The 71,531-nt window shown below is 45.6% G+C and overlaps 2 protein-coding genes across 2 annotated transcripts; one reads left to right on the top strand and one right to left on the bottom strand.

Annotated features, from left to right (window-relative positions):
• Positions 1 to 16,385: 16,385 nt before the first annotated feature.
• On the top strand, positions 16,386 to 33,138 carry RAB1A (RAB1A, member RAS oncogene family; the record flags this gene model as incomplete). Its single annotated transcript, XM_080711375.1, is given in 8 exon segments — positions 16,386 to 16,408; positions 20,518 to 20,590; positions 25,209 to 25,304; positions 29,836 to 29,931; positions 32,550 to 32,681; positions 32,888 to 33,037; positions 33,039 to 33,059; positions 33,061 to 33,138. Coding segments are annotated over 8 exon segments (669 nt in total).
• Positions 33,139 to 38,864: 5,726 nt separating this feature from the next.
• On the bottom strand, positions 38,865 to 54,612 carry CEP68 (centrosomal protein 68; the record flags this gene model as incomplete). Its single annotated transcript, XM_080711374.1, has 5 exons — positions 38,865 to 39,034; positions 45,790 to 45,886; positions 51,317 to 51,439; positions 52,741 to 54,240; positions 54,361 to 54,612. The coding sequence occupies 5 exons, from the start codon at positions 54,610 to 54,612 to the stop codon at positions 38,865 to 38,867; spliced, it is 2,142 nt and encodes a 713-aa protein (XP_080567500.1).
• Positions 54,613 to 71,531: the final 16,919 nt, after the last annotated feature.

The raw sequence follows: 71,531 nt of genomic DNA, 5'->3' as shown, positions 1-71,531 counted from the left end.
TAAGTAGCTGAGGCTGGCTTCGAACCTGTGCATCCTCCTGTCTCAGCCTCCCAAGTGCGGGGATTACAAGCGTGCGCCACCACACCAGGCTTCCTTCCTTTCTATTCTGATGCAACTGCCCTTGGTCAGGGCATCTGCTCTTGCCTGAAGGAATCTAATTACTGGTTATCTCTCTTCCTCTAAATGCACACAGCTCCAGTGTTCCCAAAACACTTGGCTGATCATTTCTTCTTCTTCTTCTTCTTTTTTTTTTTTGTACTAGGGATGGAACCCAGGGGCATTCTACCTCTGAGGTACACCCCCAGTCCTATTTTATATTCTTTATTTTATTTTTTTGGTGGTACTGGGGGTGGAATCTAGAGGCTTTCTACCTCTGGGCTATGCTCCCAGACCTATTTCATTCTTTATTTGGAAACAGGGTCTCACTAAATTGCTGAGAGCCTCACTAAGTAGCTGAGACTGGCTTCGAACCTGTGCAATCCTCCTGTCTCAGCCTCCCAAGCGCGGGGATTACAAGCATGCGCCACCACGCCCGGCTTATATTCTTTATTTTTTGAAACAGAGTCTCACTGAGCTGCAAAGGGCCTCACCAAGTAGCTGAGGCTGTCCACGAACCGCGATCCTCAGGTCTCAGCCTCCCAAATGCTGGGATTACAAGCGTGCGCCACCAAGCCCGGCATTCATGCCTGTAGTTTTAGTACTAGGGAGGCTGAGACAGGAGTATCACAGGTTTGAGGCCAGCCTCAGCAATTTAGTAAGACCCTGTATCAAAATAAAACATAAAATAGTGCTGGGGGTATAGCTCAGAGGTAGAACACCTTTGGGTTTAATTGCTGCTACCAAAAAAGACACATACATACATATGTGGCCCATACCTATGACACCATTGACCAAGGTAGGCTGAGGCAGGAGGATGAAAAGATTTAGGCAAGCTGGGGGAAGTTAGTGAGACCCTGTCTCCATATAAATAATAAAAAGAGCTGCAGATGTGGCTTAGTGATAGAGCACCCTTAGGGCTCTAGAATTCAGGGTGACAGCCGGGAGTGATGGCGCACACTCGTAATCCCCATGCTTGGGAGGCTGAGACAGGAGGATGCACAGGTTCGAAGCCAGCCTCAGCTACCTAGTGAGGCTCTTAGCAAGTTAGTGAGACTTTCCAAATAAAATATAAACTAGGTTACAGCCCTCCAGGAGTGTAGATTGGAGGTAGAAAGCCCCTGGGTTCTATCCCCAGTACTACAAAAAAGAAAAAGAAAAACAAACAAACAATAATGAATTCAGGGTGGCAAATACTTTTCCATGCCTATTTATTGATCTGTTCAGAGTCCTTCTTTTGGGAGTGGTCACCATGTTCGTTTCAGAAGCCAATCTGATGTAGCCTGGTGAAGTGCTGTAGGCCTGTAATCCCAGCTGCCAAGAAAACGAAGCAGGAAGATAGCAGTGAGACCCCAGCTTAAAAATAAAACAAAAAATAAGCCAAGCGTGGTGGCGCACGCTAGTAATCCTCGTGCTTGGGAGGCTGAGACAGAAGGATCGCACAGGTTCAAAGCCAGCCTCAGCTGGTTTAAGAGACCCTGTTTCCAAATAAAATTTAAAATAGGTCTCAGAGTGTATTCCAGAGGCAGAAGGCCCCTGGGTTCCATCCCCAGTACCACCACCCAAAAAAAAAAAAAAAAACAAAAAAAAACTGGGAACTCAGCTGGTATCTCAGTGGTAGGGGCTTCTGGGACTAATCTCCAGTAGGGTGAAAAAGTCTACATGCTGCTCTAGAAGCTCTTGTGCACTGTTTGATTAGCTTGTCAGCTAAGGTGCATGGAGGAAATTGAGGGTTAATGGTGTAATTAGTATATTGGTTTTAGAAATGAGAACTGTCTTTTTCCAATATATAAATATATTATATATATATATATATATATATATATATATATATATATATATATATGGTACTGGGGATTGAACCCAGGGGCATTCTACCTCTGAGCTACACCTCTGGCCCTGGTTTTTATTATTTATTTTGAAACAGGATCTCACTGAGCTAAGGTTGTCTGCAAACCGCGATCTTCCGATCTCAGCCTCCCTAACTCTAGAATTACAAGCAGGTGCCACCACGTCGGACTTTTTCTTTCTTTTTTTCTTCCTTTCTTCCTTTCTTCCTTGTATAATACTAGAATGGAACCCAGGGACTTTCTATCTCCGGGCCACACCCCCACACCTATTTTATATTTTATTTGGAAACAAGGTCTCACTAAGTTGTTGAGAGCCTCACTAAGTAGCTGAGGCTGGCTTCGAACCTGTGCAATCCTCCTGTCTCTGCCTCCGAAGTAGTGGGATTATAAGCGTGAGCCACCACGCCTGGCCTTTATTCTATTTATTTTTTGGGGGGGGGGTCTGGGGATGGAATACAGGGGCCTTCGACCTCTGAGCTACACCCCATGTCCTATTTTTTTTATTATTCTTTATTTTGAAACAGGGTCTCACTAAGTTGTGGAGGGCCTCACTAAGTAGCTGAGGTTGTCGGAGAACCCCAATCCTTTGGTCTTGGCTTCCCAAATGCTGGGGTTACAAGCGTGGGCCACCATGCTCGGCGTATTCTTTATTTTTGAAACAAGGTCTCACTAAATTTCAGAGGGCCTCACTAAGCAGCTGAGGTTGCCTGCGGATCTGCAATCCTCCTGTCTCAGCCTCCCAAGTACTGGGATTACAAACTTGTGCCTACATACCAGGCTTGTCATGGGAATTTTAAGGGATTTTGCAATCACTCTCAGGAGATAGTTTTTCTTGGTTCTTAGAACAACATGGAAGATAAACTTTGGACAAGTTATACTATGCCCTTGGTAATTAAATAACCCAAGATAATGTGCTAAAGTTTAGTGGAGATTTAAATTCCTGAGCTGATTAAAGACCACAAGGTTTTAAAAAATGTGTTAAAGTTTCTCCTGGAGTTTGGAGGTGTATATAGTGATGAATTGCAGGTTTGTATCACTTATTACTTTCTAATCTTGCAGAATGACTGAGAATGAAGTAATAACTAATAAAAAGACTGCACAATTCAGCTTGAAGGCTGAATTCAGAGAAGGAAGCCTGGAACTTTAGCCGGCTCTGGCCTGTGTTCCATCCACGGAATGTGAAGTGAAGGTTTTAGGGTATGACAGAGGTGCTGTTTCCGGAAGATAAATCTGGCTGTGTGTACAAATCGGCTGAGGTGGAGAAGAGTTAGAGGCAGAGTCCATTTCGAGGCTACTGCTATGTCCAAGTGCTAAATAGGAATAGTTAAAAGAAAAATCACAGCCTCAGCTACTTAGTGAGGCCCTTCGCAAGTCAGTGAGATCCTGTTTCAAAATAAAGAATAAAAACTTGGGCAGGAGTTGTAGCTCGGAGGTCAAATGCCTCTGGGTTCCATCCCAGACCCGCAAAAAAACAAAACAAAACAAAACAAAACAATCAAAAGCCAGGCGTGGTGCCACATGCTTGTAATCCTTGCGCTTGGGAGGCTGAGACAGGAGAATCACAAAGGTTCAAAGCCAGCCTCAGCTACTTAGGGAGCCTCTCAGCAACTTGGTGAGACCCTGTTTCCAAATAAACGCTAAAATAGGTCTGGGAGTGTAGCCCGGAGGTGGAAAACCCCTGGGCTCCACCCCCATTACCACCAAAATAAATAAATAAATATTAAAAAAAAAACAAAATAAACCGGGCATGGTGGTAATCCCAGGATTTGTGAGGCCGAGAATACTTGGGAGACTCACTGGTTCGAGGTCAGCTTTAGTAAATTAGTGAGACCCTCAGCAACTTAATTCTTTTGTTTCAAAATAAAAAGGAATGGGGGTGTAGTTCTGAGGTAGGATGCCCTTGGGTTCAATCCCCAGTGCAGGGGTGTGGGGGGCGGGACGACTGCGTGTGCCCTACAGCGGGGAATGGCTCAACCCGGGAGAGGATGAGGAAGAGAAGGTAAAGAACGACTCCGTGCCGTCCAGAGAGCCTAAGTCCTGGGTGGAGGCCCCTTGACTTTCCTTCCGTCCTTCGAGCGGACGCGGGCGAGGCGGGATGCGCAGGCCCCTAGATGGCCTGGAGCTGGTCAGGCAGGCAGAAGCCGCTCGGCAGAGCACCTGCCAGGCGTGCCCGGCCCTCGTCCTCCCGCCCCCGCACTCTGACTGCCCACGGCTCCGACACCTCCCCTCGGGTTTGGGGTCTCCCAGGAGCCGGGTCCGCAGCGCGCCCGGCACCGCCCTCCCCCTCCCCGGCGGGGCGCTGACTCGCCCGGCTGCCACGTCTCACTGATGACATCACCGGGGCGGCTCGGCCTCAGCCAATCCGCTAGGGGGAGTCCGAGCGAAGTCCTCGCCAGCGAGTCAGCTGGGAGGAGAGCAGGGAGGGGAGGGAGGTGGGGGGTGAGGGAGTGGGGAATGGGGCGGGCGACAAAACCTGGAGTGCGCATGCGCAGAAGACGCAGGGCCAGGCGGGAAGGCGAGTGCAGCCGCCGCCCCGCGCAGTGGGTCCTCAGCGCGCCGGGCCGGCCTCGAGACTCGCTTTCCCGGCGTGCCCCGCGGCGCAGCCGCCCTCCGGGCTCGGTAAAGGCCCCTCGGTCTAAAGCTTCCTTATTTCCTGGTTCGCCGGCGGCCATTTTGGGTGGAAGCGATAGCTGAGTGGCGGCGGCTGCTGATTGTGTTCTAAGGGGACCGAGTGGGGGAAGACGTTTGCTCTCCCGGAACAGCCTACCTCATTCCTTTCCTCCGATTACCGGTGGCGCTGAGAGTCAGGGCGGCGGCTGCGGCAGCAAGGGCGGCGGTGGCGGCGGCGGCAGCTGCAGTGACATGTCCAGCATGAATCCCGAATAGTGAGTGCAGGAGAGCCCAATTCGGCGGGTCTGTGGGCCAGCTCGGGAGCTTGAGGCGGGCGGGGAGGCCCGGCGCGGGAGCGGGGCCCGGCGGGGGTTGCGGCCGGCCGCCGGCCCCATTGTCTGCGGGCGGAGGGCCGCCGGGGGAGGGGTGGGCCGCCGGGCCCGGGCCGGGGCGAGCCAGGCTGGGGCTGGGCCGGGGCAGGAGCGAGCCGGGCCGCGCCGGGCCGGGCAGGGCGAGCGGGGCAGGCCCGGGCCTGAGCGCGGCCGGCGGAGGACCGGCCGCGGAGGTGGTCGCGGCGTTCCGGGGTCGGGCGGAGCGGCGGCCCGAGGGTAGCTTCTCTGGGAAGCAGCGACTTTGGAGGAAGATTCGTTTTTAAGGGGAGGTGGGAGAGTCGTGGAGGGCACCGTCTGACCCCGCTCCCGCACTCCGAGGAGCTGTCAGGATCGGCAGGTAGAAACCAGCTTTACTTGTAAATCCTGAGCTTGTTGGCTATTTCCACCCTCCCCGCCAGGTTAAAGGTAATATGGATGCCTCTCGGGACTGCGTGGGATTGAGGGGAATGAGTAGATGGTGAGAAGGGATTTAAAAAATGTCAGTTCCCTTTTTGAGCTGTCTCTTGGAGGAGTTACTAACTCGCCGGCCCCTCGCTCTCCTAAACACCTGAGCACTTATGGGTATATTGTCTTAGAGGACACCTAAGTCATTTTGTCTTCTTGCGGGTCAGCAACAACGAAAACCAAGGAATGCCTTTCCGATACTACCAAATTAAAGGAAGAGTTTGCTGTCAAGTTGAAAGAGAACCGAGTGGGACCTAGGAGAGATCTGTAGGTTTTGGATTACTTGAATGCTTGCAGATAGGGAATGAGGTTCCATGACGTGTCATGAAAAGTTAATGCATTCCTTTTTCTGGCTTACTCCAGGAGTCACCTCAGCAGATGTGACACACCTGGCACATTCATGTGAAATATGGTTCACTTTCCTTGGGAAGACTTTGTTGGGTTCTCCTCAGTGGCCCTTAAAAAAAAAAAAAATCCTACAGTTTACATAGGTATAAATTAATGAATATCTAGAGATTTAATTGGATTTTCTCTTTAGTGTCAGAAGCCTTTAGGGGAAAGGGAGAATTTTTTAAAAGCAAAAATCAATATTTGTTTTAAGATTTGAATTTATTTGACGCTTTGGTCAGTAACGCTAAACATTTTCCCTTAAAAGTTCCACCCCTCAGTTTAGCTGACTGTCATGTGTGTGTCACATGGTTCTTGCAAAATGCATTCTGATTTCAGGTTTTGTAATACTTGATTTGATGCCAAGATGCCCACTTTTAAACAGGAACCATAGTATTTTACTGGAATTCTGTATACTTTAAGAAGTTGAGGTATTGTGGCACACGTTTGTAATCCCAGTACTTGGAAGGCTGAACAGGAGGATCTGTGTTCACATCCAGCCACAGCTGGCTCTCCACAACTGTTTCAAAGTAAAGAGTAAAATAGGGCTGGGGGTGTAGCCAGAGGTAGAATGTCCCTGGTTTCCATCCACAGAACCACACCAAACAACAACAAAACAGTTGAGGATAGCAAAGTGACATGTTTGCTGTGTCTGTAGTTTTTATTTTTTATCAAGGCTCCAAGGACAGAGTTGGTTTTGTATATTTGGGCAGGATTGAACTTGAGGTTCCTAATTAGTAGTTTTTCTGGCAATTGTAAAGATCATGGATTAGTTACTTTATGGAGGTTTGTAAATCTCTATTGTTTAGTGTTCAGAGTTTCTTATATTTAGTGCTATAAATAGAGTTTTATTTTTGGGGGGAATCTGCGGATGGAACCCAGGGGCATTCTACCTCTGAACCACACCCCTTGCCCTATTTTTTTTTTTGAATTCCTTATCTTGAAACAGGGTCTCACTAAGTAGCTGAGGCTGTCTGCGAACTGTGATCCTCCATTCTCAGCTTCTCCAATGCTGGGATTATAAGCATGCACCACCATTCCCGGCTTATAAATAGATTTTATTATTTTTTGCAGTACTGCCATCGAGCTTCACCCCAACTCTATTTTTTATTCTTTGTTTTATTTTATTTTATTTTGCAAGTCTGGGTATGGAACACAGGGGAATTCGACCTCTGAGTTACACCGCCTGCCCTATTTTTTTTTTTTTTTTTTGGTGGTACTGGGGTTCCTGGAAGTACTGGGGTTCCTGGAAGCCCTTCTACCTCCGGGCTGTACTCCCAGACCTATTTTATACTTTTTATTTTTGGAAACAGGGTCTCTTAAGCCAGCGTGGCTGGCTTCTAACCTGCGCGATCCTCCTGTTTCGCCGCCCAAGCACGGGGATTACAAGTGTGTGCCACCACGCCCGGCTTCTTCTTATTTATTTGTTTATTTTTTATTTTTTTGCGGATTTGGGGATGGAACCCAGGGGCATTTGACCTCCAAGATACACCCCCTACTCTTTTTTTTTATTCTTTATTTTGAAACAGGGCCTCACTAAGTAGCTGAGGCTGTCCGCGAGCCGTGATCCTCCTGTCTCAGCCTCCCGAATGCTGGGATTACAAGCCTGCGCCACCATGCCCGGTTTATTCTTTATTTTAAAATAAGGTCTCACTAAATTGCTGAGGGCCTCACTAAGTAACTGAGGCTGGTCATGAACCTGTGATCCTTCTGTCTCAGCCTTCCTAGTACTGGGATTATAAGCATGGCCACCATACACGGCTTATAAATAGGTTTTGAAGGTTAACTAGTTGAACAAAACTTGCTAAGTTACTCAGCCCCTGAATTTGTTTCTCTTTTGGAAAAATAGTGGAATAGGAGTCGTTCATATTAAGGTTAAGATAGTGGTGAGAGTCAATATGTAAACAAATTTGGAAAACAAAAAAAGTTACTCTTTAAGTGTTATAAATCATTCAAATAGTACTAGGATTTAGGAATGTTTTTAACCTCAAGGAGCTTGTAATGCAATATAAAACTTAGATTTTTAGCATGGTGGCGCATGCTTGTAATCCCAGCATTCGGGAGGCTGAGACAGGAGGATCACACAGGTTCGAAGCCAGCCTCAGCTACTTAGTGAGGCTCTCAGCAACTTAGTGAGACCCTGTTTCCAAATAAAATAGAAAATAGGTCTGGGAGTATAGCCTGGAGGTAGAAGGCCCCCTGGGTTCCATCCCCAGTACCACCAAACACACACGTACATTGTAGTCTTGGATAATGTAGTTGAGAGTGATAGGGACATACATACACACAGCACTTGGTGACCCCCCCATCCTTTACTTCATGATCTTTAAGCTGCAAGGTTATGGTTGAGAGTGAGTAGAAAAAAATGTCAAGAATGATTGAATTTTAATCTATCCTTTTGCCCCCTTTCCATTTTATTAGGGTGATATGGGAGAAATGACAACCCAAGGTTATCTTTTATTTATTTATTTATTTATTTATTTATTTATTTTTTGTAGTACTTGGGATTGAACTCCGGGCATTCTACCCTCACACTCAGCCCTATTTTTTATTCTTTTTTTGGGGGGGGGTTCTTTTGGGTGGTACTGGGGGGTGGAAAACACAAGCTTTCTACTTCCGGGCTATACTCCCAGACCTATTTTATACTTTTATTTGGAAACAGGGTCTCACTAAGGTGCTGAGAGCCTCACTAAGTAGCTCAGGCTGGCTTTGAACCTGTGAGATCCTCCTGTCTCAGCCTCCCAAGCTTGGGAATTACTAGAGTGCACCATCAGGACAGGCTCTTTATTCTTTATTTTGAAACAAGGTCTCACTAAGTTGCAGAAGGCCTCACTTAGCACCTCAAACCTGTTATTCTCCTGTCTCAGCCTCCCAAATATGAAATTACAAGTGTGTGTCACCACACTAGGCAACTCATGGTTATCTCTAAGTAGGAAGTAAAGGTAATGACTGACTCATTTGCATTTCTTCTGTAAACTAAAAAGTAATTTGGAAATTTGGAAATGTATCTTAACTGTGGAAGGCTAGTTGGAATGGGTCTAGGTTCTTTTTTTTTTTTTTGCAGGTCTGGGGATGGGACCCAGGGGCATTTGACCTGAGCTCCTCCAACCCCTGCCCTATTTTTTATTCTTTTATTTTGAAACCGGGTCTCACTGAGTTGCAGAGAGCCTCATTAAGTAGCTGAGGCTGTCAGCGAACCGCATCCTCAGGTCTCAGCCTCCCAAATGCTGGGTTTACAAGCATGTGCCACCACGCCCGGCTTCTAGGTTTCTTTTTCTAAAAATCTGAAGAGGATTTTTGACTTTCTGAGTTAAGCAGTGATTATTTGAGGATACCAGTTTAGAAATATTTAGAATTATTTTTATACCAGAAACATTTTTCATAATCCCTTGGCTTCTAGTGATTTTTCTTTTTTTTTTTTTTTTGGTGGTACTGGGGGTAGAACCCAGAGTCCTTCTACCTCTGGGCTATACTCCCAGACCTATTTTATATTTTTATTTGGAAACAGGTTCTCACTAAGTTGCTGAGAGCCTCACTAAGTAGCTGAGGCTGGCTTCGAACCTGTGCAGTCCTCCTGTCTCAGCCTCCCAAGTGCAGGGATTACAAGCGTGCGCCACCACGCCCGGCCTCTAGTGAATTTTTTGGTGTGGACAAAGTAATTTTGGCTATTTTATCTTTAAGGAAATATTTTTAAAAATGGATACCTATCTTGAATGAACTATTGAACTATAGTGGAAAGTGATAAGTAGTCTACTTGTCTATTTGTTTACTTGGACCAACAGTACTTTTTTTTTTCAGTACTGAAGATTGAACCCAGGGGCATTTTACCTCTGAGCTAGATCCCCACCCCAATTTTATTCTTTGTTTTTAAATGGTCTCACTAAGCTGCAGAGGGCTTCACTAAATAGCTGAGGCTAGTCCTAAACCAAGATCCTCTTGTCTCAGCCTCCCAAGTGCCTGAATTAGAAGCATTTAGGTTACTAAAGGTCTAATGCTTACAGAGGTTGTCCTTGAACCTGAGATCTTCCTATCAGCCTCAAAATCACTGGGGTTGCAGGCCTGCACCATTAAACCCATTGCCATTTCTTAAAGATTTGCTATTTGACCAACTTTGCTCTAAGATAAACACCCCAAAATTGGGTGTAGGGAACCAGTACATGAGATATTTTAGACATGTAGCTTATCAGCTGTTTACCATTCTTTGTCTGAACTTCACTTGGGAGTTTTAGTAAGAGATTTTGACAAAATGCCAGATTCTTCCCTCCCTTCCCCCACTTAGAGGGAGAGGCTGGTCAGACTTACTCTGTTTTCCTGTAGAGGGTGGGGCTGAGATTGCTACTTTGATGTCTGGTATAGAATTTAGTGAAGAAAACCTAGGTCTTGATTTTTCTTTGGAACCACCCTGGGAGTGTTTCAGATTATAAAAGGATAATGGTGGAATGATACATGGGGGGAGATAAGGTCTCCAGGAGCCAGTCTGTCTGTCTGTCTGTCTTTCTTTCTTTCTTTCTTTCTTTCTTTCTTTCTTTCTTTCTTTCTTTCTTTCTTTCTTTCTTTCTTTCTTTTTTTTTGGTGGTACTGGGGTTCCTGGAAGCCCTTATATGCCCGGGCTACACTCCCAGACTATCTATCTATCTATTTTTTTTGAAACCATCTCATAAGCCAGCGAGGCTGGCTCCGAACCAGCGCGATCCGCCTCCCAAGTGCGGCCAGTATTTCTTTTTATTTGTGGAGTTAACTGTGAGATATAGGGTTCAGAAGAATTATGAAATAAAGTTTTCCTTGATACTTTTGTGACTGGTTGGCTCAGTTGGACAGAACATCCTGCTTTATTAAATCCAAGGTCATAAACTGAGCGTGGTGGTGCACACTTGTAATCCCCATGCTTGGGAGGCTGAGACAGGAGGATCGCACAGGTCGAAGCCAGCCTCAGCTACTGAGTGAGGCTCTCAGCAACTTAGTGAGACCTTGTTTCCAAATAAAATATAAAATAGGTCTGGGAGTGTAGCCTGGGAGTAGAAAGCCCCTGGGTTCCACCCCCCAGTATCCCACACACAAAAATTCCAAGGTTGTGATAGGTTCCAGTTGTTTTCTCTGTTCTGTTTACAGATTTCTAATTCTGAAAGTAGTGTTAAGTGTCCATGCCCTTGTTGGGGGGAGAGAGGAGGGCAGAACCATCATCACTGTTTAATAATAATAGCTAAAGCCGCGCCTGTTGTTGGCGCACACTTGTAATCTCAGCATTTGGGAGGCTGAGACCGAGGATCACGGTTTGCGGACAGTTTCAACTACTTAGTGAGGCCCTTTGCAATTTTGTGAGACCCTGTTTCAAAATAAAAACTAAAATAGGGCAGGTAGTATAGCTCAGAGGTCAAATGCCCCTGGGTTCCATCCCCAGACCCGCAAAAATAATAATAGCTACTCTTTTATAAGGTCCATTACTTTTTTTATTTTTATTTTTTGGTACTGGAGGTGGAGGAACCCAGGAACCTCTGAGCTACACTCCCAGCCCTTTCTCTCTTTTTTTTTTTTTTGGTGGTACTGGGGTTCCTGGAAGCCCTTATATGCTCGGGCTACACTCCCAGACCTATCGTGTGTGTGTGTGTGTGTGTGTGTGTGTGTGTGTGTGTGTGTGCGCGCGCGCGCGCACACATATATACATATACATATACATACATACACACACACATATATATACATATATATATATATATATATATATATATATATATATATATATATCTTATTTGGAAACAGGGTCTCATAAGCCAGCGAGGCTGGCTCCAAACCAGCGTGATCCTCCTGTCTCTGCCTCCCACACTCCCAGCCCTTTCTTCATCTTTTTTTTTTTGCGGTACTAGGGATGGAACCCAGAGGTATTCTGCCCCTTATTTTTTGTTCTTTATTTTGAAACAGGGTATCACTAGGTTTCAGAGGACCTCACTAAGTAGCTGAGGCTGGCCTTGAACTTGTGATCCTCCTGTCTTAGCCTCCCAAGTACTGGGATTACAAGCATGCGCTACCATGCCCAGCTCCCAGCCCTATTTTTTATTCTTTACTTTGAAACAGGGTCTCACTGAGTTGCGAAGGTCCTCACTAAGTAGCTGAGGCTAGACTATCCTCAACTCTTCTGTCTTAGCCTCCCAAATGCTGGGATTACAAGCCCCGGCCATCATGCCCTGCTACACACCCCAGGCCTTTTTATTATGATGATGATGGTTATTATTATTTTTCTTTTCCTTTTTTTTTTTTTTTTTTGCAGTACTCGGGGTTGAACCCAGGGGCATTGTAGCTCCAAGCCACACCCCAGCCCTATTTTTTTTAATTTTTAATTTTGAAACAGGGTCTAAGTTGCCAGAGGGCCTAAGGAGTTGAGGCTATCTGCGAACCTGTGATCCTTCCTGTATCAGCCTCCCAAGTACTGAGATTACAAGTTTGTGCCACCATGCCTTACTATTTTTATTTTATTTTTTTGCGGTACTGGGGATGGAACCCAGGGATATTCTACCTCTAAGCTACACCCCCAGCCCAATTTGTTTTTTTATTCTTTATTTTAAAACAGTGTCACTGATTTGCAAAAGGCCTCACTAAGTAGCTGAGGCTGTCCTTGAACTGTGATCCTCCTGTCTCAGCCTCCCCAGTACTTTGATTACAAGTGTGCGCTGCCACGCTCAGCTTTTTTTTTTTTATTGTTTTTGAAACAAGGTCTTGCTAGGTTGCTGAGGGTCTTAGGAAATTGCTGAGGGACCCCCGCAATCTCAGCCTCCCATGTACTCGGATATAAGCATGTGCCATCATGCCCTCCTCCTGGACATGATCTTTCTTTCTTACTTTCTTCCTTTCTTTCTTTTTCTTTTTCTTTTTTCGGTACTGGGGATGGAACTAAGGGGCATTGTACCTCCAAGCTACACCCCCAGTCCTAATTTTTAGTCTTTTTATTTATTTGTTTTTTTGTTGTTGTTGGTACTGGGGGTGGAACCCAGAGGCTTTCTACCTCCGGGCTTACTCCCAGATCTATTTTTTTTTTAAATATTTTATTTGGAAACAGGGTCTCACTATGTAGCTGAGAGGCTCACTTAGTAGCTGAGGTTGGCTTCAAACCTGTGCGATCCTCCTATCTAAGCCTCCCAAGTGCTGGATTACAAGGGTGCGCCACCACACCTGGCTAGTCTTTATTTTTGAAACAGGGTGCCGGGTGTGGTGGCGCAGGCTTGTAATCCTCACGCTTGGGAGGCGGAGACAGGAGGATTGCACAGGTTCGAAGCCAGCCGCGCTGGCGTAAGAGACCCTGTTTCAAAAATATAAAATAGGTCTGGGAGTGTAGCCTGGAGGTGGAAGGGCTTCCAGGAACCCCAGTACCACTAAAAAAAAAAGAAAAAGAAAAAGAAAAAAAAAGAAACAGGGTCTCACTGAGTTGCAAAGGGCCTCACTGGCGTTCCTTGTCTCAGCCTCCTGAATGCTGGAATTACAAGTGTGTACCACCACGCCCAGCCTTTTAAAAATTATTTTATTTTTTAATTTTAATTTTTATTTTTGTGGGTCTTGGGATGGAACCCAGGGGCATTTGACCTCCGAGCTATATCCCCTGCCGTATTTTTTATTCTTTATTTTGAAACAGGGTCTCACTGAGTTTCAGAGGGCCTCACTAAGTAGTAGCTGAGTCTGTCTGCAAACCGCAATCCTCTGGTTTCAGCCACCTGAATGCTGGGATAACAAGCGTGCGCCACCATGCCCGGCTCTTTTTTTGTTCTTTATTTTTTATTTTTTTGGTGGTACTGGAGGTAGAACCCAGGGGCTTTTCTACCTCTGGGCTATACTCCCAGACCTATTTTCTATTTTATTTGGAAACGGGGTCTCACTAAGTTGCTGAGAGGCTCACTAAGTAGCTGAGGCTGGCTTCGAACATGTGCGATCCTCCTGTCTCAGCTTCCTAAGTGCTGGGATTACAAGCGTGTGCCACCATACCTGACTTTATTCTTTATTTTTGAAACAGGGTCTTACTGAGTTGCAAAGGGCCTCACTTAGTAGCTGATGCTGGCTGGGAACCACGATCCTCCTTTCTTAGCCTCCCAAATGTTGGGATTACAAGCTTTTTTGCCGGCAGGACATGATTTTCTTTTAATGATCTCACCTTCCTCTAAAATTATTTCACCCAAATGTATTGACCCCCCATAGCCTTGCTGGTTAATAAACCCTGGGCCTTGTACTTGGTAAGCTATACTCCAGCCACAACCAAGATAAATACTGTGATACATTTGAGGAGTAGGATGCATAATAAACAGTGGGAAGCATTGATTTCTGTTGTTTATAGAACGTTTTATGTATGTGGATTTAAGTGGAGAGACCGGACACTGAGAACTCAATACCCTTCATTCTTGTCTTGGGGTGGGGTCTGTAACAGTGTTTGAGTTTCCACCAGCCAGAGGTTCAAATGTATACATTGAGCCTGGTGGGGTGGTGCATGCTTATGATCCTAGTACTTGGAAAGTTGAAACAGGAGGATTGTAGATTTGAGGACAGCCTTGGCAATTAGGTGAAGCTCTCAGCAACCTAGCAAGACCCATTCCAAATAAGAAAATTGAGCCTGGTGTGGTGGCACCACTTGCAATCCCAGCATTTGGGAGGCTGAGACTGGAGGATCACAGTTTAGTGAGGCCCTTTGCAACTTAGTGAGACACTGTTTCAAAATTAAGAATTAAAAAAATAGGGTAGGGATTGTAGATCAGAGATAGAATGCCCCTGGGTTCCATCCCCAGACCTGCAAAAAAGGGGGGGGGGGCATTCTACCTCTGAGCTACATTCTCAGTTCTCTCTATTTTTTTCATTACTGAGGATGGAACCCAGGGGCATTCTACCTCCAAGCTACACCCCCAGCCATATTTTTTATTCTTTATTTTGAAACAGGGTCTCACTAAGTAGCTGAGGCTGTTCGTGAACCATGATCCTTCAGTCTCAGCCTCCCAAATGCTGGGATTACAAGTGTGCGCCACCATGCCCGGTTCAATTTTTTATGTATGTATGTATGTATGTATGTATGTATGTATGTATTTTTGGTGGTATTGGGGGGTGGAACCCACAGCCTTTCTACCTCCGGGCTATACTCCCAGACTCATTTTATATTTTATTTGGAAACAGGGTCTCACTAAGTTGCTGAGAGCCTCACTAAGTAGCTGAGGCTGGCTTCGAACCTGCACGATCCTCCTGTCTCAGCCTCCCAAGCGCGGGGATTACAAACGTGTGCCAACACGCCCGGCTCAATTTTTTATTTTTAATAGGGTATCACTAAGTTAGCGAGGGCCTTGCTAAGTTACTGGGTTGGCTGTGAACCTGCAGTCCTCCTGACTCAGTCTCCCAAGTACTGGGATTACAGGCGTGCACCAGCACCGGTGGCCCATGTTGTATTTAGTTATGTCATATTAGCCACCTTCAGTCTGTGAGTTTCTTAACACTTTTTTTTTTTTTTTTTGGTGGTACTGAGGATGGAACACAAGGGCATTCTACCTCTGAGCTACATCCCCAACCCTAGTTTTTATTCTTTATTTTGAAACAGGGTCTCACTAAATTGCAAAGGGCCTCACCGAGTAGCTGAGGCTGTCTACCAACCGCAATCCTCCTTGTCTCAACCTCCTCAAAATGCTGAGAATACAAGTGTGGGCCACCACGCCCGGTTCTCGATCTTGACACTTTTGAAGAGTGCTGACAGGTACTGTATTTTGTAGGCTGGTCCATCAATTTGTGTTTGTCTGATGTTTTCTCATGAGTGGGTTGGGCGTTACAGATTTTGGGGAAAGACAACAGAAACCACTGAAATCATCACATCGCATCCAAAGGCATATGATATCAATATATTATTGGTCATACTGGTGATGTTCTTATTAAGGCTTATTGTAGGAAATAGTATTGCTGAACTTATTGGAACATTATTGGTGATACTCACCTTGACCATATATTTAAGGTATTTACCATATATGACAGGTAATGTCTGTCAGGTTTCTACACTTCAAAATGACCATTTTCAGCTGGGCGTGGTGGCACACGCTTGTAATCCCAGCATTTGGGAGGCTGAGACCAGAGGATCACAATTTGCGGACAGCCTCAGCTTCTTAGTGAGGCCCTCTGCAACATAGTGAGACCCTGTTTCAAAATAAAGAATAAAAAATAGGGCAGAGGGTGCAACTCGGAGGTTCAATGCCCCTGGGTTCTATCCTCAGACCCCCCCCCCAAAAAAAAAGCAAAACTATAATGTTCTCTGGTTTCTTAACATATCCTTTCAAAAAGGCACCAAAATTAGATCCTTGGCTACATAAAAGATTAATCAGTTTACCTTTCATATTCACAGATAGCAGTGTCAAACTTAGGAGTGGGGGTAAACAGAATCTAGGCTTTTTTTTTTTTTTTTTTGGTGGTACTGGGGTTACTGGAAGCCCTTCTACCTCCGGGCTACACTCCCAGACCCATTTTTACATTTTTTTATTTGGAAACAGGGTCTCCTAAACCAGCGCACGCGGCTGGCTTCGAACCTGCATGATCCTCCTGTCTCTGCCTCCCAAGCGCGGGGATTATAAGCGTACGCCACCACGCCCGGCTGAATCCAGGCTTCTCAAATATGGAAAAGTATGAAGTATCATAGTAAGTTGGGTGTGGTGATACATACTTATAATCCCAGTTCTTGGGAGACTGACAAAGGAGGACTGCAGGTTTGTTGCCAGCCTCAGCAATTTTAGTGTGGCATTCTGCAATTTAGTGAGACCCTATTTCAAAATAAAAAATAGGGGTGAGAGTATAGCTTGGAGGTAGGATGCCTCTGAGTTCAGTCCCCAGTGTCCCGCCACACTAAAGAAATACAGTAAATTGGAAGCTAGAGGAAGTTCTTTTCTGTTTTTTTTTTTTTTTTTTTTTGAGTGCTGGGGATTAACCCAGAAGCATTCTACTTCTGAGTTACACCCCTAGCCCTATTTTTTTTTTTAAACCGGATCTCCCCTAAGTTGTGAAGGGTCTAAGTAGATGAGGCTGTGAGGCTGACTGTGAACCTGCGATCTTCCTCTCTCAGCCTCCCAAGTACTGGATTACAAGTGTGTGCCACCACACCTGGCTTACTAGTGGAAGGTCTGAATAGCACACAGTAGATAGGATTTGCTAGAATAATTTGGGAGAGTGCTGATTACCATTGTAAATTTTCATTGTTTTCCAGACTAGCACAACCCAGTTTTTTCACTTACATCAAGATTATATTGAATTCTTGAATTTTTTTTTTTTTTTTTTTTCGTGGTACTAGGGGTGGAATCCAGGGGCTTTCTACCTCTGGGCTATACTCCCAGACCTATTTTATATTTTATTTGGAAACAGGGTCTCACAAAGTTGCTGAGAGCCTCTCTAAGTAGCTGAGGCTGGCTTCGAACCTGTGTGATCCTCCTGTCTCAGCCTCCCAAGCATGGGGATTACAAGCGCCACCACGCCTGGTTTTGACAACTTTAACGACCCGAATTCTTGGTGAATAAAAATATATTTACTAGTTATGTGAGTATATTTAAAAGCTAATTGTTTACTAAATTAATGTTAGAGCTTTTTTTCTTTCCATGGTCTGGATATTGAACCCAGGGTATTCTACCTCCGAGCTACAAACCCAGCCCTTTTTTTTTTTTTTTTTTTTTTTTGGTACTGGGAATGGAACCCAGGGGCGTTCTAACTTTGAACTATACCCCCAACCCTATTTCTTATTTTTTATTCTGAAACAGGGTCTCACTGGGTTGCAGATGGTTGCACCAAGTAGCTGAGGCATTCTGCGAACAGTGATCCTTATGTCTCAGCCTACCAAATGCTGGGATTACAAGCTTGTGCCACCACTCCCAACTACCCCCAGCCTTTTTTATTTTTTGTTTTGAAACAAGGTCTCCTAGGTTGCTGAGAATCTCCTTACAATACTGAGGCTGTCCTTGAACCTGCAATCCTCCTGTTTCAGCCTCCTAAATTTTGGGATTATAGATGTGTGCCACCATGGCTGGCATAACTCATCTTTTTAGGGGGGTAGGGTGGGTGGGGAGACAGGGTCTTGCTAAGTTTCTGAGGGCTGCTTTGGAATTTGTGATTCTTCCACCTTAGCTTTGGGAGTTACTTGGGATTATGAACGAGTGCCACCAGCACCATCTCATCTAAACTCTTTGTAACAAAATTCTGCTCTTGTGTTGAGTAATTTAGAGATTTGTGTATTTTCTTTTTTTTTTTTTTTTTTGCTGGTCTTGGGATGGAACCCAGGGGCATTTGACCTCCGAGCTACACCCCTGCCCTATTTTTTATTCTTTATTTTGAAACCGGGTCTCACTGAGTTGCAGAGGGCCTCACTAAGTAGCTGAGGCTGTCCGCGAATCGTGATCCTCTGGTCTCAGCCTCCCGAATGCTGGGATTACAAGCATGTGACACCATGCCCGGCTTATTTTTTATTTTTTGAGGTAATGGGAATGAAACCCAGGGGCATGCTACTGCCAAGCTACAGCCCCAGCCCTTTTTTTTTTGGTGGTGGTACTGGGGTTTCTGGAAGTCCTTCCACCTCCAGGCTACGCTCCCACACCTATTTTATACTTTTTTATTTGGAAACAGGGTCTCTTAAGCCAGCATGGCTGCCTTCGAACCTGCGGGATGTTCGGATTACAAGCGTGCGCCACCATGCCCGGCTTAATTCTTTATTTTGAAATAGGGTCTCACTGAGTTGCAAAGGACCTAAGTAGCTGAGGCTGTCGGCGAACCATGGTCCTCCTGTTTTAGCCTCCCAAATTCTGGGATTACAAGCGTATATCATTACTCCCAGCTTATTCTTATTTTGAAGCAGAGTCTTGCTAAATTGTGGAGGGCCTCACTAAATTGCTGAGGCTTGCTTCCAATCTGGTATTCTCTCCTGTCCTCCTGTCTCACCCCCAAGTACTGGGATTACAAGTGTGTGCCACCGGGCCCAGCTTTATGAAAATGTATTTTTTTTTTTTTGCAGTACTTTTTGTGGTAGTGGGAATAGAACACAAGGGCATTCTACCTTTGAGCTACACGCCTAGTCCTATTTTTTCTTTTTATTCTTAATTTTGAAACAGGGTCTCACTGAGTTGCAGAGGGCCTTAGTAGCAACTGAAGTTGTCTGTGAACTGAAATCCTCCTGTCTCAGCTTCCCAATTGCTGGGATTACAAGCATGTGCCACCATATTCAGCTAGTAGATAGCATTTTTTAAAAAAACTAAATCATAAGAAAAATGAAAGCCAGGTGTGGTGGTGCACGCTTGTAATCCTAGCGTTCGGGAGGCTGAAATCAGAGGATCACAGTTCTCAGACAGCCTCAGCTACGTAGGCTCTCTGCCACTTAGTGAGACCCTGTCTCAAAAAAAAAAAAAAAATAGGGCAGGGGGTGTGGTTCAGAGGTCAAATGCCCCTGGGTTCCATCCCCAGATCTGCAAAAAAAAAAAAAAAAATCATAAAAATGAAAATTACATATCTTCTAAAAAATATATGTAAAATTATTGATTTGACCTTTTGAAATTGCTTCAAAGAACATATGGAACTGGTCTGCCTTAGGAGGGATTCCAGTGGAGGCCATGGCAGACAGATCTGTTGGGTTGAGTGGTCCATGAGGTTTATGGTGGATCCCTAGGAATGGTGTTTATTTGTGGTTTTGCAGATTGAACCCGGGCCATTCCTCGGAGCTATTCCCCCAGTCCCATTTTACTTTTATTTGAAACAGGGTTTCCTTAAGTTGCTGAGGGTCTTGCTAAATTGCTTCAGCTGCCTTCAAACTTTGAATGAATCCTCCTGGCTAAACCTCCCAAGTACTGGGATTACAGGCATGGGAGTGGTTTTGAGATTTGGGCTGACAGTGGTAGATGGACATAAGCAGAGCCTAGTTTTCAGTGTTTTTGAAGAGTACGTTAATTAATGCAAGATTTGAACATTGGAGGAGTTCTGTGCTTATATAGATAGCCCTTGGTTTTTATTATATATCTCGTATAAAATATTTATATGGGCTTTCAGAAATAATGATCCTTCTTTTGATGGCAGAATTGCAGCTGAACACTAGGAAAGGATCATAAAAGCCCCACCGTGGAGAACTGCTATGAAATAATGATTTGGTCTTGGAATTTAAAGGAAATATTAATAAGTTCATTGGCTTAAGAAGTTTAAAAGTTAGCTTTCTCTTTTCTAATACTGTAGAGAAATGGGGCTTATTTAGCATTAAGTCATTTGGGTTCTCCAAGAATGCCATCACTTTTTTCCCTTCTTCCCTCAGAAGTTCAATGATCTCAGCCGGGTGTGGTGGCGCACGCTTGTAATCCCAGCATTTGGGAGGCTGAGACTGGAGGATCGCGGTTCGTGGACAGCCTCAGCTACTAAGTGAGGCCCTCTGTAATAACTCAGTGAGACCCGGTTTCAAAATAAAAAAAATACGGCAGGGGGTGTAGCTCGGAGGTCAAATGCCCCTGGGTTTTATCCTCAGACCCGCAAAAAAAAAAAAAAAAAAAAAAAAAAAAAATCAATGATCTCAGAGATCATGGAGTTGCCTGTCTTTTATGTAACTGTCATGTTTAGTGAATTCATAAAAGGGCTGTTTTTTATTCTAGTTTTGGCTTCTGTCAAGTCAGTGCGTGGGCTTTTCAGGAGCTGTAGTCTTCACAGTGAGCTGTTATTCTTAGCCATGTTTTTGTTGTAGAACTTAAAATGCAGTATACATTTTATTAATGTGATTTTCTTTTTTTTTTTTTTTGCAGTGATTATTTATTCAAGTTACTTCTGATTGGTGACTCTGGGGTTGGAAAGTCTTGCCTCCTCCTCAGGTTTGCAGTAAGTTGAAATGCCTTTACAGTTAATGGTATGCCTTATGGTACAAGTACTGCTGTGCTTTCTAGGTAGACAAAAAAGTCAAAACATTTATTCTGAAAAATTTAATTCTCTCAGAATTTATACATTCAATAAAGTAAGTTTTCAAAAGTACATCCCTAGTGGTAGTGGGCTGTTAAATAAATGTTGCTCTTAAATTCAGTGAAGTGTGGTTATAAAAATCAGAGGGTCTAATACTCTTGGTTGAGGTCAAACAGTGGTTCATTCCACTGTGATCCTCCTGTCCGAGCCTCCCGAATTGTTGGGATTACAAGCATGCGCCACCACGGCTGGCTAATTTTTCAAAAATTTGAACTTTGAGTATTCTTGAAACATTTTGTGTGAAGAAATGGAAAGTAGGCATAAAGCACTTTTACTGCATACTGCTGTGCCTTGGTTATCTCAGAAACGAAAGCACATGAGTAGTTTGAGTTGGAAGCTGAACTAGCAATATTTTCCCCCCTTGGGACACCATTTTCTTTTAAACTTGAAAGACCCAGCTGATAAAGTATAACTGCAGAATCAGGTCATTGGCATTCTTTTTTAAACAAACTGAGGTTTTTATTTTTTTATCTTTTGGTACTGGGAATTGAACACAGGAGTATTCTACCTCTGAACTACATCTCCAGCCATTTTTTATATTTTGAGACAGGGTCTTGTCAAGTTATCCAGGCTGGTCTCAGTCCTGCCTCAGCGTCATAAGCAGGTAGAAGAAATTTTTCTTCTAGGAAAGAAGTTGCAGGTATTATTTTTTTTGGTGGGGGGAATACTGGGAAGGGAACCCAGGGGCATTCCATCTCTGAGCTATACCCTCAGCCCTATTTTTTATTCTTTATTTTGAAACAGGGTCTGTTTCAAAACAGTGAGTTGCAAAGAGCCTCACTAAGTAGCTGAGGCTGGCTTCGAACCTGCACAACAATCCTCCTGTCTCAGCCTCCCAAATGCTGGGATTATAAATATGTGCCACCATGCCGGCTTTTTATTATTTATTTTGAAACAGACTCTCACTGAGTTGCAAAGGGCCTCACTAAGTAGCTGAGGCTTTCTGCTAACTGCGATCCTCCTGTCTCGGCCTCCCAAATGCTGGGATTACAAGCTTGTGCCACCACTCCTGGCTTGGCATTTGTTGCATATGTTAAAAAGTCAAGCTCTCAAGGGAAAATTAGGATCTTAGAAGACTTATATTTCGTCTGTGTTAGTTTGACAGTATCCCAAATACATGACTTCTGATGAGATGAGTAGCAATACTAGTGAATATTATTGTAAAATGATATATAATTTTTTATATATAGTAATCAAAAATTAAACCATGGGGGCTGAGTGTGTTGGTACCTGCCCGGAATCCCAGGGACTCAGGAGGCTGAGGCGGGAGGATAGGAAGTTCATGGCAAGTCTGGGCAACTTAGCAAGACCCTGTCTCAAAATAAAAAAGATAGTCAGTTGTGATGGATGATACAAGGGAGGCTTAGGCAGGAGGATCGCAGGTTTGCGGCCAGCCTCAGCAATTGAGGCCCTCTGCAACTCTGTTACTCAGAGGTAGTATGCCCCTGAGTTCAATCCCCAATACCTAAAAAAAAAAAAAAGCCCAGCACAGTAGCCTGTGTACCTGTAATCCCAGTACTTGGGAGGCCATAGGTTCAAGGACAGTCTCAGCAATATAGCAAGACTCTCAGCAACCTGGTGAGACTGTTATAAAAGCAAAAATATAAAAAGGGTTGGAGATGTAGCTCAGAAGTAGAATGCTCCTGGGTTCATTCCTCAGTACCATAAACAAGGCTGGGGATGTATTTCAGTAGTAAAGTTCCCCTGGGTTAAATCCCTAGTACAGTCAATAAAACAAATAACCATGGAAATACTAGAATAAAAAAAGGTGGCTCATTAAGCTTAGTATATTTTTTTCCCTTTTGAGGGTCTGGCGATGAAACCCAGGGGTATTTGACCTCCAAGCTACACCCCTGCCTTATTTTTTACTTTATTTTGAAACAGGGTCTCACCAAGTTTTGGAGAGCCTTACTAAGTAGCTGAGGCTGTCCACGAACCGAGATCCTCTGGTCTCAGCCTCCCAAATGCTGGGATTACAAGTGCCTGCTGTCATGCCCGGCTAGCTTAGTATTTCTTTTATATTTTGGTATTGGGGATGGAAATCAGGAGTATTCTATCTTTGAGCTACACACCCAACCCTTTTTATTTATTTTTTAAAAAAACACTTTTTTTTTTTTTTTTTTTTTGGTACTAGGGCTGGAACCCCTCTACCTCTGGGCTGCCTATTTTATATTTTTATTTGGAAACAGGGTCTTTTAAGCCAGCAAGGGGCTTTGAACCAGTGTGACCCTCCTGTCTCCGCCTCCCAAGCGCTGGGATTCCAAGCGTGCGCCACCATCCCCGGCAAAAAAAAAACAAACCTTTTTTTGGTGTGTGGTACATATTGAACCCAGGGACATTTTACCTCTGAGCTACACTCCTAGCCCCATTTGTTTTTATTTTGAAACAGGGTTTTGCTAGGTTGCTGAGGATTTCACTACTTGCTGAGGCTTTCCTTGAACCTGAGATTCTGCTGTCGTAGCCTCTCAGGTTTGCACCACCACGCCCAGCTAAGAACTCCTAGTTTGTTTTAGTGGTACTGGGGCTAGAACCCAGGGACATTCTACCTTCGAGCTACACCCCAGCCCTATTTTATTCTTTATTTTGAAACAGGGTCTCCCTTAGTTGCTCACTAAGTAGCTTAGGCTGGCCCCAAACTCGCCAGCCTTCCTGCCTCAGCCTCCCAAGTACTGGGATTACAAGCATGAGCCACCACACCCAGCTAGAATTCCTAACTTAAACACTAATTTGAGGTGAGGAAACTGTCATCTCTATGAATCCTCAGTCTGTGGCTTGAGTGTGCTTCAAAGAAAATCCACTTGAGGATGCCTGTTAATCTAAGTCAGAGGCTTTCAGAAATGTCAACGTAGTAGAATGACCCAGAAAGTATTTTAAAAATACTGTCGGGCCAGGTGTGATGGCACATGCTTGTAATACACCATTTGAGAGGCCAAGACAGGAGGATCATGGTTTAAGGCCAGCCTCAGCTACTATGTAGTAGTAAGCCCTTTGCAACTCAGTAAGACCCTTTCAAAATAAAGAATAAAAAATAGGGCTGGTGGAGTAGCTCGGAGGTAGAATGCCCCTGGGTTCCATTCCCAGTACTGCAAAAAAAAAGAGAGGATTAAAAAAAGGGCTGGGTAAGATGGGCGTGGTAGCGCACGCTTGTAATCCCCGCACTTGGGAGGCTGAGACAGGAGGATGGCACAGGTTCGAAGCCAGCCTCAGCTACTTAGTGAGGCTCTCAGTAACTTAGTGAGACCCTGTTTCCAAATAAAATATAAAATAGGTCTGGGAGTATAGCCCGGAGGTAGAAAGCCTCTGAGTTCCACCTCCAGTACCACCAAAAAAAAAAGAAAAAAAAAAAAAGACTGGGGGGATAACTCAGAAATAGAATGCCCCTGGATTCAATTCCCAATACCACAAAAAATAGTAATAATAAAAAAGGGCTGGGTGCGCTTGGGAGGCTGAGACAGGAAGATCATGCAGGTTCTAAGCCAGCTTCAGCTACTTAGGGAGGCTCTCAGCAACTTAGTAAGACCCTGTTTCCAAATAAAATATAAAATAGGTCTGGGAGTATAGCCTGAAAGTAGAAAGTCTCTGGGTTCTACCCCCACTACCACCAAAAAAAATTAGGGCTGGGAATGTAGCTTGGAAGTAGAATGCCCTTGGTTTCCAACCCCAGTACCATTAAAAAAAATCCTTTTTGCTGGGTGCATACCTGTGGTCCCCAGCATTTGGGAGGCTGAGGCAAGAGTATCATTCAAACTCAAGAGTTAAAGAGATGGGCATTGGCAACATACCTAGATCCCATCTCGAAAATATAGGTAGGTAGATAAAATCCTTTATAGTCACTGAAATTTAAGAGGTCTTTTTTTGTATGATATACATAAAGAATCCGCCAAGAAGTATTTGGAAAAATAGAAATAGTTATTTTTAAAAAGCATTAAGGAAAAAAGAAACTAACTGTAGTAGTCACTGCTTTGTAGGCAGAACATGAATCTACCTGAGCAGGATGGGGGTGGGTGGCCATATGAGCATGTTACATTTTATAAACTTTGTTTAAAACTTTGACTAAGCCAGGTGTGGTGGTGCACGCTTGTAATCCCCCGCGTGCTTGGGAGGCTGAGACAGGAGGATGGCACAGGTTCGAAGCCAGCCTCAGCTACTTAGTAAGGCTCTCAGCAACTTAGTGAGACCCTGTTTCCAAATAAAATATATTTTAAAAAAAGGTCTGGGAGTATAGCCCGGAGGTAGAAAGCCTCTGGGTTCCACCCCAAGTACCACCAAAAAAAAAAAAAAAAAAAAAAAAAAAAAAAAACCACAACTTTGACTAGAGGGCTAGCTGCAGAGCTGGGTGGTGGTGTCCTTGCCTAGCTAAGGCCCTGGGTTTCATCTCCAGCATGGCAGGAAAACAAAATCAACCTGTAGATAAAAGTAGACATTTTGAAGTTTACTGTATTCAACATGAATTTTCATTGCAAACCTTTTTCCCCTTCAGGATGACACATACACAGAAAGCTACATCAGCACAATTGGTGTGGATTTCAAAATAAGAACCATAGAATTAGACGGGAAAACTATCAAACTACAAATAGTAAGTGGGTTTTTGGTGGGGAAAGTGTTTGGGAAATTTAGAAGAATGTATTACTTGTATATTTAGTGTGTTATCAAAATTGAATATAAAGTCTCCCGAGTCTTGCCTCTATGATGGAGTTGTAGAATAATAAACTAAAAACGACTAAAAACAATTTCCTAGGATTACTGTTCTTGAACTGTTTTCTTTCCTCCCTTCTTCCTTGTGCACCGTCCTTTCCTCCCTTCCTCTCTATTTTTTTTTTTTTTTTCTTTTGCGGGTCTGAGGATGGAACCCAGGGGCATTTGACCGCCGAGCTACACCCCTTGCCCTATTTTTTATTCTTTATTTTGAAACAGGGCCTGAGTTGCAGAGGGCCTGAGTAGCTGAGGCTGTCCATGAACCACGATCCTCCCGTCTCAGCTTCCCGAATGCTGGGATCACAAGCCTGCGCCACCACGCCCGGCTCCCTTCCTATTTCTGGGTTTGTCCTGGGTTTGGAACCCAGGGCTTTTTTTGCATGCTAGGCATTAATTCTGCCACTGAACTACATCCCAAGCCTTTCAAGTCATTGAAATTTCATTTCATAAAGTAGAGAAATTTCATGTTTAAGTCAAACTTGAGCCTAGTCTCTCTCGTCAGTGGAAATCCAGGTGCAGGTTCACTTTGTCTTAGAGTGGAAGTATTACTGTCTTTCTGTGCTCACTGCTGTGGGACATTAAAAGAAACTTTCATATGTGGCTTAAAGACAAATATTTATTTAATTCTGTGGTATTTCTTCTAGATAGTTTATTTAGTATTGTGGTATTTCTTCTAGATAGAATGTACCAATTTTATAGAAACAGAATTTTGTAAGGAAATTTACCTTTTTTTATTTTTGTGGAACTGGGGGTTGAACCCAGGGGCATTCTACCTCTGAGCTATATCCCCAGCCCTATTTTTTTTATTCTTTATTTATTTTTTTTTTTTTGCAGGTCTGGGGATGGAACCCAGGGGCATTTGTCCTCCGAGCTACACCCCCTGCCCTATTTTTTATTCTTTATTTTGAAGCCGGGTCTCACTGAGTTGTAGAGGGCCTCACTAAGTAGCTGAGGCTGTCCGCGAACCGTGATCCTCCAAGTCTCAGCCTCCCGAATGCTGGGGTTACAAGCGTGCGCCACCACGCCCAGCTTATTCTTTATTCTGAAACAGTCTCACTTAAGAGTTGCCGAGGGCCTCACTAAGTAGTTGAGACTGGCTTGATTCTCCTGTCTCAGCCTCCCAAGTACTGGGATTACAAGCATGTGCCACCAAACCTGGCTGGAAATGTATCTTTCCTAACATGGTCACTTTACTTTCAGTAAATAGATACTGAGGTATTTAATGACTTGCTAAAGTTATTGGCAGGATTAAGTGACCCGTATCTCTGTCTTCAACATGTTCTGTCCTTAAGCCATTCTAGCTTTCTTATCTAACATCCTTATACCCCAACTCCCAATTAAATAGAGGTAGTTGTAGTGATTTACTTGTATCTAATATAGGTCTGGTTACTGCCAGTATCTGTGATTAAAAAAAAAAATCAATCTTAGTTTTTAGAGTAGGTTATTAGTATGAGGTAAGCTAGAAAACCAGTCACTTCCCCCCCCCCCCATGGGACTGATAGCACACTGAACCAAGGGATCTTGAACTTGGAGTTAAGAATAGTTAGATTTATTGTTTTGGTTCTGGTATTTTCTTGTTAGAGAGTCATGGGTTTATCTTTCTTCGTACTTTTTTCTGAGACTCCGTTTCCTCTCTGAAATTGGACTAACAACCAGATTTACTACTTCATAAGGTAGTGTGAGAATTAAATATGGTAGCTTTGTGTATGTGTATGTGCATATGACTGTGTAAAAGAAAGCCCTTATTGAGCTTGTGGGCAGTATGTAGATGTTATTGCTGAGATGACATGTCCAGGTGAATGGAAGCCACTCTGCTTGGCTAGCTTGTTTTTAACTTTTTTTTTTTTTTGAACGGAGGGTCTTAATCTTACACATCTGACTAGTGTTAAAAATCAGAATGCATCCACCAGGTTAAAAATCTAAATGTAAAATTTTACTTTTATCCCTATTACATTTCATCTTGCTTGGCTTTAGTTATCTTTCCAAGTACTCTAGGTTTTTCAGTCTTTATTCTGCTGATTTATATTTTAATCATTTTTTCTTTTAGCTTTTCTTGTTAAATTTGTGACATCTGGGTCTTTATTTATTTTTTGCGGGTCTGGGGATGGAACCCAGGGGCATTTGACCTCCAAGCTATACCCCCTGCCCTAATTTTTATTCTGTATTTTGAAACAGGGTCTCACTAAGTTATGCACAGCCTCATTAAGTAGCTGAGGCTGTCTGTGGACCACGATCCTCCGGTCTCAGCCTCCTGAATGTGTGCCACCACACCTGGCTACATCTGGGTCTTTATTGAAGTTAGTGGTTACAAAAATTCAGGAGGGCAGGGGAGGATGGAGTCTAGTCACACACCATGACAGGCCCCTCTCCATGGCCACCCATTCACACAGTGCCTACAGAACACTGAGCACTGGGTGCAGTGGGGTCACAGATGAGTAACAGCCTTTAGCTCTTGCCTCAGTGGGAGAGACAGACATGGGAGAATTACTAGCAATAATGGAGAACCATGAAACAAAGGATGGTCCAGTTACAAAAGAGGATGCTATTAGTATTGTTGGGCTATCCAATCAGGAAAGTTATTCAGAGTGGCAGAGACCTCAGAAGTTTTACTCTTGGTATGTACTCTTAAGTTTTCTACAATTCTTTTTTTTTTTTTTTGGTGGTGGTACTGGGGGTGGAACCCAGAGGCTTTCTACCTCTGGGCTATACTCCCAGACCTTTTTTAAAAAATATTTTATTTGGAATCAGGGTCTCACTAAGTTGCTGAGAGCCTCACTCAGTAGCTGAGGCTGGCTTTGAACTTGTGCGATCCTCCTGTCTCAGCCTCCCAAACATGGGGATTACAAACATGGGCCACCACGCCTGGCCTAAGTTTTCTACAATTCTATGTTAACTTTTAGTCAAATCTCTTTGTGATGTCTTGGGAAAGGAGTTCCCTGAATAAACTCTCTCTCACACACACATACACACAAAACTTACACACTTTAAAAAAAATTTTTTTTGGAACCAGGGTCTCATTAGGTTACTGAGAGCCTAAGTTGCCGAGGCTGTCCTCGAATCTGTGATCTTTCTGTCTCAGCCTCCCAAGTACTAGGATTACAACCATGTTCCACCTCGCCCAGCTTAAACTCAATTATATTGTCTAGCTTCTATAGTCAGGCAAACATTAGTTAACGTAAACTCTCTCGGCAGTTTTATGAAGTGAGTGGCATGATTTACAGGCGAAAAAACTGGTAGGTAAAGCCTGGTGTTCCACAGGAACCATCAGCTTGGATTTGATGCTTTGAAGTGAGGCTGGCTGGACTTCAGAGGTTGTGCTTCTCCAAGGATATCCTGAAAGACTTTGAGGCTCCTTACTGATAATAGGAGATCTAAGTTTTGGGTTTTTTTGTTTTTTTCTTGTGGTACTGGGAATGGAACCCAGGAGCAGTCTGCCTCTGAGCTATACTCCCAGCCCTGTTTTATTTTGAAACAGTTGCTGAGGCTGGTTTCAAACCTGTGATCCTCCTGTTTCAGCCTCCCAAGTACTGGGATTGCAGTCTTGCTTCACCACACCTGGTTTATCTCCCCCCTCCCCCCCAAATATTAATGTAGTAGTGTAATCATTTGTTTTTGGTGTTAGAGCCTAAATGGTTGAAGTTCAATAAGCTGTTCCTAAGATAACCTTTGTAAAGTATTTGTAATTCTCTTGTTTTCCCTAGGATTAATACCTGGTTGAAGTGTGGTTAAATGCTAATTGGCTGGTAGTTATATGAAGTAGACCCCTTCTTGCCTTTCTATGACCATAAGATGCACTAGAGCTAAGCGTGGTGGCGCACGCTTGTAATCCCAGCATTTGGGAGGCGGAGACAGGAGGGTCGCTGTTCACAAACAGCCTCAGCTACTTAGGACCTCTGCAACTCATTGAGACGCTGTTTCAAAATAAAAAATAATAAGCTGGGCATGGTGGCGCATGCTTGTTATCCCAGCATTCGGGAGGCTGAGACCAGAGGATCATGCAGCCTCAGCCACTTAGTGAGGCCCTCTGCAACTCAGTGAGACCGGTTTCAAAATAAAGAAATGAAAAATAGTGGCCAGGCGTGGTAATGCACGCTTGTAATCCCAGCACTTGGGAGGCTGAGACAGAGGATTGCACAGGTTTGAACTCAGCCTCAGCTACTTATGAGGCTCTTGGCAAATTAATGAGACCCTGTTTCCAAATAATATAGTTCTGGAAGTGCACTGCCTCCTGTTCTAGACTTTCAGGGGCTTGGCAGTTACCATGGAATTTATTAGCATATTAAGGATGATTTTCTTTTTTTCTGTGTCAAATCAATCTTCCTAAGTACAAAAATGATTTTCCTTTCCCTTCTCTTTACTTTTCCCCAACTTTAGATTAATGAAAGTGTTTGCTTTTGATTGTTTTTTAATAGTGGGACACGGCAGGCCAAGAAAGATTTCGAACAATCACCTCCAGTTACTACAGAGGAGCCCACGGCATCATAGTTGTGTATGACGTGACAGATCAGGTAAGTGTCCAGAGAAGAGCATTTCAGCGGCAAAGCAGGACGTTCGCTGGTAATTAGCAGATTTTTACTGTAATGTAAGCTATCGGTATTCTTTTATGATAGAAAACTTGTCCACACATATTTTCTTAGTTTAATGCTTTTTATATTTGCTTTCAAAGAATTCTGGCCATCTTTTTAAAATCAGCTAAGTGGCCGGGCGTGGTGGCGCACATGCTTGTAATCCCCACGCTTGGGAGGCGGAGACAGGAGGATCGCGCTGGTTTGAAGCCAGCCGCGCTGGCTTAAGAGACCCTGTTTCCAAATATAAAATAGGTCTGGGAGTGTAGCCCGGAGGTAGAAGGGTTTCCAGGAACCCCAGTGCCACCAAAATAAATAAATAAACAAATAAATAAAATCAGCTAAGTGACATCATGTAAGGCAAGAGTTCGTAGGGCATTGTGGGTTGTGTGGTTCCTTGACATATCATGATTTTAGTTTTAAGTATTAGTAGGTAATTGCTTGGTGATTACAACATTCCTATTAGAATGGCTAGAATTAGGGGACTCGAGCTTGTGGAGGATGTAAATAAAAAACAAGGCATTTGAATAAAGGAGAACTTGAGTGAATGGATGAGAAAGAAGAATAGCGGTGAGAATGTGCTAACTGGCTACAATATTCTTTTGGTCAGAAATTTTTATTTCAAAGCCTGGCGTGGTGGCGCACGCTTGTAATCCCCGCGCTTGGGAGGCTGAGACAGGAGGATCATACAGGTTCGAAGCCAGCCTCAGCTACTTAGTGAGGCTCTCAGGAATTTAATTTAGTGAGACCCTGTTTCCAAATAAAATATAAAAAATAGGTCTGGGAGTATAGCCCAGAGGTAGAAAGCCTCTGGGTTCCACCCCCAGTGCCACCAAAAAAATATATATTTTTTTAATTTCAGGGGTCATTTCCTACCCTATTGGGAGAAAAAAAAAAGAAAATTAAGAATTCGGTTTCCTTTTTGGTACTGGGGATTAAACTCAGGGGCCTTCTGTCTCCAAGTTATTATCTTCCAGCCCTTTTTATTTTGAAACAGGGTCTCACTAAGTTGCTGAATTTGAACCTATAATCTTCCTGTCTGTACTAGAGGTGTGTGCAGCCATGCTTGCCTTTTTCTTTTCAATGTAGCAGGGCTTCAACATATGTTAGGCACTTTATTGAGCTTTATCTCCAGCCCTAGAATTCATTTTTCTTGTAGCAAATGTTAATCTCAGCTATGAAATTGTACCTAATTAGATTGTTCTTACTAAATAGGCGCTCAGATTCAATGCCATTATAAGCATTGGGTACGGGTGATTATCAACAGGAAAAAAATGGTAGCTGGGACCTGGCACACTCCTGTAGTCAGCCCCAGGTACTCAGGAGTCCACAGGGGATCACTTAATGCCTGTAGTCACCGTCCTGGGCAGCATGCTGGGTCTCTGCTCAGAAACAGACAACAAAACCCCACACTGCCAATTTAAGAAGTCTAGTCAAATTACCACTTAAAAAGATTCTAAAATGGAAGCTGGGGGTTATGGCACATGCTTATAGGACGCTGAGACACTGATTTGCCGCTGAGACACTGGGTTTGCCGACAGCCTCAGCTACTTAGTGAGGCCTTCTGCAACTTAATATGACCTTGTTTCAAAAGTAAGAATAAGCCGGGCGTGGTGGCGCACGCTTGTAATCCCCGCGCTTGGGAGGCGGAGACAGGAGGATCGCGCAGGTTCGAAGCCAGCCGCGCGCGCTGGCTTAGGAGACCCTGTTTCTAAATAAAAATATAAAAATAGGTCTGGGAGTGTAGCCCAGAGGTAGAAGGGCTTCCAGGAACCCCAGTACCACCAAAAAAAAAAAAAAAAAAGTAAGAATAAAAATAGGGTGTAGCTGGAAGGTAGAATGTCTCTGGGTTCCATCTCCAGTAACACACACACACACACACACACACACACACACACACACACACACATCTAAGATGGAGGAAATTCTCCCTCCCTATAGGACAGTGGAAAATGAAAGTATATAATTTTTTAATAATTTATTTGGAAACAGGTTGTCACTAAGTTGCTGAAAGCCTCACTAAGTAGCTGAGGCTGGCTTCGAACTCATGTGATCCTCGTCTCAACCTCCCAAGCACGGGGATTACAAGTGTGCGCCACCACACCCGGCATAAAAGTATATTTTTAATAGTATCTTTTGTTTTATATGGTGCCAGGTCTCAAATATGCCAGGCAAGCAGTCTACTACTGAACTGCACCCTCAGCCCAAATCGTGTTTTTTGACATGTTTAGTATTTAGTAGTGTCACTTAATGTTATGCCTGAACCAGAATTTTTATCAAATTTCAAAAAGTAGCTTTTGTAGTATATTCTAAAACAATTTGGGTTTGCTTGAATTGTTAGGTTAATATTAAGCTGCATTTTCTTCTTAAAGAGGGTATTTGCATATTCAAGGCTTCCAATTCTAGTCTGTCATTTAGATAATGTATTGTCATCTTACATACCAGTTCACTCCTTGCACTATATTTTGTAGCTAGTCATCTCACTAGCTCTTCGGGTACTTCATTAGAGCAGCTGTGTCCAGAACTGTTTTATCATTCTTAAAAGATGTCTGTCTTTTTAGGAGTCCTTCAATAATGTTAAACAGTGGCTGCAGGAAATAGATCGTTATGCCAGTGAAAATGTCAACAAGTTGTTGGTAGGGAACAAATGTGATCTGACCACAAAGAAAGTAGTAGACTACACAACAGCAAAGGTAGGTTTAAAGTTCGATTTTCAAACAATTGGAAGATGTTGAATTTCAACTATATATGGGTATGGAGTCATATGGTGGCTACAGTCACCTTAACTTTTAAAAATCTATCTGGATCCAGTAAACCCTAGTCTTCCCTCATTCTCACTTCAGATGGCAGAGTGAACCAAGTGACAAGATTGTTTTTATTGTATCTTTTATTTTCTTAGGAATTTGCTGATTCCCTTGGAATTCCATTTTTGGAAACCAGTGCTAAGAATGCAACGAATGTAGAACAGTCTTTCATGACCATGGCAGCTGAGATTAAAAAGCGAATGGGCCCTGGAGCAACACCTGGTGGCGCCGAGAAGTCCAATGTTAAAATTCAGAGCACTCCAGTCAAGCAGTCAGGTGGAGGTTGCTGCTAAAATTTGCCTCCGTCCTTTTCTCAGCAATGAATTTGCAATCTGAACCCAAGTGAAAAAACAAAATTGCCTGAATTGTACTGTATGTAGCTGCACTACAACAGATTCTTACCGTCTCCACAAAGGTCAGAGATTGTAAATGGTCAATACTGACTTTTTTTTTATTCCCTTGACTCAAGACAGCTAACTTCATTTTCAGAACTGTTTTAAACCTTTGTGTGCTGGTTTATAAAATAATGTGTGTAATCCTTGTTGCTTTCCTGATACCAGACTGTTTCCCGTGGTTGGTTAGAATATATTTTGTTTTGATGTTTATATTGGCATGTTTAGATGTCAGGTTTAGTCTTCTGAAGATGAAGTTCAGCCATTTTGTATCAAACAGCACAACCTGTGTCTGTCACTTTCCATGCATAAAGTTTAGTGAGATGTTCTATGTAAGATCTGATTTGCTAGTTCTTCCTTGTAGAGTTATAAATGGAAAGATTACACTATCTGATTAATAGTTTCTTCATACTCTGCATATAATTTGTGGCTGCAGAATATTGTAATTTGTTGCACACTATGTAACAAAACAACTGAAGATATGTTTAATAAATATTGTACTTATTGGAAGTAATATCAAACTGTATGGTGATAAGTATTGTTTTAATTCCTATGGCTAAAGGAAAAGAGTCTTGCATTATACTCCAAACAGCTGTGTGTGCAACCAGGGCAGTGTAGACCTATCTATAGTGCAGCATCAGTATTTGCTTTCTAGCTGATAGACCTGACAAATGACCTTAGGGAGGCTTCTGTGCTGTGTAGGGATTTAACCACGGTTAGTGGCTCAAGGAGCTCACACTGTATGGGAAACAAGTTGAGAATGTGCTGTCTAGCCCATCAGCTCTGTTCCTTCTCTCAAACTCTTTGGAATGGGTCCACTGATGAGTGTCTGTTAACTCATCTGTGGTAGAGGGGAAGGCAGCACACAAGGGATCAGATAGGGCCCTCTGATGTTCTGCGCCGAGTCAGATGTCAACTACTTTATCCATCACAATTGTATAACTCCTGTTGGTGGAGTTTAAGCATTAAAGTAGAAAAAGCAGAAAACTTGGCTGCCCTAATTTTAGAAACTATATCCCTAAAAATTAACTGAAAACGTGAATGCTGGGTGGGACTTACAAATGAGAGAAATATATTTATTTCGGTGAAATTTTTGCATGTGTGAAAATTTTGTTAAATAGGACCTTCAAGATTGTGGGGTTTGTTATTTGTGGGAAACACAAATCTTTTGCGGATACTAGCATTTTAAGGTGACAGATGTCAAAGATTGTTTCCTTGGAATGAAGAAACAGCCAAAACATTCTTCATATGGGGCTGGGGGTGTGGCTGTTGGCAACACATTTTATTGTGGGGTCTTTCAATGAGAAAATTTAAGCTAAAAACAAGCCAAAAATTATAGGTTTTTTATTTTTCACTAAACAGGCAATTGAAATACATGGTACAAAAATAAATGGTAAGATTATTGTAAAATGAAATGGACAGAATAAATATTCAATTTACTTTTCCATCTATGAGAATTTCACAATAAAATCATAGTTTACTTTGTATTATAGACGTGCTTGTTGGATCTATTCATCCTTACATAAGGCAACTGACAAATCCTGAAGTTACCAATAGTTATTTGGGAGATTTTTTTTAGTGCTTCATAAAAAGGGTCTTTGTCTTAGCGATATAATATAAAGGGGAAAGAGTTCAAAAACTATTTTCTAAAATAGCTAAATGATACAAAACAGATACTAGACAATGTGATGTCATGCACTTTCGTTTTATACAGAAGTTCCATTTGTCAGCTTATGCTTGGTGAGTTAGCATAAAACATTATATAAATTTAATAAGTGAGCATATTTACAAACTTAGTTTGGAAAATTCTATTGTTTTTTCCCCCAGGGCAATCAAAATTGGGACTTACCACAACACATTTCACCATGCTTCACTATTTGTTTTTATGTATATGACAATAAATGTAGTTTTGAAAAAATATATATTCCCATTTCTAAGCCTATTTTCAAGTACAAACATTTCAAGGCTACGATGAGCTTTAACCTGTTCACATAATAAAGAGAACTATCACTTGTTTTAACTATAGTGACTGCCATAAATTAGCTTATGCAATGAAGAATGTTCTCAGCAGTGGCAAGCTGTGGGAAATCTTTACAGAATGATGGCCATTATTGTCTGAGCAGTAACAGCCAGATCACTGTTCTTGGATAGAAATTTCCTTTAGCATATTCAGTGCTATTCCAGCATGTTTTGCATCATTTGTCTTTGATATTCCTATTTGAGCTTCAAAACAGCCCTAAATCTTAACATTTTTTTTAGCTCTGAATCTACAACAAAAACCCATTCTGGAAACTGCCAGTCTAGCCTTTGCTTTTTTTTTTTCTTTTTAAATGTGTGTGTGGTACTGAGGATTGAACCCAGGGGAAGATCTTATTTTTTGAAAATAGAGACGGTCTTGTTAGGTTGCTGAGTCTCACTACTTGCTGAGGGTGGCAGTGAACCTGCGATCCTTCTGTCTCAGCCTCCCAAGAGCTGGATTATGGATGTGCACCACCACTAAGAATTTTAATCTTGGTAGTTTGCAGCATGCTAGCCAGCTTGGCTAGCTTGAATCCAACCTGGCCATGCTTGCTCATTAGAAATGCTGCTAGCAACAAGGGAGACCTCAAACAGAAGACACAGTTAACAGTTGTATTGATACTTCTCAGTAGCTGGAGCCAGGTTCAGAAACTTAGCACCTTTTAGTCACACCTTATTTCAAAGAGGATGAGTAAAAATAGCTCAGATCTTCCTCTAAATATAAAATAGCACTTTTTCTGGGAAACAGGTTATTACAAAATAAAATAATCTCAAAATTCTTGTTATACACTGAAGCTAATTTTCCCACATTAAGTGGAAATTTTTGCATTCAGTTGGTCTAACATTTTTCTTTTTTTCTTTTTTTGGTGGTACTGGGGTTCTTGGAAGCCCTTTTACCTCCGGGCTAAACTCCCAGACCTATTTTATATTTTTATTTGGAAACAGGGTCTCTTAAGCCAGTGCGACTGGCTTCGAACCTGCGCCATCCTCCTGTCTCCACCTCTCAAGTGGGAGTACAAGTGTGCGCCACCACGCCCGGCTATATGCCTATTTTTATAACATCTTTTATCCTGATACAGATTTTATTTCATGCTTGACAAACACTAGTAAATGAAGGAGCTTAATTCACATAAGGATTGCTGACATATTTAGTGTAAAAGCACATTCCAGTATGTAGCCACATCAAAGATAAACTACCAGTTTTAGGAATAGAGGCCATTGGACACACCTGCATTTTAATCACTTCTAAGTTTTTAAGAATATTTTGCACAAATGCTTTAACAATTGAGAATTATTTGCTAGGGAGGTTTTTTGTCTTTTAAAATCTCACCATGTATAAAATCAAGATTAATCGAACGCCAGGCGTGGTGACGCACGTTGTAATCCCAGTGCTTGGGAGGCTGAGACGAGGATCGCACAGGTTCGAAGCCAGCCTCAGCTACCGAGTGAGGCTCTCAGCAACTACTTGAGACCCTGTTTCTAATAAAATATAAAATAGGTCTTGAAGTGTAGTCCAGAGGTAGAAAGACCCTGGGTTCCATCCCCAGTACCACCAAGGGGGGAAAAAAATTGGAGATGGCAGAATCATAAAATAGTTTATTTCTGATTATGGTAAATCATACCATAGTAGCAAGTGGCACCTGAAATATTGTATTTTCTGTGTAGCTACTGTGAATAGCTAATCTTTAAATATTGTAATAGCTATTTTCTAGTAATTATAAAGACCTAGCAGTTTAAAGCAGAAAAAAGTCACATTTAATAATAGAACTTTAGATCCTATGTTAATGTATCACTTTGATATTCATTCAGGGCCCAAATAGACCTTTTAAGTTAAGTGCTTTTTTGGTAGAATCTGCAGAGTACTAACACCGGTGTCACCTTCCTTCAGAAGGTCTAGGATTGTTGATTTTTCTTAAACAACAAAGAATTCCTTTTTTCCTTCACTATTGACAGCTTCTGATTCTGTAGTGAACCAGGCTGTGTGACCCTCTCCATTTCGTTCCCTGACTTTGGACTAGTCTTTGAAGGGAGAGTAGGAATGGAGAGGCCTCCTCCCAGAGCCCTTAAAGCTTGCTCATCAGCTCCACAGCAGTGCTGAGGCACAATGGCGGTTCTCAAACAACTTCCTGCTGAACTCTCCTTTACGGTACTAGCTAGCCAGGAAGGTGGAGACCTAAGCCCTGAAAGTGGCAAAAGGTGTCATGATTGTCCAAAGTAGTTTGCAGAGGTTCTATCTACCCCCCTTCTGCAGACAAAAGGGTTTAAAAAGTCTTCTAGCTGAAAACCTTCAAAGAAACATACAAACTTAACTCTCACCTTAATGAAAAGACTGAAGGTTTCTGGCCAACCAACCACTTTTTTCAATCTTTTGGATCCTGTTTTATGCCTGAGAATACCAAGTATTTGGGACTTTTCTTCTCAAAGCAGCCTTCTTGTAAGTGATCTCAGCAGGTAGATTTTAAGAGCTTTGTTTGCTTTTTTGTTTTTGTTTTTGTGTTTACTGGACAGGGAGAAGCAAGGCCTATGAGTTTTTTACTATTTTAACAAAAATTGCAAAGCCACATGCTTTTTGTAGAGAAGTACCAAAAGGAAAACTGTGGCTTGGAAGGATTCACTCTAAATAAAAACTAACTCGGCCTCTACTTCAGAGAAGAGAAAGGCAGTTTAAAGCTAGTATATTAGCATTCAGTTTCCACCTTGACTTAACTGTTAAATGGCCCTTGTATAAGGACTTGCCAGTTTTCTCCTCACGAGCCAACTTTTGGCTGCTCTCATTCTTTCTGAGAAAATGCCTGGAAGAGAAAAAAGTACTTGTTACAGGCATAATGCTGCTGAGGAAAAGACAGCTGCAGTCGCTTGCGTCCGTTTCAGAACTGACTTCAGTTGCTTTGATGCAAATACAGGGGCTTGCTCAACTCTCACCTAGAAAATCAAGTTGAGCACTGTGAACGTGTCGTAGGAGGAGACTTCCCGAGAAAGTAGCTGTGGAATCCTGAAGAGCACTGGGCAGTGGCGGCCCCTTGGTGGGTGCCAGGTAACCCTCCTCACCCCCTTCCCGCCATTCCCTGCTTGACATTCTGAGGGATAAAGGTTTAACACTTAAGTCTCCAGTGTGTTACCTCATTATTCCCCAGCCCCTACTGGAAGGGAGTGGGAAGTTTGCAGAGACCCTTTTTGAGAAGGGGTCGGTGTGGAGCTGGCAGTGACTCTGGGTTTCTGTGGGCACTCAGCGCTCAGAGGTGCCTGAAGAGGGCACACCAAAGCAGCTGGGTGAGAGGAGCCTCCAAGACGGGCAACTGGTCACAGCCCCAGACTGGAGATAAGTACATGTGCAGAAAGAAAGTATGGGTCAAACTTTGCTGCTGTTCTCTGGGTGGCAGTAGTAATGGGGAACATAATGAAGAAATGGGATTCTGGGGCGCTCTTGTCCTCTGCAGGCGGCAGGGGTGAAGCTAGGTGATGGAAGGCACTAACATGGGCTTTCCCCACACGGAAGACCCACGGCTCCTTCCTAATGGCAATGGCTCTTCTCAGTACCCTGGGCTGCCCTCTTCCGGCATTTCAACCTCTCTGAGCTCAAGCAGTCTATGGTGAGGGCAGGTCTGTGCCACATCCACACTGGGTTAGAAGGCAGGCTTCCTGGGTCCCTCTACTTACCAGGTCAAACTCCTTCACAAGGACGCTCTGTTGCCACCATTGGCTTACTGTCAGGGACGAGGGTGCAGCCAGCCAGCATGTCCAAAGAGGTTAAGATAGAGTCATAAAGGCGATCTGCATGGCTCTCCAGCTCCCCAGACTGCTTCGCGATCCTCCCAAGGACATCCTTTAAAACTAACAATGAAGTTATTCAGAGATACATTTAGCTCAGAATAGTACTATGACAATTGTTTCAGAATGTCCACCTTTAACACTGATAGTCCAGGGACTTAGGCTGAATGGAGAACCTATGTTAATTTCTGATTAAAACTGAGAGAATTCAAAGGCCACACTTGGGGATTACAGGAAGGCAGAGACATGGCTCTCTGGTGGATGATGTCTGGCTTTAGAGTGAGGATGCTAGGCCCTGTTCCCAGCTCAACTTGTTGGCCAGGGCGACTGACATTTCACCCATGGTGGCCTGGTAGTGTATTGGAGGATGCTTGTAAACCCTTCTTAAGTGAGCACTTAAAAGGGAAATGATCTGTGAACAGGCTGTGATGAGAACTGGTGGCCAGGGCTTGCTCCTAGGGTGCTGGAATGCTCCTGTGAGGAAGGGACAGGCCGTGGTCACAGCACACCATGCACAACAGGCCTATTATTCTTTTTCTTTAAAAGAATTTATTTTGTTAAACACAAAGGCTGCCTTGGCTTCCGGCGCTTTATCAGCTGTGTTAACATGCTCCTGGTTTCCTGCCACAGCTAGGACATCTGCCAGCAGAGGAAGAGAAGGGGAAGCTGTGTATCTCAGGCAGTGCTGGCTGGATGGGCGGAAGCAGAAGGAACAGGGGCGGCTGTGGAGATCAGCTTCTGGAAGGCCACGCCAGCGCCCTGTCATCCGGCGAAGTGCTGTCCTGACAACTCTGGAGAGAGCTGGTGTGCAGGGGACCCTGCAGCCAGGTCCGGCTGGGCTCGCTTCTCCCTCCACCCTTATCAGCCTTCCTTTGTGTTGCCAGTGGAATTCAGGGAACCTTTCTGTTTGCACTCTTAGGTTATAAGGGGTGTGTGTATGGTACTAGGGGTTGAGCCCAGGCATTTTACCACTGAGCTGCATCCCCACCCTTTTTGAGAGGGGTCTCACTAAATTGCTGAGGCTGGCCTTGAACTTGTGATCCTCTTACCTCAGCCTCTGAGTCACTGGGATTACAGGTGTGTACCACCACACAGGACTCCAGGTTCCAACCGCTTGATCCAATGAAAGGAGTGAAGGCATTAGAGAACCTGCCCTTCAGTGACTGGGTTAAATGTAGGAGGCCTTGGGCTGGAGGCTCAGGTACAGACCTACTAAAGGGAGGTAAGCTCTGGCGTTACCCTAAGGTTACTTAGAGCCCAGTGACGAGGCAGGCTCTCAAGACGCTCGCAGGAGAGTGCTGGGAGAGGACAGGGAAGGGCAATGTATGAATCTGAAAGAACCTAGATACCTATCTGAGAACTAAGATTTACCCCCAAAGCCTCTTCTGGCCAGTAAAATACCCCAGGTGTGTGTGTGTGTGTGTGTGTGTGTGTGTGTGTGTGTGTGTGTGTGTGTGTGTTACTGAAGATGAAACCTTGGAGCTTTCTACCCCCAGGCTACATGCTCAGACCCATTTTATATTTTATTTGGAAACAGGGTCTCACTAAGTTGCTGAGAGCCTAAATAGCTGAGTTGAGGCTGGCTTCAAACCTGCGCGATCCTCCTGTCTCAGCCTCCCAAGCACGGGGATTACAAGCGTGCGCCACCACGGCCTGCTTCCCCAGATCCCTTTTGAGAGCAGGGCCAAGGAGAATGTTATTACAGGCTAGGCAATGAACAGTATTGGGTTGATTAAGTGAAGGTTAAACAATAATGTTCTGTATGTGTGTAGTCCTAGGGATTCTACCCCCAAGGCACACTCCCAGCCCTATTTTATCTATTATTTCGAAACAGAACAGCCTCTCACTAAATTGTGGAGGGCTCACTAAATTGCTGAGGTTGGCTGTGAACCTGTGATCCTCCTGTCTCAGCCTCCAGAGTACTGGGATTACAAGCATACGCCACCACACCCAGCTCAAAACTTATAACTATAAAACTATATACAAAACTGAAGCCTATATGCATGTGGCGTCCAGGAAAAAAGGTAGCTCCTATGTTTGGGCCCTCCCCTGCTGAGGCCCCCACACATCCGGACACTTGACAGCAGCAAAAAGCCAGCACATGGGCTGCCTGAGGTGGGTTCACAACTCTCTAAGGGAAGAGTTATAACAGCATATCACAGAGCTTTGATTAAATGACAAAAAATAATGTGAGAACCGTTTCAGCCCAGGCTAAATGTTCCAAAATGCTGGTGTAACCATAGCAGCAAAGAAACTTAGCATGAGTCTGCACCCTGATAGGAAACCTAAAAATTATAGTGCAAAACCTGGGAAGGGCCAAAACGGGCCGTGAGGACAGAGGGCTACTGAGGGCTCACATATTTCACCCTGGAAATCACTTCCTGCGCGCAAACCCTTCGGTGGTTGCTGTCCAGCAAACCCCTCCACCGCTGTTTTTTTTTTTTTTTTTTTTTTGCGAGTTTGGAGGTGGAACCCAGGAGCATTCTACCTCTGGGCTACATCCCCTGCCCTGTTTTTTATTTTTTACTTTGAAACAGGGTCTCAGTAAGTTGCGGAGGGCCTCACTAAGTAGCTGAGGCTGTCAGTGAACCGCCATCCTCCAGTTTCAGCCTCCTGAATGCTGGGATTACAAGCGTGCGCCACCACGCCTGGCTCCCTCCACCACTCTTGACGGCTCTGGCTGCCATGGGCAGTATCTGAAGATGCTTTGGAGGGTCACAACTCTGGAGTGGAGCGAGCTCACTGATACCTAGTAGACCAGGGATGCCACTAAACATCCTGCAATGCCCAAGAAAACCCCGAGGACGAGTTACCAGCCCCAGGCGGCACCTGGGCTGAGAAGCCCTGTTCATGCCACCTCCTTGTTCGCGCTTGCTCACGGCTGTGGAGGAGGGCCTCAACTGCTGCTCTACCCCCAGGGTAGCATCCCCGTTCCTTATGCTGTTTGATTCTGGTGGAAATCCCACCGGCTCAAAAATAAGGAATACAGATGGGCACTTTAGGCACTTGTTTGTACAGCTGAACAGGAAATTAGGGCTGCTTTTGGGAGTGCATCAGTTCAAGGCTTTAACCTCAGCCTCACCCATCTTCCATATCATACCTTCCCCCACAAGGACAAGACGAGCACCCGGCACACTTAGTAATGCTAACGTCTCTGATTTTCACAGTTCTGACTCGAAGCCCGTTCTGCTGACTGTGTTGACCTGGACTTGCCAGCCACGGCCACCCTATCCCCTCACGAGTTTACTTCTTCAGTCTATTCCGAGAATAGACTCTTCTCACATTTTTTTGATCAGTGTGGTGCTTTTCTGAAACAGATCCTTCCCCAAAGCAGAATGTAAAGTAGCCCAGTGAGGTGGGGAACCCAGGGCTACCCACTGAACACCCTGGCCACAACTAAGGACTGCTGGCTTGGAAACCAGGATTCCCACCCAGAACATCGGGGAAATATAAAATGGAAAGAGTGCTGTTTCTGCTGGCAGGTTTGATGACTCTTTTTTTGGTGCCCGATAGATTTGTTTTTAAGACTACAACTGCCCCACTGTTGGTTGGCAAGGAAAGTGACGTGATGAGCTGGTGGATGGCTATCATGGGCAGGGGGTGCATGGGGATAGGGTGGGTGTTCTCGTAATACAAGCTTCTCACCAGGTGCAGTGCGGGTCCCTAGGCCTGTTGCTGAAAGGGATTACGCTCTGGCTAAGTTCATAACCTCAAGCACATAAACTTGGTCTTACGCCCATTCCTGTGAGCCCAGCTACTCAGGAAGCTGAGGCAGGAGGGTTGCAAGTTTGAGAGCAGCCTGGGCAATTCAGTGGATCCTATTTCAAAAATAAAATTTAAAAGAGGGGCTGAAGATGTAGCTTAGTGGTAGACGATTTACCTAGTACATGCAAGGCCCTGGGTTTAATTTCATGCCAAAAACCAAGATAAGGCCAAAACAAAAAAATCTCAAGCACATAAAAACAGACACAAACCACTAGAACAGAACAGGGAATCCAGAAATAAATCCACACATCTCCAGCCAATTGATTTTTTTTTTTTTTTTGGTGGCACTGGGGGTGAAACCCAGAGACTTTCTACCTCCGGACTATACTCCCACACCTATTTTTTTTTAATTTTATTTGGAAACAGGGTCTCACTAAGTTGCTGAGAGCCTCACTAAGTAGCTGAGGCTGACTTCGAACCTGTGCGATCCTCCTATCTCAGCCTCCCAAGCGCTGGGATTACAAGCGTGCGCTACCACGCCCGGCCTCCCAGCCAATTGATTTTTAATAATGGCAGCAAGAACAGAGGAGAAAGAGCAGAAGACTGAAACCTGACCCCATCTCTCACCTTGAACAAAAGCAACCCAAAATGAAGACAAAGACAAACTAAGACCTCAAACATGACACCACTAAAAGAAAACAAAGGCCAGGACACTAATCTGGGCAAAGATTTCTGGATATGACCCTAAAAGCATAGGCAACAAGAAGTGACAAACAGGATCACATCACACTCTTCTGCACAGCAAAGAAAATAATCAGCAGAATGAAGAGACAGCCCACAAGAGGGGGAAACGTGTAAACTGACAGATATTTTCTCTCAGAATATATATGGAATTCAAACAATAAAACAATCTGATTAAAAAATGGGTGATTAACTGAACAAACATTCTCAAAAAAAGTTATGATGCCTGGGCTGGTGGCACACCCCTAATCCCAGTACTTGGAGGCTGAGACACGAGGATCACAGGCTCCTGGCCAGCCTCAGCAACTTAGTGACAGTCAACTTCAAAATAAAATAGACTCGGGGAGGGGGGTAGGTCAGAGGTAGAATGCCCCTGGGTGCAATCCCCAGCACCACACCAAAAATGAGCCATGACAACAAATATATGAAAAGACATTCACTATCACGGTGGGAAATGCAAATCAAAACCACAAGGAGACACAATCTTATTGTAGTTACAATGGCTACTAGTAAAAAGACAATGGTGAGGATGTGGAAAAAGGGGAACGCTCACCACAGTTGGTGGGAATGTCAGTCTACAGTGGCTCTGCCAAACAGTATGGGGTTCCTTAAGAAACTGGAAACAGGTCTGCCACATGACCCAGCAACCCCACTACGGGTGTATCTCCAAGGAAAATGAAATCAGTGTGCCAGAGACACATTTACACTCATGTTTACTGCAACACTATTCATGTAGTGATGGATGATGAGGGAAATGTGGAAAATACAGTGATATATTATTAAATTTGCAAAAGCCAGGCGTGGTGGCGCACGCTTGTAATCCCCGCGTTTGGGAGGCCGAGACAGGAGGATCGCACAGGTTCAAAGCCAGCCTCAGCTATTTAGTGAGGCTTTCAGCAACTTAGTGAGACCCTGTTTCCAAATAAAATATAAAAAGGGTCTGGGAGTATAGCCTGGAGGTAGAAAGCCTCTGGGTTCCACCCCCAGTAGCACCAAAAAAAAAAAAAAAAAAAAAAAATGCAAGCCGGGCGTGGTGGCACACACTTGTAATCCCAACATTTAGGAGGCTGAAACTGGAGGATCACAGTTCTCCCTGTTTCAAAATAAAGAATAAGAAAAAAACTGGGCAGGGGGTGTAGCTCGGAGGTCAAATGCATCTGTGTTCCATCCCCAGACCCGCCAAAAAATAAATAAATAAATAAATTTGCAGTAACATGGGTAAAAGTGAAGAGAATCATGTTAAGTGAAATAAGACAGGTGCACATAGAAGAATATTTTGTTCTCACTTATACGTGAGAAAGTTATCTTATGAAAAGGTGGAAGATGGGAGGTGGAGAGCATGATTAACGGGTACAGGAGTACAGCTGAATAGTATAAATAATTTCTAATGCGTTGTGTTAGAGATTAAATCTAGGACTTGTGTGTGCCACTGAGCTCTATCCCCAGCTCCAATTCTTTTTGTTTAAGGTACTGGGGATTGAACCTAGGAGCATTCTTTCTCTGAGTTACACTCCCAACCCTTTTGAAACCAGGTCTCACTAGTTGATGGGAGTCTCACTACTTGCTGAGGCTGTCCTTGAACCTGTGATCCTCCACTCTCAGCTCCCCAAGTACTGGGATTACAAGTGGATCACCATGTCCAGCTCCTAGCTCCAATTCTAATGGTGTAAGCACAGAAACTATGGTTGACAACAATTAAATGTATTTTTCAAACTAGCCTGGAAAGAGTATTTTGAATGTTCAGACACAAAGTGAAAATGATGTGTGTGTGTGTGTGTGTGTGTGTGTGTGTGTGTGTGTGTTTTAGTGGTGGAACCCAGGAGCTTTCTATCTCTGAGCTAACTCCCAGACCTATTTTATATTTTATTTAGAAACAGGGTCTCACTAAGTTGCTGAAAGCCTAAGTAGCTGAGGCTGGCTTTGAACCTGCGTGATCCTCCTGTCTCAGCCTTCCAAGCGCTGGGATTACAAGTGTGTGTCACCACGCCCAGCTGAAAATGATAAATTTTTGAAATGATTTTTTTTTTTTGCCATACTGGGGATGGAACCCAGGGGCATTCGACCCCTCCAAGCTACACCCCCTGCCCTATTTTTTATTCTTTATTTTGAAACAGTTTCACTAAGTTACAGAGGGCCTCACTAAGTAGATGAGGCTGTACAAGAACAGTGATCCTCCAGTCTCAGCCTGCCAAATGCTGGGATTATAAGCGTGCGCCACCACGCCCGGCTGAAATGATTAATATACCAATTACCCTGATTTGTTTGTTACACATCGTATACACGTGTTGAAATGCCACACGATACCCCATAAATATATACAATTATATGTCAATCAAAATTAAAAAATATATTAAAGCCCTTAAGCATCTCACCTGGGGTGTTATCCAATAGACACTGGAGAAGAATCTCCCCTTTCTGTAACACGCTCTCCGTCAGGGACTGATGTTCATCTATATCTCTTTTAAATTGCTTAAGACATATCAGGAAAAGAAAACAATCATTACCACTGTTTTGCAAATTCAGTTCAAAATGATCATCATGCAAGGTATTTTGATTTCCCCAAAATGAAACACATCCATCATCTGGTCTGCAGAATTATGCAAGCAAGCAATGTAGTTTAATGTTAACATCTTTGAGCTCAGGGGAACTGTTTAGTTTAACATCAGGAGTTTTCTTTTGCCTGACAGAGGCTGGCTCATGAACAGCTTGAAGTCAGGGATAAGAACTTTATGAAGCCAGGCGTGGTCATGCACGCTTGTAATTCCCGCATTCAGGGAGACAGAGAAAGGAGGATCATGATTCCCAGACAGTCTCAGCTACTTAGTGAGACCCTTTGCAACTCAGTGAGACCCTGTTTCAAAAAAATAAAAAGACTAAAAAATAGGACTGGTGGTGTAGCTCGGCCCCAGTACCGCAAAACAAAACAAAACAAAAAACCTTTATGAGATTCTCTTTAATTTAGAGGTACAAGATTCCCAAAATAAGTTGCATTCTATCCGAAAATAAGTTGTTTTCTTTCCAAAAGGGCCTGATAATAAGCCACGAATGACCTGCCATTTGGGGGGCTTCTGCCCCTACCTCGGCAGCCTCCTCTGTAGACCTCCAGGTTTGCTGCCTCAGCAGGTACAAAGTGGCAAGTTTCCAAGCAGCTCACCTGTTTTCTCTTCTTCACAACTACCAAGCTTGCAGCTGACTGCTTCTGATCTTCCTTTAGCTGTTAAGAAGTCAAATCCAGGACCACCTATAATCTATGGGGCAGAACTTTGTGCTTAACTTTCTGAAATGATCATTTTACTCTTGGATTTACTGTTTTCCAGTCTTCAGTCTTCCCTTTTTTTTTTTTTTTTTTTGGTGGTGCTGGGGTTTGAATCCAGGAGCATTCTAAACTCTGAGCTATACCTTAGCCCTATTTTTTTATATGAAAACAGGGTCTTGCTAAGTTGCAGAGGAGGCTGGTTTTGAACGCACAATCCTCCTGTCAGCCTCCTAAGTACTGGGATTCCACCTGGCTTTCAATCTTACTGTATCCTGATTCCTACAGTGATGTTATTCTCTGGTGCTCTATGTAGTCTAGATGTTGCTTCAACCCCAATATGTTAACATAGTGTACAAGTCTATGAGTCTCAGTTAAAATACGTTAGCATATGCCGGCCGTGGTGGCACACACTTGTAATCCCTGCACTTGGGAGGCTGAGACAGGAGGATCACACAGGTGAGAATCCAGCTTCAGCTACTTAGTGAGGCTCTCAGTAACTTAGTGACCCTGTTTCTAAATAAAGCATAAAATAGGTCTGGGAATATAACCCTGGGTTCCATCCCCAGTACTACCACACACACACACAAAGTTAGCTTATAAAGATTTTATTTTGGGGGGGAGTGTTTTTGCAGTAGTAGGGAATGAACCCAGAAGTGCTCTACTACTGAGCTGCACCCCAGTCCTTTTTTTCCCCCTGAAGTACTGGAGATGGAATCCAGGGACATTCTACCTCCGAACTACACCCCCGGCTCTATTTTTTATTTTTAAACAGGGTCTCACTGAGTCGAAGGGCCTCGCTAAGTAGCTGAGGCTGGCCACGAACCCAGATCCTCCTGTCTCAAACCTCCCAAATGCTGGGATTATAAGCATGCGCTCCCATGCCTGGCTCCCCAAGTCCTTACCCAGGGGTATTCCACCTCCAAGCTACATCCCCAGCCCTATTTTTTAGTCTTTATTTTGAAACACGGTCTCACTGAGTTGTGAAGGGCCTCACTAAGTGGTAGCTGAGGCTGGCTGCAAACCATGATCCTCCTGTCTCAGCCTCCCAAATGCTGAAAATACAAGTGTGTGCCACAATGCCTGGCTCTCATTTTTTAAAATTTTATTTTTTGGTGGTACTGGGGATGAAACCCTTCTACCTCTGGGCTACACTCCCAGACCAATTTTTTATATTTTATTTGGAAACAGGGTCTCTTAAAGCCAGTGAGGCTGGCTTCGAACCTGTGCAATCCTCCAGTCTCTGCCTCCCAAGTGCAGGGATTACAAGTGTGTGCCACCACGCCTGGCTTATTTTTGAAATTTGAGACAGCGTCTCACTAAGTTGCCCAGCCTGGCCTTGAAATTTATGACCTGTCTTCCTGGGATTACAGCCATGCAGGCACAAATTATACTGGATCCTGAGCTAAGCAAGACCCAAGGTAACTCATATGCATGTATGAGCCTTCCAGCATTCTGTGTGGAAGAGAGGTTGATGGTGCAACCTCACTTTGTGACACAGCCGTGTGACATAAGCCTAGGCCTCACTGATCTGCAGGAGCAACTCCTGGCTCAGATTTTAGCTCTACCCACAAACCAAGATGGGTGCTTCTGGCTGGCCTGGAAGCTGAGGTACAGAGGATGGCATGAGGCCAGACAAGGCCACTGAGCTAAGCTTAACAAGGCAATTCCTCTGCTGGCCTTGAGCTCCTGGGGTAGGAGCCTATGTAGGTGCATGTGCGCACACAGCAAAGCACACATGTGGAGTGTGCACACAGAAAACCCTCAGACTCCACCTTCCTCTCCTTCCTCAAGCTCCCGCTGGCTGACACACTCTGGGCTAGCTCTCCCTCCCCACCTCATTTCTATGGGGTGGAGCAGCTGGTCTCTCGGCTCAGGCCCAGGCAGATTTTAGTTGGTCTGAGGTTGAAAACAAAGGCTGTCCTCTAGCCAGGGTGTAGTCCCTGCCAGGCTCTGAGTCAGCTCAGCCCTGGGTGGTACAGCCTTAGCTCAAGTACAGGCAAATCACGCCCTCTTCTGCTGAAGGTAGGTCAGTTTTGTTTTGTTTTGTGGTACTGGGATTTGAACGCAGTGATGTTCTATTCTTAGGTACATCCCAGCCCTATTTTATTTTTTATTTAGAAACAGGGTCTCACTAAGATGCTGAGGCTGGGTTTGAACCTGCCATCCTGCTATTTCAGCCTCCCAAGTGCTGAGATCACAGGCACGCACCATCATGCCCTGCTAAGTCAGGTTTTAAGGTTGTAGAAATCTGAAGAACGGTTTTGGAAAGACCCAGTACACCGGCCCCAGGCTCAGACAACAAATACTGCCTCCACTCCTTCAAAAGGGAGTGGCAGAGGCTTGGCTAACCATTGGTGTTAGAAGTCAGCTGAGGTTAACTGTCTGCTCAGGTTTGTAATAAAACAACCTGGGGAGGCAATTCTCAGAGGGGGGAAAAGTTTTTTCTTAGAGTTACTTTCTCTCCCCTACCCAGCCTTTCCTTAATATATTTCTCTATCTTTAATATCCTTTTCACATGGTATTCTAAATTCCATAAGCTCCCTGTAATGATTTTCTTCTAAGTTCAAAAAGCAACATGTTGCCGGGCATGGTGGCGCACGCTTGTAATCCCCACGCTTGGGAGGCGGAGACAGGAGGATCACGCAGGTTCAAAGCCAGCCACGTGCCCTGGCTTAAGAGACCCTGTTTCCAAATTAAAAAAATATAAAATATGTCTCCTGGAGGTAGAAGGGTTTCCAGGAACCCCAGTACCACCAAAAAAAAAAAAGAAAAAGAAAAAGAAAAAGTAACATGTTACATGTTGGGCGTTTCTCAGTTGTACAGCACTTGATTAGCATGCACCAGGCTTGCGTTCAATATCTCACCCCCCCTTTAACAAAATAAACCATAAAGACCTAAGGGAGAAAAAAGGTAACGTGTTAATCTAAAAAGATGCAGGTGCTTGGCCAGGCGTGGTGGCACACGCTTGTAATCCCCGCGCTTGGGAGGTGGAGACAGGAGGATCGCGCAGATTCGAAGCCAGCCTCGCTGGCTTAGGAGACCGTTTCCAAATAAAAAAACATAAAAAACAGGTCTGGGAGTGTAGCCTGGAGGTAGAAGGGTTTCCAGGAACCCCAGTATCACCAAAATAAATAAATAAATAAATGAATAGATAAATAAATAAATAAATAAGTCTGGGAGTGTAGCCCGGAGGTAGAAGAATTTCCAGGAACCCCAGTACCCCCCACCCCGAACACACACGCACGTGCTGCCCCAGAGGATCAGTCTCCAGGTTCCCAAGTGATAAGGAAGCCAGAAACCCCAGCTATGGAAGGCTTAGGTCTTGAAGAGAGTGAGTCCTGTGAAAACTCCCTGGCTTTGTCCCACTGCACCCCCTTCCCCTCCTAAGTTTTCTGAGCCCATGTCTCTGAACATGGGGCTCTGAGACAGACGGTCTCCTCTATCTTCCTAAAAGCTGGCTTTGAACAAATCCTGCTTTACCTTCATCATTCTGTCTCCCGAGTCTTAGCAGAGGATGATGAGTAGTAAAGTCTTCCCTTCAAAGTTTCAGGGTAACAACTGCATGATTTATCCTCCAATTTAATATATTTTGTTTAGGATAAAGTTAACTAAATCCCACAAGGATGTATTTTTAAAATAACAGAATCTTCAAAAAGGAGGTGAAAAAACCCAAAGCAAAACACACGACCAATTCACACAGCAAACTGGTGTCAGATTTTTGTTTAAATCTGCACTATCAGAATGCCATGGAACCAGGCATGGTGGCACATGCCTGCAGTCCCAGCTACTTGGGAGGCTAGGCTGGACAATCACAAGTTTGAGGCTAACCTGAGCAACTTAGTTGAGACTTTGTCTCAAAATAAAAATTTAAAAAGGGCTGGAGATGTAGCTCAGTGGTATAATGCCACTAGGTTCAATCATCAGTACTGCAAACAAAAAAAGCCTGTACAATTTAATCTCAAATCTTTAAATATCAACACAGTGCAACAGGACTTTCTGTGGTTCTGACAGAGTTCTGTATCTATCCCATCCTGCTAGCCTAGTGGTCACTAGACATCTGTGGTGACTGGACACTTGAAATGTAGTTATTGTAAATGAAAAATCTGAATATTTTTAGTTATTTTTTTCTTTTGGTACTGAGAATTGAACCCAGGGGCATTCTACCTTCAAGCTGCACCCATAATCCTTTTTATTTTGTATAGGGTTTTGCTAAGTTGCCAAAACTGGCCTTGAACCTGTGATCCTCTTAACTCAGCCTCCCGAGTCCTGGGATTACAGGCATGTGCCACTGTACCCTGCTAATTTTACATAATTTAAATAGCCATATATGACCAGTGGGTTTGTAATATCACAGGTCTATAATTATAATCCCTGAGACATTTGGAAAATTGGAATGCAAATCAGCTGAAAGTATTTTTGATTTGAGATAAACAAATTCTCTCAAGTCTACTTGTCCTAGAAGTTAACACATATATTTTACAAAGTGTTCAGCACTCAGAATCTGAAAAGTATCTCTGATTAAATTTCAGGTAAAATAGCCAACTGAGCTACACATACCAGGCATCAGGTTTTTGAAATTTTATTCAGTAATTTTGCCACCACTCCTGGGAGTGAGCAAGCCAGAAGGCAGGGCCACACATTACCCGGTAGAGCTGCAGAGAAGACTTGAGACACGTGAGGCTGGACCTGGACGGAGTCCCAAGGTCAGTAACATCTGCGACATTATACAGCCAGCAGATCAGCTCTTCCAGCTGACAGCAAAACGTCTGCAGAACCAAAAGAATACATGGTGTTACTGACGGAGCTGCTGTTTAAAAAGGCTAAAAATATCTGGATCCTGGGAAATGGCATGCACCTTTCCAGAACTTTCCCTCACAGGGGCATTAGTCTCCTCTCCCTCCCCTGTCCCCACTCCATGACTCCAGATCTCCCTTTGCCAGGGGAGGGAGAAATCCCACTTGGTTCTGTCTCCCCTTAGCCAAATGCGGTACCAAAATATGACAGACTGGAAAAACCTTGCAGGTGAGAGTGAAGCTGAGAAGGAAAAGGGGCTTTGGAATAGCCCAGAAGGTGCAGGCCCGCTAGGGAGAGCAATTCTCCATGCACTAACAATCAAACTGTTCCTGTGGAGAAAGGTGAAGGAAAAACAAATGACTAGATACTCACTAACCTGGACCCAGAAGCAAAAACAGCTTTCACCTCCTGGCATCTCCATCTTTATCACAAAAGGAGGGTACATGGTAACACTGGTCCTACCTGCTCCACAGGTAAAAATAACTCGTGACTTCAGGCAGATCAAAGCCCTCGAGTACTAGACCACAATGCTGGCGTGAGCCCAATGGGGCTCAGAGGCTGCCGCCCTGCAGAGTGCACACAATATATGCTCACTCCTCCTGCTGCTCAGCAGGGAGGCAGGGCGGGGATGCTGGGAAAGCGGATCTTCTGAACCTCTGTCCTGGGTCAGAGACTGCACTGAGTCCTGACATGAATTATTTCAGTTAATTCATGCAGCATACCAAGGAGGCACGGCTCCACATTTTACACACTCAAGAGACTGAACCAGAATTCCAGAGAACACAGCCATGATTCAAATCTAGATCTCTACCCTGTTCACCCTACTCCATGTGGCATTAATTAAATCACCAGCTTCTAACACCACAGAAATGAAGGGTTAGTGGCCAAGAAGTCTAGGACATGGGCCGTCCTATGTCCTTAACTTTGTGGAGTACCACTGTGGTGAAGTAAGCTCTATAATTCCTGCAGGTAAATCAGCCACTCCCTTTGTGAAGCCCAGCGCTTCTTAAAGGCCTCTGTGTGTGGACCCTTTGTGCACAATACGAGGTGGAAGCAACCAGGGTTAGCAGCTAAGAGCCAGTGGGCAAGGTACCTGGCCTTTTTCTGCCTTTTTCTCCTAATAGTAAAACAGGAACAATGGTACTTATCTGGTTAAAGCTGTGAGGACTAAATAAAAGTCCAGCACATGAAGGGCTGTCAGTGCCGGCAAGGTTTTTGGGAAGCTCATAGACAAGGGAAGATGAGACAGGCCCTCTCCGCGCCGCGGCCTTACCTGCACACACTGCACCAGTGGCTCTCTCTCCTGTTCCCCTGCTTTCCTGGGAAGCTGCTCTGTGGCATCTGGGTCTGAGAAAGACCACCTGTCCAGCACACTCGGCAAGGAGGGGCGTGTTTTCAGCAGCCCAGAGGAAGTTCCGAGTGCCTGGCTGCTCACCAGACTGCCTTCCCCGGCAGAGTCCTGGGCCCTGAGCAGGTTGGGCAGGCAGCAGTGGCTCTGGCCCTCGGATTCCCCGGGCCCTTGGAAGGCAGCCCCAGGTGGAGGCTGACTTTGACTGGAGTCTGATGCAAAGGAAGCTGGCCCATTGCTGTCCGACACTTCCAAGGAGCTCTGCCCCTTGGCAGCCTCAGTGGGCAGGGTCACCAAGGTGGGAATGACACCTAGATATGAAATCAAACTAGAAACCTGCGTCAGCCGAGTGGGCAGGGCAAGATACTCGTCGTCACTTTCTGCCTCCTCTTCCAACTTCCATCCAGATACCGTGTGGGCAGGGCCTGGGACGCTCTGGCTGGCCTTCTCCAGTCTGGGCGAGGGCCACCCTCTGTCCCTTGACCTCAGCTGGGGAGAGCCCACCTCCAGGTGCTTGCCCACAGGTAACCAGTCCTTCACAGCCCTCCGGGCTGTCTCTCTGCTCGCCTGAGGAGTATCCCTACTGCCCGGGGCTTTGGGGGTTGAAGCCAACTGGCTCCAAGATGCCACAGCCACACTGCCCTGCTTCTGGGGCATTCCAGAGGACCACCGCTGAAGACCTGACTCTCCAGGCCCAGAAAATGCTGGTGGGCAACTGGGGGAGACATTAGTAGGTGACTTGAGGGTACTTGCTGGGGAGACAGAGAAGCTATCCAGGTCTACACCCGAGTCCTGCAGGACAGGATCAGCCAGCATGTGGTTCTCAAGTCGCTTTGGGAGCTGAGGCCCAGGCCTCAGTGGGTAAGTGTAGTCAAGCAGGTCTTCGTACTCCTTATTTGGGTTCCAGAGGGGAGAGTGGCGGTCGGGAGAAGGAGGCAAGGAATCTGGCAGCACGCAGGCCCAGTACTCAGCCTGGAAGGAGAGGTGCCTCCTGCTGCGCCCAGTACCGTCACCCCCAGAGGCCACAGACTGCGATGCCCACTGGAGCCGAGGCCCTGACCCCACCAGAGAAGGGGCCTCCGGGGGGACAGCCAGCTCTAGGGAGGAGACTTTGGCCAAGGAGTCACTTGGAGTCTCCACCTTCTCTTGGCATCCCTGGAGACTGCTCCCCGTGGAGGAGGCAGACACACTGCCACTGGAGAGCTGAGCAGCAGTGGCACGTGGGCGCACCACAGACGGCCACCATGTGGGGCCAGGGGAACTGGAGACATGAGGCTGCGGCCTGAGACCCAGCACCTGGGGCGAAGCACCTGGGGATGGGTCATCTTCGGTATCAGCATCGTGTCCCGAGCAGAAAGCTGTGGTTCTAGGGATGTTAACACTCGGAGGTGGTGCCCAGGAGGCAGAAAGCTCGGTCTCCTCTATCTGCAAAACAAGAAAGCAAGCACTCAGTGCTGGGGACAGATGCAGGATGGTGAGGAAATGCTGGCACACACTCTCAAAGGACAGCGGGTCAACCCAAAGTCCCATTCACTTACTACCCACCTGGTTTCCCACAGAACGACGCAAAAGGTCTGCAGCCCCCATGCTGGCAGTGCTGGTCCGAGGCAGGTAAGCCCCAGAGGCTCCGGCAGGGGCAGGTAGTCCCTCGGCCCCCCATGTGGAGGTAGGCCCGCCCTCGGCTTCCAGGCGCCCTGGGGTGCCCACCTCTGGCTCCCTGCAGCCCCACCTCCCATGGGGCGAGGCCTTCGCCTCTGCAGCTGCTTCCAACTCTGTCTTCTCTTCCCCCAGGGCCATTGAGTGGTCCCCAGGTCAGGGCTCCCCTGAAGTCTTCAGCTTCCTACGAAACAGGGAAAGAAAAAAATACACATGCTTTACCTCTCTGTCCAGGAAACTTTAGTTCTTAATGATTAAAGCCAACTTTTTTTTTTTTTTTTGGCCCAAAGAAAACAAATGGCAAGTACTTCTTCAGGGAGCGCCAAGGTCTGGGTTTTCCAGCAGCCCCAGACCTTTCCAAGGGAATGCAGAAGCACACCCATTCATCCTGCTTTTATGGTGGCTGGTATCATTCCCAGAAGCAGGCACCCAGCAAGGTCAGCACAGGTGCTACTGCGCAAAACACCTGGTCTGCCCATGGCACGACTGGAGCCAACTGGCCAAGAGGCGAGGCAGCGGTGGCAAGATAGCTCTTTAAGGACAAGCTAGCCGATGGGAAGCTGGGAGGACCATCTTGTGGGGGGCTTGATTTGGGGAGGTTTATGTAAGAGATGGGTGATCACAAGTGGTAGGTGCCTCCCCACAGATGGAGGTCTGGGTCAAGAGATGCACATCTGATCCTAATCACCTAATCACAAGATGCTTTTCAGTGGTGCAGATCTCAAGAACAAAGATCACTGTGTCCTCGGCCACTCTTGGCACTGGCCGGTTTGCCCATGTGCAGTTCCTGACACAATTCACAACAGACAGGCCAGAGTGAGGCCCCGTTGCTGATCACCGACCTCACAGTTATGAAGAGCACTGACCTGGTCGCTGAGGTTAAAGAGGGGCCCAGCACCAGACCTGGTGTCAGGCTTCACAAGTCCAAATCACAGTCCTGGTTTCCTGCCTGTCACCTTTCACCCTGTGCCTTCAGCCCAACCCCACCGGGTACCCCGCCCCGCTGGGCCTCTGTGTGAGCAGCACTACAGGGGTTCTGTTGTCACAACGACCCTGATCCTTGGCAGGTGGCTGGTGCCTGGCCCTAACCCTTCTACCCTACAGCCAACAAGTCAGGGCACGCCCGGGCCTCCTCTGTGCCCCAAAAGATGCCTGGCTCTGCCTGATGGGGTAGGAGGGAGTAGGGAAAGGGTGAGACCCTTTCAGAGTACAGGCCCCCAGCCCAACTGTGGAGTGGGCTGGATTCTCATTCTGAGGATGCCTGTAACAAAAAAGAGACCAGCAACCCTCCACAAGCCAGCTTGGCTTCTGCTGACTTTGGGATACAGCAGAAAGCCAGGGTGAGTCCCCGTGAGGGAGGGAGGCAGCACAGGCAGGTGGAGCAGGCACTCAGAGAAGAAGGGAAACAACCGAGCTGGACCTGTGAATGGCAAGAGCTCCAGGAGAAGAGTGAGACCCCTCGACCTGAGCCGGCGCCAGGAAGAACAGCAGCTCTGGGAGGCCTTGGGACGCAAGGGACCAAGAACCCAGGTGTCAGCAGCCACCTGCAGTGCACTTGGGCCAACCTCAAAGCTCAAACCTGGACAGAAATAGCCTTGTTTCCTGAGAGACCCAAGGCAAAGCATGGAAGAGGAGGCGCTGGTGGCAGCAGGGAGCCTGCCAAGGGGAGGCTGATCCTGCCAGGAAACGCAGCCTGAGATGGCCCCACACCAGGAATACAGGAGCGTCCCTACCTAGCACATGAGACTCAGCCACTTCAGTGACCCTAGAGAAGAGCCTGCTCTTCATGTGGACTCTCATTTAATTCTCATGATTACCAGAGAGGGCAGGGGCCAGTATGACAGGGGCCAGTCAGAAAAACGATTTTTGCGGGGGGTGGGGGACAAATGGCTTAAATATAAAATACACTGCAGATCTAAGTCTCCTCTGCCCGCCCTGTTCCTTCACTCAAATGAACCAGCACACGCGGAGCATTTCAGTGTCTGGCCCTGTGCTTGGCCCCAGCATCAGCTGTTGCCATCAGTGTCAAGGGGGCATGGACAGAATCAGTGCTAACAGCTCACCTTACAAGGAAGGATCAAAGGAGTCAAAGAGGAGAAACAGCAGCCAAGCGGTCTACAATCATACAAAACAGCACCAGATACTCGCACAAACACAGGAAAGCAGCCTTTTTAGTTTTTGTCTGTGACTCCTGTCTCATGCCGACTACACAGTGTCCATTTTAGTCACACTTTTACCTAAAGTACCAGAAAGTCTTCATTTTTCTTTTTTTAAACACAAAGTATCTTGGAAGTCATTCCTTAGCAACACACAGGGGCTGTCCACTTTGATGTAAGGATGCACTCTAGTTTACTTCACCAGCCCCTTACTACTGGTTATTTCCAATCTCTTGCTGCCACCAACAATGTCGTGATGAATACCACATCATCTGCGTGCATGCTGGCACATGCAAAGCACAGCCCGAGCAGAACCGCTGAGGAGAAGAAGACCGCACGCCTGCTTCTCACACAAGCTGCCCTGGCCTCTGGGCGGGATGCATCTCCACTCCCACAGGCACAGCGCAGGCGAGCACCTCAGGGCCTCTTACCACTCCACATGGTTCAGGAGTCAAGCCAGGGCTGTCAGACTCTAGAACTCAAACTCTTAATGACCCAACCTGGGAAGAGAAAAGCACCCGGACTAAGAGATTGGTAGAGGGACAAAGAGTGACCAAGTCCTGCTGAGACTGACTTTATAGAGCCACATCCTCATCATATGGCTCTTTAAGAAAACAGTACATGAAGGCTCGGCGGCAGAGTGCTTACCTAGCATGCCTGAGATGAGACCCCAGTTCAATTCCCATTACAGGAAAAAAAAAAAAGATAGTACTTTAGCCAGTTGTGATGGTGAGACTGAGTCAAGAGGATTGCAGGTTCCAGGTCAACCACACAACTTAGTGAGGCCTTCAGTGATATCCTGTTTCAAAAGTTAAAAATAAGCCGGGCGCCGGGCATGGTGGCACATGTTTGTAATCCTCATGCTTGGGAGGCGGAGACAGGAGAATCAAGCTGGTTCGAAGCCAGCCTTGCTGGCTTAAAAGACCCTGTTTCCAAATATACAATAGGTCTGGGAGTGTAGCCTAGAGGTAGAAGGGTTTCCAGGAACCCCAGTACCACCAAAAAAAAAAAAAAAAAAAAAAAAAGCCAGGGCATGGTGGCACATACTTGGGAGGCTGAGACAGAAGGATCACAGGTTCTTGGCCAGCCTCAGCTACTTAGTTAGTGAGGCCCTCTACAACTTAGTGAAACTCTCTTTCAAATAAAGAATAAAAAAAAGAAATGGGGGTGTAACTTGGAGATAAAATACCCCTGGGTTCAATCCCGAGTACTGCAAAATAAAATAAGTAAAATAAAGCTGGAGTAATAGCTCAGAGATAGAATGCCACTGGGTACCATAAAAACAAATAGATAGAAATGAGTTAGTTGTGTTTTCATAACTATGGAGATAAACCAAGCAAGAAATTAGGGTGAAGTCTGAATCTAGGTCACAACTCCCAATGGCCACTTCTTGTCCCATTCCTAAAAACTCTCAATAGTCAGAGTGTCCCTACACTTCTCACTAAGAGGTGTGGCCTCAAGGGGGTGTTGGAAGAGAAGCTGCGGCAAGAGAAGGATACAACCACTGTCTTGATTATGCATTTTGTATTTGTCTTGTGTGGATGTTGTTGTTTTTTTTTTTTGTTTTTTTTTTTTGTGGTACTGGGGGTGGAACCCGGGGCAGGGTCTCACTACATTGCTGAGAGCCTCACTGAGAGCTAAGGCTGGCTTCAAACCTGTGTGATCCTCCTGTCTCAGCCTCCCAAGCGCTGGGATTACAAGTGTGCGCCACTACGCCCGGGTGGACGTTGTTATTTAAAAAAAAAAAAAATCCATTTATCCTGGGAAGGGCAGTGTGGAGAGCGACTAAACTGGAGAGACGCCTGAGTAACTCATACGGATGCACACAACCTAAATTAGTTTAGCATTGAGGCCAGAGGCCCTTCTGCAACCAGGTAAGGTTTGAATTTAATGATTTTCATTAAAAAAAAGGCACAGGCTAGTATCTTCCAGTCTGAATGAGTAGTCCCTTTGAAATTTTATTAATCTGCAAGATAAATCGGCTTCTTACCCTCTGCATTACAATTTGTTTATGAGAACTAAGACACACATGAGAGAAAATAAAAACAAGTCTCCAAATTGTATATGAAATACTACCAAATGCAAAGAGCGAGGTCAATACAGATAGAGATCATCAGGAAAAGCCCTAAAAGTAGTAACCAATGCGGATTTAAAATGTCAGTTGTCAAGCCAGGCGTGGTGGCACACGCTTGTAATCCCTGCGTTTGGGAGGATGACAAGAGGATCACACAGGTTCGAAGCCAGCCTCAGCTACCTAGTGAGGCTCTCAGCAACTTAGTGAGACCCTATTTCCAAATAAAATATAAAATAGGTTTGGGAGTATAGCCCGGAGGTAGAAAGTCACTGGGTTCCACCCCAGGACCAAAAAAAAAAAAAAAAAAGTCAGTTGTCAGAGACAAGAGGATAGCAGGTTTGAAGCCAGCTTCAGCTACTTAGTGAGGCCCTCTGCGACTTAGCAAGACTCTGCTTCAAAATAAAGAATAAAAAAATAGGAATTGGGGTGTGGCTTGGAGGTAGAATTCCTCTGGGTTCAACCTCTATTACTGCAAAAAAATTAAAATGTCACTTGAGTTAAAGATAGCATTTACTGGGCTATGGTAAATGTACAGGTTTTGGGTTCTTACAACCCTGCCTGCCATCTGCAAGGTGGGCACCTGTAACGTGGGAACGGCTGGCCCTTTGTATAGATTCTAGATCTTACATATCATCCCTCTAACCCTCTGGGTGCAGAGGTGGGGTGGGATTCCCTTGGACCCTCCCCAGGAGAAAGTGTGTCCCTCTCACGGAAGCCTGGCAGACAGGTCACGCTGTTGAGCATGCCTCTCTGGGTTGATTGTACTGTCTCCCAGGTCATCAGCTTTAAGCTCCCTGTGACTGTGGGTCCTCCACACTTTCAGGTTGCAGCTTTGACAGGGTCCCTGCATGCTCGCAGCTCCCTGCTGGGGGCAGAGGCCTGGGCCTGCCTCCTTCCTCATCAGGAAGGACCAGGAGAAGAGACTGAGCAGACACGAACCATGAACCATGTCCTCCCCTCTGAGAAAGTCTGTACACACCAGAACAATTCTTGTCCAAACCACAAGACAGGCAAGACAAGCTTCAGCATGTTCTAGTGACCACCTGCACTTTGCTATTAAAATCCTCCAGGAGTTTCCAGGACCTAGAGGCTGAATGATCCACCAGATATAATTAGGAGTGATGCAGGCTTGGCGTACTCTTGCCCTACAGTAAAAATATGCTCAGCACTGCTTATGTGGTAACATTAACTCTGAAGCTTGGACATCTGGCCCTTCCTGTTATCGGCTGCACCCCCATGGACAGTCCCCGCACAGCTGCCCAGGCTTCCTCCACCTCACTCCAGGCCAGGATGGGGAAAAGAGGACTGGGCTTGGGGGGAGGGGCTGTGTCAGCTCCTGACTACACCATTCTAAACAAAACAGGACTTTCCCCAAGTCTTTTAATCATGAGCCTTTATACCAACTGTGTCTGGGAGGTTCCATTCTGGCAGCAGAATGAAACCGACCCTGTACCCCAGCCCACAGACAGGACCTATGCCAGCAGAAAGGCCAGGAATTGTTCCACAGAGCAAGCCCTACCAGTTCCAGAGCCCAGACTGTGAAGACAGGAGCCACAAGTGTAGAGACAAATGTCATGAACACACAGTGGCAGAGTGTGGCCAGCAAGCCGGATGAAGTGGCTCTGCGTCCTGCTCCTCCAAGAGCAGGAACAAGGCAAGGCGACAGGTGGGGTGGTAGACCAGCAGGGAGGTGGCCGCGGGGCTTCGGGGACTTGGATTTGCAGTGGAGGCCAGTCCCGCAGGGTGGCAGCATGGAAGGACAAGTGTGTGGGGAGGCTGTCAAAGGGGGTGGCCACAAGAGGTGAGTCGGAGGCCCGCCTCAGAGGGGGCGGGCACCGGGACACCGCAGCTGCACCTGCGAGGCTGTTCCACTTGCTGCTTTCTGGCTGCAGAGGCAGCCTGGAGCCTCTCAGTCCTCCAGAGCAGCCTGTCCTTCCTTGTGGGTGACCATTCTTCTCCGCAGGGGAAATCAGAGCATGGAAAATGAAAAACAGGCTCAGAGCTACAGAGGGGCAGACCTTGCCCTTTTCTCTCCAGGGCCTCTCCATGGTTTGCTTGTCTGCAGACAGGCGTCCCCAGGGCCCTGGGAGGAGCCAGTGCGTCCCTGTATGTCACCATGGTGGAGAGGGCCCCGCGCAGGGCTGCCTGTCCTCTTGCCTTCTCACCTGTTAGCGAACTAACTAGAACCCCAGCCGGCCTCACAGCAAGGCCATCTCTATCTCCATGTAAAGGTCCACGGAGGGCATTAGAGAAACGCCAGTGTCCATAAGGAGCTTGGTTGAGCTCCAGCCACCTGCCCCCTTAACCCCAGGCTCTCGGACCTCCTCACCAGTCTCCACTGTCCTCGTTCAACAAAGTTCAAAGAACAAGAGGCCGAGGACTGAACACCTTGAGCGGTGTGTGCACATTAATTTTTCCCACCAAAGAGCAAAGCAGAAAAACAGCTCTCTTGTAACACAAGTCAGAGAAAGCCTTACCAGGGCGACGCAGCTGTGGCTCCACAGGCCATTGTTTTCATTCTTTAGACAGTTTTATGAGAGGCCATCAGGACACTAGGACTGATAAGAATCTTATCAATTTTCTCAAGAGATACTACTAGGAATGTTCAGTACTTGGGAGAGTGAGACTTGCAGCTTTGAGGCCAGCCGCCACAACAGTGAGAATCTGTCTCAAATTAAAAGTAAAAAAGGCTGGGGTAGAGCTGGGAGGAAGAATGCCCCTGGGTTCAATCCCCAGCCCCAGCCCCAAAAAAGAGAATGCCTGTAAGTGTACGTTAGAGAACTATGGGAGAATTCTCTGGTCTCAGTAACAGAAGCAGCTGTTTCTACTGAGCAGCCAGCCAGTTTTTACTTCATAGGTATTCACAAAACTGATTTATAAAATTATCTTCTTTACTTTGGCTGTTAGGAAGCTCAGGACTAAAAATGCAATCCCACCTAGCCAAACTGTGTAAGAGGCATTCACCTTTTGTGCTAATCTCATCCTTGAATTCCTCTTGCTTTCAGCCTGTCTACCTTATTTAATTGCTTTTATTAAAAATCTTGTTACAAGCAGGGCAGGCTTGTAATCCCAGTGCAAGTTCACAGCCAGCCTCAGCTATTTATTGAGACCTTGTTTCAAAATAAAGGAGAGAGGAGGGAGGGAGAGAGGGAGAGAGGGAGAGGGGGGAGGGGGGAGGGAGAGAGGGAGGGAGGGAGAGAGAGAAGGAGAGAGAGAGGGAGAGAGAGAGGGAGAGAAGGGGGGGGGGGAGGGGAAAGAGAGCCCGCACAAACGCGTGAGCTAGGAGTGTAGCTCTGAGGTAGAATGCCCCCGGGTTCAATACCCAGTACTGCAAAAAAGAAAAAAGAAAAAAATCTTGTTATAATAAAAGTACCTCAGATTTCTCAAATCATTTAACAAAATGGAGTTGCTAAGAATAAAATAATAGGAGAAAAACACAAGCCTAAGATTTCACTGCACTAACACAAGAAAATAAAACCTGGATGGGCTGGAAGTTTAGCTTAGTAGTACAGTGCATGCGATGAATGCATCAGGTCCTGAATTTGATTTCCAGCACCTAGTAATAATAATAATAATAATACCTGTTCTCCAGTACTTTTAAAAGGTAAACAATAAAATAGGTATACTAATGGAATAGGTATACTAATGGTGTTGCCTAATTCTAGAGCCAAAGAATAAAGCAAAAAAAAAAAAAATATATATATATATATATATATATATATATATATATATATATATGTATATGTACTAGGGGTGGAATCCAGGGGCTTTTCTACCTCTGGGCTATGCTCCCAGACCTATTTTATACTTTATTTGGAAACAGGGTCTCACTAAGTTGCTGAGAGCCTCACTCAGTAGCTAAGGCTGGCTTTGAACCGGTGTGATCTTCCTGTCTCAGCCTCCCGAGCGCGGGGATTACAAGCGTGTGTCACCAGGCCCGGCATGCAAATCTGTATTTTTAAACAAAGCAAATATACATACTTAGATTAGTAATTCACTACTCCAAAGTGTGATACAAAATCAGCAGCATCCATATCACCCAAAGGTTACTGGAAATGTAGATTCTTAGGTCCCACTCCGTCCTGCAGTCAGAAACTCTATCTCAGTAGTATCTCCAGATGACTTGGTAATCACACTACCCTCTCAGAAACACCAGGCTGGCAGGCAGGAAGTCCTCAGCACCCTAACTGGGAAAGCTCTAACAGCTTTATGACCATTTATTGAGCGTTTATCACATGCTAGACACACAGATGAACATTTATGATCTTTGTCCTTAAATCTGCAACAAGACACCTGCAAAAGCTCACACCTTTGGCAGGTTCTTAATGGCTAATTACAGAATGTTATAGCTGAAAGGGAGTCCCCAGAAAGGATAGTGTGGTGCATGCCTATAATCCCAGTGACTCAGTAGGCTGAGGGAGGAAGATCACAAGATCCTGACCACTGGGGCAATGTAGCAGGACCTTGCCTCAAAACAAAATAAATGTATAAATAAAAAGGACTGGAGATATAGCTCAGTAGTACAGTATTTCTGGGTTCAATCTCCAGAAGAAAACAGATTCCCTAGAAAAGATCCAAGATTCATTGTGGCCATACTAAAACAGAATCACATACCGAAATTTCTCCTTTGCTTTACAGTGAGAACTATTGTTTTGGAGACTCCAAATAATTTAAATAGGAACTGAGATGCCAAGGAGGCTTAGGGCTAGAAGGAAATACAAACTTTGGACTATTTCCTGTGACCAGTCCAGGGCACAGGTAAAGCAGGAAGGGGGGGCAGTATCCACCAGGGGTTGTATCTGACACCCCTACGTCTGGCAAACAGGTCTAAAGTCAACAGGAAGAATTTTGCTTTTCCCGTGTCTGTGAACAACTTCAAAGATAGCAAACAGTTTCTTCATGAGAATAGATTAAGTTGTAAGGACAGAAGCCACTCAAAGTTCATCACAACTCTGCCTCTCTCTAGACTTTTTCCTGCCTCTCATCCTAAAGATTTGTTGTCAGTCACACCAGGCCCCATCTACTTCACTCATCGGCTATCACATGACTATTCTGACATCATATTAAGAAAGTATCAGCTATTACGGTAATACACAGCCAAATCATCTGGCACCTAATTGATCTCTAGTGGTTGGTAAGACTCAAGAAGCATACGCAGATAGTCTATGGAATACTTTTATGGTGGGGGAGAATCAGGAAAGGCTTAAGGATTTTTTTTTAAAATCAAGGATCAGATAAGGTCTCAAAGATAGAGATAGCCTAATGGGTCAGGCATTATACAGATATTTAGTACTGAAGAGTCTGTTCAAGCACTTTTTATTTATTTTTTGTGGGTCTGGGGATGGAACCCAGGGGCATTCTACTTACAAGCTACATGCCCTGCCCTACTTTTTACTCTTTATTTTGAAACAGGGCCTCACTATGTAGCTGAGGTTGTCTGTGAACCATGATTCTCCGGTCTCAGCCTCCTGAATGCTGGGATTACAAGTGTGCACCACCACACGCGGTTACTTATTTTTGTGGTACTGGGGGTTGAATTCAGGGGCATTCTATCATACCTGAGCTACATCCCCCCCTTTTGTTTGGTGGTACTGGGGTTCCTGGAAACTCTTCTACTTCTGGGCTACATTCCCAGACCTATTTTATATTTTTATTTGGAAAGGCTCTCCTAAACCAGCAAGGCTGGCTTCGAACCTGCGCCATCCTTCTGTCTCCGCCTCCCAATCGCGGGGATTACAAGCATGCACCACCATGCCTGGCACTTCCCAGGCTTTTTTTTTTTTTTTTGGTGGTACTGGGGGTGGAACCCAGAGGCTTTCTACCTCCAGGCTATACTCCAAGACCTTTTTTATATTTTTATTTGGAAACAGGGTCTCACTAAGTTGCTGAGAGCCTAAGTAGCTGAGGCTGGCTTCGAACCCGTGTGATCCTCCTGTCTCAGCCTCCCAAGCGCAGGGATTACAAGCATGCGCCACCACGCCCGGCTTCCCAGGCTTTTTAAAAAAATGTTTTGTTTTAAAATAGGACTCTCCATCTGAGGGTCTTGCTGAGCCTGGCCAGGAACCTGAAATCCTCCTGTTTCAGCCGCCCAAGTACTGGGATTACAGGTATACACCATCATACCTGGCTTTATTTTTATCCTAACAGCTACTAATCTTTTTGTGTCAGGAACTGTGGTATTTTATTATCAGTATTTCATTTATTCCTCATAACCCGCGGAGTAGGTATTATTATTATCCCCTTTTTGCAAATGAGGAAAATGAGGCACAGATAAGTTAACTCATCAAAAGTTAGTACCAAACCTGAGTTTTGTCTTATTTGACTTGAGAGCGCCTGGGCTCAGCTGCCTTCTCAACCTATGAGAATAACTGGCCCAACAAGTTAAAGGAATAAAAGCTCCGTTTTGTCAACTTTTGGCCACACTGCTGTTTTTGTTTTCTTCTGGCTTCCTTCCATCACCGAGTGCCTTCATCATGCTAGGAACTGGGGAAACCACAATGCAGAGTGATGTGGAAAAACAGAGGCCATACAAAGCAGCCCAAAGGAGGGCGTGCTTACCAGCTGCAGGGTGGGGAAGAGCTTTAAAAAGCTTCCCAGAACAGGTGAAACTGAGTTCCTTGCTCTTTTCTGTACTGAGCGGACCAGAATTTACCCTCATGGTGAAAAGGGGCATGAAGAAGTGGCTTGTATTTCTTTTAACCGAGCCCACAGCAAAGAGACTCAATACCCTTTTATCAGGCGATTTAACATTCCCTCACTCCCTAGATCTGTGCGTTCTGGGGTCTATACGAAGGCTTCCTCCCTCAGCGCCCTCGCCCCCATGAATTCCCAGTGAGGGCCAATCTGTTCCAGCACTGCCAGGTTTCAGCTCATTTTTTTATTACAAACAATACACAGAATCCAATCTAGTAAGTTTCAAGGGCCTGGAAAACGTTTTGCACACGCGTCCCCGGCCTCCTGAAAACCGTTCTAGCGATGACAGTTGGAAACAGCGAGCTCATCCACGCAAAAAAAAAAAAAAAAAAGAAAAAGAAATCTTGCTTCTCTCCCGCCGTTGCGTTCACAGCGATAAGGCGGCGGCGTCCTGCCTAGCCTGTTCCCGACCCTGGGTTCGATCCCCAGCACCAAGAAAAAATTAAAAAATTAAAAAATCCGGCGTCGTGGTTGGTCGCAACCTTCCCCGTGTCAACGGCCGGGCGGCGCGCCCCGCGGGGAGCAGGGCGCCGCGCTCGCCGGGAGACGCCGCGAGGGGCCGACTCCCCGCGGCCGAGGCCGACGCGGCCCCAGGTGCTTGGGCACCGCTGGCTCCGCGGGCCCTCGCCGCGCCCGGCGCGTCCCCAGCCGCCTCCGCCTCGGCGCCGTCCCGCTGGCAAGATGGAGGCGAAGGCACGAAGCGCCCCCGGCCCAGGAAGCCATTGGGCCCTCCCGACCCCGGACCTCGCAGACCGCCCCGCGACCTCTCGGGAGAGAGCCGGGCCGCGCGCGGGAGCCTCCAGGGGCGCCGTCCCCAACGCCCGGCGCCGCGACACGCGGCGGACACCGCCTACCTACGGCACCTCGAGCCTTCGCGCGTCCGGAGCGGCCCCTGCAGCCCCATGCGGCGGCCCGAGCGGGGTTCCAGGCGGCGCCTCCGGCCCCAGACCCGCGCGCTCGGGGCGGGGCTGAGTGCTGGCCACGTCCTCCGGTCCGCCCCTTTTCCCTCCGCGAGGAGCGCGCCTGCGGGCCGCCGCAGCCAATCCCAGCCCACAGTGCACAGATTCACCAATACGCGGCCCGCTTCGGTGAGAAGAGCCCACCCCTTGCGCGGCGCCGGCCTATGGGAGGCCGGACCTTCTGTGGCCGCCGTCCTCCTTCGCCTAGGGGCGCAAGCGGCTCGGGTTCGCGTCTTCTGAAGAGCGGGGTCGTGGAAGGGCGCGTCGACCCGGAGCTGGGGCGAGAGGATGACTCGGATCGGCTGGGTTCCGGGCGCGCTCTTCTCGCGCCCGTGCACAGTGGCGAGCCGGGCATTCATTCATTCGTTCGCGCCGGGCGTACCGGAGTGCTCCCGGGTCGCCGCTGCCGGGAGGCGGTCCCAGCCTTGCACTGCGCGTCTGTTTACTGTCGCGTCCAAACCACCCGGCGGCGGGACTCAGGCCCGAACAGGTGCTGTGGTCGGTCAGCTGGCGCCTCGGGGCGAGCTCCTTAGCTCTGCGATTGGGGACAGTTTTAGGAGAAGGTGGGCCTCCGACAGGCTCGGAAAGAAAGAGAGGGGTGTGGAGAAATAAGCCTGGAGCTCTTTTAGCCTAGTCTTATATGGGAAGTCGAGTCCGAGGGGAAGTGGGGGCCATCATGGCTGTCTCCTCCCCCGCAACCCAGAGAGCGCGGGAAAGTGGTCACGTGCGAGCTATGCCAAACTCTCCCTATAGATGTCTTCTCAGTGCTTTCAGCAGTCTGGCTTCCACTTACCATCATAAACAGGTCTGAGATGTCTGAACCGCAGCTATGAGTAGGGTACAAATCCTCTTGCGACTCCTGGACCCTGTGTAGTTAGGAGATAAGGACTTGTTGAGCTTTTCTGAACCTGTTGTGACAGCTCAGAGGCTTTGTCTAAACCGGGGGTCAGAAACTTTTGACAGCAAGAAGAGATAGTTTTGTTTGGTTGGGCAGCATATAGGGTTTTTTTTTTTTTTAACTTATTTAATTTGTGGTACTGGGGATGGAACCCAGGGGCTTTTCTACTTCCAGGCTATACTCTCAGACTTTCTTTTTTTCTTTCTTTCTTTTTGTTGGTACTGGGAATGGAACCTAGGGGCTTTCTACCTCCGGGCTATACTCCCAGACCTATTTTTTTTTATATTTTATTTGGAAACAGGGTCTCTTAAACCCGATGAAGCTGGCCTCGAACCTGAGCGATCCTTCCAAGCGCCGGGATTACAAGCTTGCGCCGCCACGCCCGGCTTCAGACCTATTTTTTATACTTTATTTGGAAACAGGGTCTCACTAATTTGCTGAGAGCCTCACTCAGTAGCTGAGGCTGACTTTCAACCTGTGCTATCAACCTGTCTCAGCCTCCCCAGCGCTGGGATTACAAGCGTGCACCACCATGCCCGGCCTTTGCTTTTGTTTTTAAATCAGAATTTATTTAGTATGAGGCCCTGGGTTTTCCCCCAGTATCAAATAAAACCTTCAAGCACCACTTGTGTATTAAGTAACAGCCGGGCACTTCACACATTTGTTACCTGCCTGACATCTGTAGCATTTATGCTGTGACACTTGTTCTCTGTATGTTCAGAAGACCTCCAGGGGAGCCATGTAATCAAATAAACTGAGATGGGACTTTCCCAGTCCAGATACCCTGCTGGACAGAGAATTGGTCCAACTCCAGATAAGAAATCAAGGCTGGCAGAAAGCCAAGGTATGAAATCAAGTGAAGGAAACTTGAAAGAGAAATCAAAGCCAAATGGATAAGGATTCAAAAAGACAAGCACATCGTTCTGTGTATCAGGTCCCCGGTCAAATCCCCCCACCTTCATCAGTCCCTCTCTGATGTGCGCCACCAGCTGTGTTCTTTCCCCTGCATTGACCCCTGCAGCCCTCCACCTTTCTCATGGCCTTTATCATTCTTTACCCTATATGGTTTCTACACCTGTAAGAGATAGAATAAAATAGATGAATTCCGGGTTCCTTTTAGCTGTGACATTCTGTAATTTTGTGTTATGAACAACTTTTGGTTTTGCTTGACAAGCAATCTTTCTTTTGAGAAATTGTCTGTAATCAGTTAATCATATTTGTTTGTTTGTTTGTTTTTGTTTTGAGCAGAATGGGTTTTATTGAGTTCACCAGGAGGGTCACAGAACTGCCTGGACTCAGAGAGGAGTAAAAAAGAGAGGTCCAATCTGCCCCTGGTGAGTTTCTTTTTTTCTTTCTTCCTTCCTTCCTTCCTTTTTTTTTTTTTTTTTTTTTTTTTTTTTTGGTGGTACTGGGGGTGGAACCCAGGAGTTCCTCCAGGCTATACTCCCTATTTTATATTTTATTTGGAAACAGGGTCTCACTAAGATGCTGAGAGCCTCACTAAGGAGCTGAGGCTGGCTTCGAACCTGTGCCATCCTCCTGTCTCAGCCTCCCAAGCACCACCACGCCCGGCTGAATCAGATGGTTCTTTAGCCACACACTTCTGGGCAAACATGGAGCCCAGGCTTGGCCAACTATAGTCCCCTTTCTCTTGTCCTCAAAGAATTCCCCAGGAATGAGCATGTGAGCCATCTAGACATGGCCTGAGTCTTTGTCACGGATTTCAGAGACTGAGGCAGGGGGAGAGATTTGCTCTTTCTTCTGAGACGTCTAAGTGTGGGCAGAGTGGGCTTAAGCTGTGTTTGATTGTACTCCTTGCACTAAAAAAGCTGGAGAGTCAGACCAGGAAACGTTAGAAACCCAGGGAAGTCATGCAGCAACTCAGCCAAAGCCATACCGCTCCTGCACCTTGATTATGCCTTGAGCCTCTGGTACGGCCATGAATTACTTTTGCAGTTTTCTGTGAAATGATGACTTCACTGAATATTCATGTTTTGGAGAGAACTATTTACTTGGCCTGGCCTAGGTTAGGTGCCTGTATTCTAACTGCCAATAAGCCAGGAGAGTTTTTACAGCTATTCTGACTTCTTTGACCCACTGGCTTCTAGTGTGGGGAAATGGGGCCTGGCCTCCTACTAAAATGTGGTGTGGAGTGCTCCCCTCAAAGAAGAATAGTTAGATGCTGGGTAGCCAAAAATAGCTCCGCAGCAGTCCATCCTTTAGACGGCCAAACATTCAAAGACACGTTTCACCCCATGCCTTCGATTTCAAATAAAAATAGTCTCATACAACATAATGCAACTCTTTCTACAACAGCAGAAAAAAAATGCACTTATCCATCCCCAAAGAAGGCTCTCTCAAAATTGCCACATTTATCATATTTGACCAAGTTCATTATCTGGAGGTTGTGGTCCATTCTTCCTCTAAGTTTCAACATCACCCTATCTTAATGTTGTAATGTGTACACTCAAGAGGCTAAGGCAGGACAATTCCAAGGCCAGCCTGGGCAACTTTGTGAGACCCCCGTTTCCAAATAAAAAGGGTTGAGGGTGCAGCTCAGTGATAGAGTACCCCTAGGTTCAATCCCTAGTACTGAAAATAAACAAATAAAAATAACATTAACCATCATGAATATACTTCATTAATTATTTATTTTGGTACTGGGGATTGATTCAGGACCTCATGCATGCTAGGTCCCCACTCTCCTACTAAACTATACCCCCAGCCCTGTTTGTTCGGTTTAGTTGCAATGTTTGGAGAATTTGTTTTGCAGTAATAAATAACTAAGTGGCCACTAAGTAAGAGGTGTGTGTGTGTGTGTGTGTGTGTGTGTGTGTGTGTTGCACTCTTTCAGCTTTTCTGTAGATTTTCCTCACTGTGGGGACAGTCTGGCTAGCACAGTACTGGTAGCACCACAGCCACTGCACACTAAGTGCTGCCACTATTGACATTTGAGAAATGTAAATTCTTTCTCAGCTGACTGAGACTCTGATTCACTAACAGAATCCTCATGTCCTCAAGCTCCAGCTCCCAGGGTGTGGGTATGGGAAGTGCTTGCCCTTCTTAGCTTCCACAGTGGGAATTGTGGCCCAGCTCCCTCTGTCCACCCACCCAGTGGCCAGGGGTGCTTTACCATTGAGCTACATCCCAGTCCTTTTTATTTTTTATTTTGAAACAAGGTCTAAGTTGCCCAGGCTGGCCTCGAACTTGTGATCCTCCTGCCTCAGCTTCCCAGGTTGTTGGGATTATAGGCATGTGCCACTGTGCTAAGCTGTAGCCTTACCTTTTGCCAAGATTCTTACGATGGGAATTCCCCTCAAACTCAAATAGAGAGGTTAATCAGACATTGGGAAGACTACCACTGCCAAGCTAATAAATAAATAAGAAAGAAAAAAGATAAGAATGGAGAACAAGAAGAAGAGAAGGAAGTAAGGGAGGGAGAAAGTGAGTAGAAAAGAGGGAAGGAAAGAGAAGAGAAACATCTACTATACTTCCTTCTGCTTTTCCATACAGCCGGGAAAGCTGGCCTGCTACAGGAAAGCATATGATTAAGAGTTTTCAGTGGTTTGATTTACATTCTTAGAGATTCATTATGGTAGTTAAACTATCTCTTTCTCTCTCTGCTTTTACCCTCCTGCCAATATTAACACCCAGTCCCTTTAAGCCCAGAGAGGGGTGATCAGATTGTTCAGCTAGTCTCTCTGTAGTAGGAGGTGTAGTTGTGGTCAGAGCCACTTCCACAGGTCTAGATAGGCCAACAACTTGGATGTGCTGGGAACTAGAGCTGTCTCCACAATCCATTCATTTACCTATGAGGTCTTACCAAATAGCAGCTTCTGAAAAGGAGCCCCTACAGCGAGCCTTCAGCAGGCATTTGGAAGCTTCCAGAAGGGGATAGTGTAGAGGAATGAACTTTGCTTGGACAGTACCCTCCTGTCTTACTGACAAAATGGAATTCGTGCAGAGGAGACTGACCTGGGTAAAGACAGTGAGTGGATGAGGGGTATAAAGCAAACATGAGAAACCCAGGTGGTGCTGGCTGAGGGCTGTTGGCTCCAGGGACATGGAGCTGAAATTAGGAAGTCACGGCCTTAGATGAAGATGGTTGGTCTGAGATAGAAATTTAAGGGTGCAGAGAAAACACTGAGTAGAATAAAAATATATCTGTTAAAATATAGGACAAACAGCTGGACAAAGGAGCCTAAGGGACAGAAAAGAATGATATTGTAAGGATGTGCCAAGCGGCCCACAAGTTGCATCGTAACTTTCAAGTTCCCTAT

This window comes from Muscardinus avellanarius (assembly GCF_963383645.1).
Source record: "Muscardinus avellanarius genome assembly, chromosome: 15".
Classification (NCBI taxonomy): Eukaryota; Metazoa; Chordata; class Mammalia; order Rodentia; family Gliridae; genus Muscardinus; species Muscardinus avellanarius.
The sequence above is the reverse complement of the archived record's forward strand: the minus strand, read 5'-3'. Positions and strand labels throughout refer to the sequence as shown.